Source organism: Phragmites australis, chromosome 5 (genome assembly GCF_958298935.1).
Source record: "Phragmites australis chromosome 5, lpPhrAust1.1, whole genome shotgun sequence".
Lineage (NCBI taxonomy): Eukaryota > Viridiplantae > Streptophyta > Magnoliopsida > Poales > Poaceae > Phragmites > Phragmites australis.
In genome coordinates this window covers 5,889,344-5,961,432 of record NC_084925.1, presented here as the reverse complement: position 1 = coordinate 5,961,432, position 72,089 = coordinate 5,889,344, and the positions used below count along the sequence as shown (strand labels likewise).

The 72,089-nt window shown below is 43.2% G+C and overlaps 2 protein-coding genes and 1 long non-coding RNA gene across 4 annotated transcripts; all 3 read left to right on the top strand.

Annotated features, from left to right (window-relative positions):
* The first annotated feature begins 37,812 nt into the window (after positions 1–37,812).
* LOC133918584 (uncharacterized) lies at positions 37,813–42,753 on the top strand. Of its 2 annotated transcripts, none has more exons than XM_062362523.1 (5): positions 37,813–38,092; positions 41,000–41,250; positions 41,850–41,943; positions 42,348–42,414; positions 42,512–42,753. In XM_062362523.1, exons 1-5 carry the CDS (start codon positions 38,034–38,036, stop codon positions 42,563–42,565), a joined length of 525 nt encoding a protein of 174 aa, XP_062218507.1. In that variant the 5' UTR covers positions 37,813–38,033; the 3' UTR covers positions 42,566–42,753. The 2 variants fall into 2 exon arrangements, with proteins under 2 accessions (XP_062218507.1, XP_062218508.1); XM_062362524.1 differs by having other exon boundaries at positions 40,995–41,250.
* Positions 42,754–42,902: 149 nt separating this feature from the next.
* On the top strand, positions 42,903–44,375 carry LOC133918583 (23.6 kDa heat shock protein, mitochondrial-like). The gene is made up of 2 exons (XM_062362522.1): positions 42,903–43,710; positions 43,813–44,375. Exons 1-2 carry the CDS (start codon positions 43,449–43,451, stop codon positions 44,193–44,195), a joined length of 645 nt encoding a protein of 214 aa, XP_062218506.1. The 5' UTR covers positions 42,903–43,448; the 3' UTR covers positions 44,196–44,375.
* Positions 44,376–47,885: 3,510 nt separating this feature from the next.
* Positions 47,886–50,688, top strand: LOC133918582 (uncharacterized). Its single transcript, XR_009909796.1, has 8 exons — positions 47,886–48,107; positions 48,592–48,629; positions 49,137–49,226; positions 49,325–49,384; positions 49,470–49,539; positions 49,843–50,048; positions 50,285–50,364; positions 50,531–50,688. It is a non-coding gene; the product is annotated as an uncharacterized LOC133918582 (long non-coding RNA).
* Positions 50,689–72,089: the final 21,401 nt, after the last annotated feature.

The window sequence follows — 72,089 nt, the reverse complement described above, 5'->3', positions numbered from 1 at the left end:
CATAAGCTTTTCACAAAACTAGCCCTAATTTAAACACTGATCTCTAAAGCAAATACTCAATGGTGACAAGAGATTATGTTCATTTTTCAAGTTCATTCTTAGAAAAAACAAGCTTGCTCAACAGATTTTATATCATGTTTCAATAAGAGCCTAAGCTCGCACAAATTGTTATACATCCACTACAGATAACACAAATTCACAACTAGTATAAGAAAGTGTAAAGAATATATAAGTGTAGCTTGCTAACATAGTTATCTTACAAAATACTATGCAATACAAATACAATAAAAATAAGATAGAGTATGTACAAAGATAACTCCCCCCTCACATAATACTATAGGGATGGCACACAACAAGTTGTCTCCTTAGAAAGATGAACCTTGTTGCATCTAGAGGCTTAGTAAAGATGTCGGCTAGCTGGTGTTGGATATCTATGTAGCTTAACTCAATGTCTCCCTTCTTATTATGGTCTCTTAAGAAGTGAAATCTCACATCTATATGTTTCGTTCTGGAGTGTTGAACTGGTTTATTAGCTAAGTTTGTGGCACTAATGTTATCACACAAAATCGGCACACTCCTGAAATCTAACCCAAAATCTCTCAAAGTAGCAACCAACCACAAAATTTGTGAGGAACAGCTAGCAACAGCTATATATTCAGCTTCAGCAGTAAACTGCGCAATACTAGACTGCTTGCGAGAAGACCAACATACAAGAGAAGTACCCAAGAAATAACAAGTACCAGAGATACTCTTCCTGTTAATTCTACAACCAGCAAAGTCCTCATTCGAAAAGCCACGAAGAGGATGCAGAAAGACAAATATCATACTCGAGAGTGTGCTTGAGATACCTTAGAATGTGTTTCATCGCTTGGTGGTGAGACATCATCGGTGAAGCCTAGAAGCGAGCACACAAGCATAAGGCGAAGTGGATGTCGGGTCTTGTCATCGTCAGCTACAAGAGGGAGCCAATCATGCTCCTGTACTTCCGCTAGTCCACCTCCTCGCCATCTTCATCCGGATCAAGCATGGTAGAGGTAGCCATTGGTAACGCCAATGGCTTTGCATTGCTCATGTCGATTTTCTTCAGCAGATTCTTGGTATACTTTGTCTGGTAGACGAATGTGCCTTACTTACGCTGCTTGATTTGAGTTCCAAGGAAGAAGTTGATCTCGCCCATTATCGAGATCTCGCTCTTCCTGCTCATAGTTTTTGCAAACTTGGCCAAAAATGCATAAAAAGAGTCACCAAAAATGATATCATCCATGTAAATCTGAACAAATAAGAAATCATTGCTATGCCTGAGATTGAACAAAGTTTTATTAGTTAACCCCATCACATACCCATACCCATACCCGCAAGAAAGACCTAAGCCTATCATTCCAATCCCTAGGTGTATGCTTAAGCGCATACAAAGCTTTCTAAAGCTTGTATACTCTATGAGGGTATTTGAGATGCTCAAAGTCTGGTGTTGCTTGACATAGACTTCTTCCTCTATAAAATTATTTAGGAAAGCATTCTTGATATCTATTTGATACAACTTGAAACATTAGGATGCTGCAAAATACAAGGAGGATCATAATAGCTTCTAGCCTATCTACTAGTGCAAAGGTCTCTTCAAAATCTATCCCTTCTACCTGAGTGAAACCCTGAGCTACCAGTCTAGTCTTGTTTCTTACTACATGCCCATCCTCCTCCTGTTTGTTTTTGAAAACCCATTTAGTGCATAGTGTGAACATTTTGGGTGGCTCTACAAGGACCTAAATTGGTTTCTCTCAAAGTTTACTGGCTCTTCATGCATGGTATTAACCCAACTTGAATCAGATAAAGCATGTCCAATATCATAGGGCTCAAAGGAAGCAACAAATACAGAATCAATGAAATGAGCATAATGAGCAAATTCGGACCTCGTTACCCTTTCATCGAAATCATTGATCATCATTTGTGGAAGTGTTGCCGCTAAATGTGTTAGGAGCTTCGCACTACGAGATGATCTCCCCCTCAAACATTGTTGGTGCAGGCTCAAAAGAAACTGAAGTAGAAGTAGAGGCTACAGGACCCTCTGCCGGTGTATAAGAGTCAGGAACCAGCTTGGGAGCAAGTGTGGTATTAGAAAGTAGTGAATCATCCTCGTCATCCCCAAAAACTGGAAAGTCACCATCTACAAAGATGCTTTCACTTATCTCCTGGTCACATACACACTTAAAGACAGGGCTAGCACAAGGGGTTGATTCATCAAAGGTCACATCATAAGACTCTATGATGGTGTTAGTGTCAAGATTAAAGACCTTGTAAGAATGTCCATGAAGAGAATTCAGCAAGAAAATACCATCAAAAGAACACGACTCGAACTTATCAAGATTGTCACACTTTAGGATGAAGCACCGATACCCAAAAACTCTCAAATGTGAAACCTTCAGCTTCCTCCTAAAACACAACTCATAAGGAGTCAAATTCAAGATCGAGCGCAAGAAAATTCGATTGGAGATGTAGCACGCCGTGCTAATGGCCTCAGCCTAAAACTTCCTAGGAGTCCTATGCTCATCGAGCATCGTCTTAGCCATCTAAACCAAAGTGTGATTCTTCCTCTCAACCATGCCATTCTATTGAGGAACACGTGGTGCAGAAAATTGATGCTCAATGTCATACTCAAGACCAAAAGCATCAAAGAGATAGATCTTGAACTCGATGCTATTATCACTTTTAATTACTTTCAATGCATCAGGAAGTTTTTTGAACAATCTTCAAGCCAAGCTCTGAAAGTGTAAAAACACTTCATCCTTATTCACAAGAAAGAAGACTCAACAGTAGCGAGAGAAGTCATCAACAATGACAAGAACATAGGACTTTCCTCCCTCTGAACGAACATGGGAAGTTCTCCTGGTCGTTCAGTCATCACCAGATTGATTGGTGGGTGAGGAATGGCAACCATTTTGCCATGCCAACAAGGAGCATAAACAAAGTTCTTCTCAAACTTAAGCTTGGGCAATCCTCGAATCAAACGTAAGGTACTCAAACGAGTAAGCAAATTAAAGCTCATATGCCCTAGTCTCCTACACCACATCTAAAGCTCAGAAGAATGTTATGCAATTAAACAACGAGAAGAACCAAGAGACTCAGAAAAATCAGCTTCAAAAACTCTCCCAACTCTGAAAATACGGTAAATCAAAGCGCTAAAAGAATAAAGAACTCAAGAAGTATCACGTTTGAAATGCACTTTCAAGTCTTCATCTAGCAACTAAGATACAGAGAAAAAATTGTATCCCAGATGCTCCACCAAAGCCACATCTTTGAGAGTGAAACTCTTATTCAATCTTACCATACATTTGGCTTTCACTCTTCCTTTCCGATCATCCCCGAAAGTGATGTACTCATTCCGTTTCTTCGGGGTGAGGCTGGAGAACTATGGTGCATCTCCAATCATATGGCCCAAACAACCGGAGTCAATGAGCCACTTGTTTTCCAGGCCTCGACCTGCCATCTATATATGAGAAGAATAGTAGGTGGATGGCTCAATACTAGGGTTAGATAGAAATCCCTTGGGAATCCAGTATTAGGTCATCCGCTTTGAAGCAGTGAAAGTTGGTAAATGCAGATCAACACAAGCATGCTGGGGGTGGGAACCACGACAAGGAAAATGTGGTTCGCCAAAGCGCTGGGACTCAAAGCCTCTTACACGTGGATCAAAACCATATGAGTTATGGAAAAATCCACGCCGGGCAAAGTCTCTGGAAGAAAACTGACGAGCGTCTAAGACTCGTGGGCGAGAGAGATGAAAAGGCTCAGTACAACAATAAAGGGGTGATACATGTCACGGGTACTCCACTCCCACTCATGCCGCTCATCTCTCCTACGACAAAAGCAAAACCCAACAAGGTGACCCTCTCTCTAGTAGTAGGTGCAGTGGTAGCATCTCTCGAGAACTCGACTATCGGTCACTCTAGGCTCTCTCACTAGTGCTCTCACCTTAGGTTGTGGAGATTTCTTGGGTTGTGGTGCTGGATTCTTCTTGCTAGGCTGTGGTGTAGGTTTTTTCTTGATGGGTTGTGGTGTGACATTGATTTTAGATTTTTCATCTTCTAGGGTAGTAGATGTGGTAAATATAGTCTTACTATCCCCATTGTAAGCAACGCTCTCAAATTCCAACCCAAGAGCGAAACCCGCCTTGTCATCACACATCTTGATTTTGGTCAAGATCAAATTTATTTCTCCCTTACCGTCTGAGTACTTCTCCACTAGAGAAAGGAGATACTCATTCTCATCCAAGAGTTTTTAAACTTGCCCTCTAACCCAGCTGAGCTTATCCTGAAAGACTATACAAATAGAACAGTTTGGTTGCACATCCTTCGAACACCCAGCACTCGCCAATCAAGATTCAAGATCTTTAAGGTGCTTGCCTTTCAGTTCAACATCCCTTGTAAACAAAGAGCAATTTTTGCAAGCACCTAAAAGAGTAGACCTAGACACCTCCTCAAGGAGCTTCTTGTCAGCATTCTCAAGCCGGCTAGTGACTTGAGCATGCATATTCTGAAGCTCGACAAGTTCAGTCATAACCAACAAACAACTCTCACACTCCTCATCATCAGGTCTAGACCTAAGCAATACAAGCTCAGAAGAAACATGCTCATACTTAGGCCTAAGTTCCTTCAACTCACGCACAGCTTTCTTAAGTAACCTATCCTGGCTAATGAGAGCATCATTCAATGTATCAACTTAGACAAAAAGTTGGTCGTAGGAAGGTAATACCTCAAAGGGATCAAGTTCGGGATCGCTGTCGTTGTTGTCATCCGCTATGAAGCAGAGGTCAGTGAAGTCATTGTTCTTCTTCTTCTTATCCTTCATCGGCTGCTCATCCTCCTCTGAGATCTCCTCCTCGCTAGAAGAGGTGTCGATGTTGCCGAGAGCAGTCACGAATGCACTAGAAGCCTCATCTTATGCTTGATGTGATCGAGGTTGCGGTCTTCCCTCTTCTTAAACTTGGGACAGTCCGCCTTGAAGGGGGTTGTATCACCACACTCAAAGCAGGCATGGGAACCATCCTTCCTCTGGTCTCGATGATTGTTATAGAAGCGGGTGAACTTCTTCACAATGAGAGCAAGGTCTTCATCATCCAAAGTGTCTATCTGCTCCTCGGTGATAGAAACCAAAGAAGATAAAGCAAATACTCGAAGAAGTATTAGCATAAGAGAAGCTAGCTCCAGCCTGATTGCCACCATTCGATCTGGAAACCAATGTCATGTTCTGAGACAGGGGGTTTTCAAGATATATCCGAGCCGCCTTGGCTATCACGGTGGACTTAAGCTTACTTAAGAGTTCATCACAAGTTAATATGTTATAACTTGGTGACTCTTCAATGCTCGAGATCTTCATTTCCCATATGTTATGGTTAAGAGCATAGAGAAGGTTGATCGCTCTCTCGTTGTCAGAACAGGGCAGAACACTAGTGGATCGAAGATCGCTAACGATCCCATCAAAGCGAGAAAACATCGCATCCAAAGTCTCTCCAAAGCCTTGCACAAATATTTGATATTCTTGGTTGTATGCGTTTGGGAGTCTAGCCTTAATCTGATTAGTGCCTTCATGAAAGACTCTCAGAGTAGATCAGATCTCCTAGGCAGTACGGAGGTGCTGGACCCTATTAAACTCATTCCAACTCAGACTTATGAATAAAATATTTCTGGTCTTGTTGTTGGTCTCATATTGTTCGATTTGAATCTGAATCGTGCGAGCAGCAGGAATCACATAGTTAGAATAAACTATTTTCTAAATTGCACTTCCTTGGCTTAAAAGATAAGCCTCCATACACACTTTCCAGTACGAAAAATCTCGACCATCAAGCAGAGGAATCTTCCCACTTCTCTCCATTGTCGTCTACAGATCACAAAGCCGGTAAAAGTCAACAAGTGTTCAAACTGGCTCTGGTACCAATTGTATGAACGAGATTAACGACTAGAGATGGGTGAATATGCGCCTCAACAAATATCTTGAGAAATCGATGGTTTTCTCTTATTTGAATCACCCAACGCACGTCAAAACTCAAGCGGAAGCAAAAATAGAGATAAGTTTTACAAGAGAAAATCGAGACAATACGACTCCACAGATGGTATATAAACCATAGGTTCTATTTAAGATCAATCCACATGTCTTACACTCCAAAGATCATAACTTGTAAAGAAACAAGAAAAGATGAACGCCGAGTAACGAAACACTCCAAGTGGATTGTCTAGAGGTAAGAAAATTCAAGACCATATCATATAAACATGTGTATGTGAATTCTATACCTCTAGAATAAGAAGAATGATCTCATAAGGTGTTGAAATTTAAGCATAAAAATCAAAACAAAATTAAATCCAAAAACCGAAAAATTTATAAACTTATAGGGAAACCAATAGAAGAAAACTAGAATGAGGTGAGCACAATAACATAAAAAATGAACCTCATTGCAGCATAGTTCAGCACTAATTTAAGCAGATTACAAAGATTTTTCTCACAAAGCTCTCACCTAATACATAGTCTAAGCACTCATCTTTCTCTCCTCTAAAACTCTAGCATAAGGCTCTCATATGGATGACATAAGGGCCTCAAAATGGCTAGTTTCTTTCCACCCATAGCCCTAACCCTATATTTATAAGCCTAGAAAACTTAACTCCTAAATTTTATAGCTTTTTTCAAAATATCATTGTATTATAGTACACTCTTACCTACTACTAAGGATATTTTGGTCTATTTTCTTCTCGATTCATCGGACGGCCGTAGCGCTTTCACGACTTAGCTTTGTCTTAACACAGCTTCGTGATGGTGCCACGTACTCCTCCAGTCCTCCCATGATTTTGAGGCCAAACTGTGAAACCCTAGCACGCTTCTCAAAGTGTGACTCCTCACTTACTTACACCTTAAGCAAGCGCTCCGATGTCGACGCGTATACTCTGTCTTGTGATCCTGACTGCCGGCATGTCTTTCCCGTTCCCGATCCCTCGGACCGCTTTGTCTCTTGCACCGTCATCCCCTTCGTTTGACACCACGCTGTCTCCATCTACCTTTTATACTTTGCTTGACCTCCACGTGTTCAGCTAGGATCATCCTTGACTCTGCTCGACCTCCTCGATCGTTCAGCACCAAGTACTCTGCTTGGCCTTATCATCCCGCCATCGACTACTAAGTTGCATTCATTACGTGCACACCATGAGACAAGCAAACACATATCTCCAACTCTAATTTCAATTAGTTCATAATCAATGTGCTCAAATGAAATCCAAATCAATTCAAATCACATCAAAACTAATGCAAAACTGGAGATCATCAAACCAAATAAATATCAATATCAATCATTTATCATAAGTAAACCAAGATATATTTTAACTTGATTTCTTAGTCTCTAGTTCCTCTTGCATTTTTTACATGTTCTCTTCTACAGATTCGGTAGTGAACGTGATTCTTTTCGTACGAAAATCCAGTAAAAAAAATACGTCTGTTCAGTCGGGTAAAGAAACTAAAAGGAATGGGGTTAATTCGTGACCGGTGGGTGATAGAGAGAACATTTCTGCCCCATTTTTTGGTCCCCTGACGCATCTTACGACCTGTGAGGTAGATTCCTCGCAACTGCGTGGAAGATTCCTTTATCCACTTTTGCTCTGCTAGTACTCTATTAATCCTCCTAGCATTTAGACATCTCTAGGAGTTTATCTATAAGCTTACCAATAATGCTCTCTATAAGTCTATATAAGATAAACTCTTATAATAGGATGAGCTCTTTTTTGCACCTACTTCAGCAGCTTACCTATATGCTCACCTAATTTTTTTTTCTTCTATCTCTCTTTCTATTGTACATATATACTCTATATTAACTTCATTTTCACATCACAATAATTCAAATTTTTATGTTTCTACCGCATACAATTCAACAACATTTCAAATCCATAATTTTTGAAATTCAAATTCAAACATAACATAGGGTCAAAATAAACCAAATAAAACATGAAAAAACATGAACAAACTATTGGCCATGGAGTTACCACATATACTCCATAAGATTGTCTCGAAGTTGTTCAGGCGCCATACGGTCTTCGATCTGTCGATGCACTTCAAGAAACACCCGCAATCAATCTTCATTCTTCCCGGTCCTCACAGTTGTTCCCACATTCTCATACTAAAAGTCTTCCTCTTGTCCTCGCTCATTCTCAATTATCATGTTGTACTTGATCACACATGCTGTCATGATCCGCTACAACGTCTTTTAGTCCCAGAATCTAGTAGGTCCACGAACTATTGCAAAGTGAGATTGCAACACCCCAAATGCTCGCTCAACATCCTTCCTCACAGCTTCTTGAGCCTTAGCAAAGTGAATTCTCTTGTTACCTTGAGAATTTGATATTGTCTTCCCAAATGTAGACCATACGGGATATATGTCATCTGCAAGATAATAGCCCATTGTGTGTTGGTGACCATTGACTTCAAAGTTCATCGGTGGAGCTTCCCAGTAGCTAGCCTTGCAAAGAGTTTAGATCGTTGCAACACATTAACGTCATTGTAAGACCCAGGTAACCCAAAGTATGAATGTCAAATCCATAAATTCTGGGATGCAACAACTTCAAGAATTATGTTTGGATCATGGACATTCCCAGTGAATTGCTCGTGCCATGCCGCAGGGCAATTCTTTCACTTCCAATGCATGCAATCGATACATCCAAGCATCCCCATGAACCCTCTTGAAGCACCAATTGCCATAAGCCTTGCAGTGTCCTCTGCAATTGGTACTCTCAAGTACTCCTCTCCAAAGACCTCAATCACAACTTTCAACATTTTTCTCAAACTCAATATGGTTGTGATGTCCCCAATCCGAAGGTAGTCATCAACAGAATGAGTTGGGACACCATATGTGATCATGCGCATTGTCGCCATAATCTTCTGCAAAGCACCATGCCCAAGTTCCCTGGCTGCATTCCTTTTCTACTTGAAGTATGGATCATGTGCTTCCACAGCATTTGCAATGCGCAAGAACATCTCCTTGGACATTTTTGAATCATCGCCTGAAGATTGCATCACCATACACAGGCACCTCTGCAAAGTAATCCTCCACAAGCCGGGCATGGCCTAGCTACCTATTCCAACGAATCCTAACATGCCTAGATACAGAACCACCATGTTTCGAATGCTTGTAGGACTCAATGTCAGCAAGCAAAGCAACCGTCATCTCGAAGTCATCATCATCATCATCCAACAATGAGTCGTCAAAAAAATATTGCACAAGTGAACTCATTTGCACAAAATCCATTCACAATTCTATTCAACTACACCGCACATCAAAATTTCCAATTGGCATTGATCATAGCAATTGCAAAAAAAAAAAAGAATTTTTTTACCTTGCAGGAATTTGGACGAACACCTTGCGGGTGTCCACCTCAACTCCAGCCGGGGGCAACAACGAGGGCAGCAGAGGGTGTGTCGGGGGAGCGGGAGCTCGCGCTAGCCACGTGGCAACTCACACCGGCCAAGCTCACCATGGTCAGGAGTTGCACGAGGCGAGGACATGATGGAGCTCGAGGACCTTGTCGCGGGGGCAAGGCTCTTCCGGAGAGCTGCGGTGGTCCTTTAGGCGCCGGACGGGCGGCGATGGAAGAGGGACATGGCGTCGGGCTTAGAGGTGGGGAGTGGCGGGTGGTCGAGGCACTGCTCTGGCTCGATTCCGGTGAGGAAACGGCGACAACAAGGGTAGGATTACTTGTGGGGGTGGTGGCGGCGGGTGGCTGGGAGTAGCAGACGGGCGGTGCAGGCAGCGATGGCTGGAACCTGAAATGTCCACGCGCCGTTTTGGTGGAGGACAAGGTGAGCTTGGTGTTCACCCTATATAAGGGTGAGTTTGAGGATTATAAGGTGAGCTCCTAAATTTTTTAAGTATTGGTATCCATATAGGGGGACTGTTGGAGAAAAAAAAAACTCCTATTTTAATAGTTTTTAGGTATTGGTCTTCCTATAGGTCCTGCTGGAGATGTCCTTAGCATGTGACTCAGGAGCAAAATAAATTACTCTCTCGGGTCAAAAATATTTGACTTCAAACTAGACGATCATCAATGTGTACATTTGAGCACGTACTATTTTGTACTAAAATATATTTGTAAAATCTAACAAATTTATAAGATTATCAAAGTATTTTTCAAGACAAATATATATGTATATATATAAATTTCATATTTACAAACTAAATATCTTAAAAATTATTGATACTCAAAGTTTAACTAAATATTGTTTAAAATATCAAGTATTTATGACTGAATGGAGTATGACTAAGTTGTCTTCCTTTGGTCTTGCTTTTATTTGATTTTTTCTTAAAAAGAAAAACAAATAAAAGCAATGACGTTGTCGAGAGCTACTGCATTGGAATCGTGGAGAAGGCTGGAATTGTTGAGTTGGGTCAAACTAAAATTGATTTGGAGAGGTTGTTGGAAGGGGTTTCTTAATTTTGATATGGGAGGGCCCTCCATTTGTTCTCGCATCTCCTGACAAAGGGATCAGCCATCTGATTCCCCCTGCTTTACCAACAGCAGTGATGCAAAAAGGAGCTCCAATGCAACCTTCATTCAAGCACTAGTCCTTTTATCCCTTAATTTTTTTACGTCCCGCTTGGCAACGAGTTTGTTAAAAAAATATAATTATTTTCTCAGTTTTTAAATAATATATAATATATTTATTAGTTGGAGGCTCTTAGGAGTTCCACGGTAATATTTACATAGGGTAAGATAAGGAAAAACAAAAATTCTTGATATCTAAAAAAGCGGAAAAAAAATGCAAAACCCCCCTAAAAGTCACTTGGATTTTGAATTTTTCCCCAAAAGTTGTTTCGTTGCAAAAAAAAAAAACCCTCAAAAAATTGACTTTGTTGAAAAAAACCCTAAAAATTCAAAAAAATCTAAAAATCTAAAAAAAACTAGAGACAATTATAAGACCTTCTGTGAATTTTTTTTTTCAAAACGAATATCCTTTGCATCATATTTCATGAAGAGGAAGTTTAAAAAAAAAAGAAAAATATGCAGCTCATTTATTAACTCATATTATTTTAACCTTTTCATGTCTACCATTATTTTTCTACACAAATAATTGTTTAAGTAAACTAATAAAAGTGGTTTCACTAATTTTGAGGTGTTATGGATTAGTTATGAATTAATCTATCTGCAACACATTTACTCAATCCTGCACGTTACAATAACTATTTCAAGATTTCATGTATTTTTAGAAGATAGAGGATCATGTAAGAAGACAAAAAAATTTGTTTCATGATTTTTTATTAGTAAATAATTAACTATGCATTTAACTCGAATTAATAAATGAGCTGCACATTTTTTTTTCAAACTTACTCTCCATGAAATATGATGCAAAGGAAATTATTTTTAAAAACAAATTTCACAAAAGGTCTTAGAATTGTCTCTAGTTTTTTTTAGAATTTTTGTGTTTTGTTTTAAATTTTTTTGAATTTTTGGGGGTGTTTTTGCAACAAAATCAAACCTTTGGAGTTTTTTTTTTTTTGCACAAAACAATTTTTGAAGGAGAAAATCAAAATCCAAGTGATTTTTTGGGTTTTGTATTTTTCCAAAAAAAGCCAAACATCTGACCTTTCGTTATTTTCAGCACCAAGTGCTTCAGTCTGTTCAACCGTAAATGCATCTGTGGATGGATCACCCACCACAGCCCCCATCCACATGAGTCAAACTTTGACCCTTGCCCGCCATCTATAGAAGTTCTGGTTGTTGAACCTATCAGGTTTCATCGCATCGAAGCACCGGACGTTGCTAGAATACAATAAGGTTTCTGAAATGTTGGAAATGTAGGCACATATTTAATTCCAAAATTTAGAGAGAGGCAAGATCCGTAGAAACTAAATGATGCACTACTCAAATTATTCATATTACATATCCAAAGCAACAGACTACTCAGAATAGTACTTCTACCCATAAGCATGAATGCGAATAGACTAAAATTCATTCTTATATTGAGCTTGATAGAAGACAAGGAATCAACGCTGGCTTGATGCGGTGGAGGATCAATGCATCTAGATGAAGCAGTGCAGATAACCCGACCAAATTCGATGACGATACTGACCAAAGAAATAAGAGGTCACACGAAGTCATAGATTGCTGCAAAGCAGTCGCGCAAGTGGTCACGCTTCTGAAAAACCTTATTGCTGCCCTATGTAGATTATCTCAGCGACAACAATTTAAAAATACCGCTTGTCCCTCCCTAGTGCACACCGAGGAAGAAGGTTAACGTGCAACTACAGCTCAACACCACATCATAACAACTTGAGGAGAGAAAGATAAATGAGATTGATTTATTCGGAGATTTGTTGTCTCACAATACACCCTAATACATTGACTTCTCTAGACTTATATAGGCAACAATGAGTCAATGGTGGCGGTTGCCATTAGCCTCAATATTTCAGCCAAGAAACTTCTGAAATAAACACCATAACCAACCACTGAAACAGCTGAATTAAGAGTTATTGCTAGCCACTAGTAACCGACAATTTAATTGTGGTAATTGTCAATTATGGCTGACCAATAGAGAGAATAAATGCTTTGGAGTTTCCTAGATTTTGGTCTCTGCGTGCCAAATTCCAATATGCATCGTTTTCGTGTTTCTGTTTCTTTTTTCTTTTCTTTTTTTAACACCGGAGCTTCTTACCTGGGTCTATATTAAAAGTTAAATCGCGGATGTGCGACATGTGAGAATTGAACCGGCCATATCATTGTATCTTGCCGCCGAGCTTAATGCTCGTTAGCCATCGTTATCAAGCTTTAGAAATGGCAATTACGTGTCGTTGCCTTGTTGGATTAGCGTGGTGAACAGACGTCGTTGCCTTGTTGTTTTCTTGCTTTACCGTGATCGATCTTATCGTTTGCAGTAACTTTTTTACTCGATCTTTCTCTTTGTAATCATTTGGCCATCTTGAAACTGTTGCTCATTTGTTGGTAGGTACCTTACGCACTTGCAGACGTATATTGCGGGGAGGAAAGAGAAAAGACCAAGAAAGGGCAACGGAAATGGAAACTATCGTGCAGGGTTGAAAACGTTAATATAGCTCTTGCATGTCATGTCTGTTCTAACAATGTTCAAACAGGCAACCAGTTCAGCACGCAGAAAAAGAAACGAAAAACAGCCTGAAGAAACGGGAACAAACCAATACAAGTCTAAATAAAGTGAAACAAACAAACAGAATATTAATCGACAGAGATTAAAAAAAAAACGCAAGGAAGTCGGCTTCTGAAACTCTGCGAAACGAATGCGTCAAGCTGACAACAAAACTACGGTAACACGGTTTTATGTTACAGGCGAAAATTCATCAAATAATACAAAAGTCACAGGCGAAATGTTGGAGCATTTCGGCGAAATACCAAGTGTCCAAAGTCACACGGCCCGAATATGAACCGTGTGCTGCTACTGGATGCAGAGAAATTAGACCATTTCAATAGATTCACTTTATTTTATTCTCTTTCTATTTTTAATCTCTCATTATTTTTAATTCTTTTATTTTTTTTATTTTTAATAGTTTGTTTTCGAAAAGATTTGGGAAGAGAAAGAAAGAATCTCATTATAAAAAGAATAACTTTGAAATTTCTTTTTGATAAAAATCGTAAAGAAAAATCGTTGAAGCATCGAAGAAAACAAACATTCTTTCGTTAAGAAATTTAACTCTGATGAAAATCGGTTGGAGATGATGTTAAAATGAGAAGATGCTGTCTGCAGGTCGCTGTTGCCGGTACAAGTAATGCGCAACGTGCAACCATCGACGGTCCAAAAATCAGGCCCGCGTCCCATCACGCCAGCCAACTACCAGCGATGATGACGCACGGCCTGACCTCACCTCGGAGCAGAGCACAACGCCGACCGAAGATTGCATGTGGGCAGGGAAAATGGGGTCCTGAACAAGGACGTTTTCGCCCGTGCCGTACAACTACTGTCCTGTTCCGACCTGCATCGCACGACGGCGACCGCACGGGAGAACCGGCTCCACCTCGCTAGGATGCAATTTTTCTCGTAGGGTTGTACTGGCTAAATGCAGTGGTTACAAAGAAAATATAAATAGTAGATATGATAATATTAAATATAAATTTAAAGTCTAATGATGTAGATACGTATAAAAGTGATACCGAACGAATATATTATAAACAATGTCATAGTTTAATGTCATATGAAATCTAAAATATAAAAAAGATTATTTACTAATTTATTTTCTAATTTATTTATTTATTTTTATTAATAAAATGGGTTCATATCCATACCGGGTAGCTGAAGGGTAGAGCGAGGGGAGAGAGAAGAGATGGCATAGAAACCGACTCTTGTTTTATACTATATATAGATTGGGAGGGACATCCCTAACCGACGGCAGCCAATTTTTCTGGAGTCCTTTGCTGTTGTTTGCTCCGTGGGCCGTGGCGTTATAGCTTCGCGCTGTATGGGCCTCGGTGGTCGATGACTATGTGATGGCGTTGGCTCCCTGACGGCCCATCGAGCAGAGCACAGCAACAGCACGTAGGGCAACCCGGCATATACTGATCGCAGCACGTAGGGCAAATTAGATGCGCATGCCTTCGTCTCCATGATGCATCGTGGGGGTGTAGGTTTGAGAGGAGTAAAGCAGTTGACCGCACTCATGCATGGTGTACTTGTGTTTGATTCTTGTGAGTTTTTGTCAGTTTTTTTTTTCAAATGAAGGGACTATATTAAAACTTTGCACACTACAAACCTCTTATATCAACAACTCTGGAAGATAAGCAAATTATATAGAAATTACAACTAGGTTCTATACTTATCTTCTTCAACTCCAGTCTCCACCGCTGTCTATCACATCGCTCCATTGGACCGAAGTGAGGTAAAACGTCGAAGCTGGAGTCAAATCCTACAACCCAATCAGTCAAATAGCCCCAAACATTGAAATCACCACAAGATCCAACGTCCCATCGAAGCCAGTGTCAAATCCTACAACCCGATCTGTTGAACAACCCAAACATTGAAATCACCATAAGATTCAACATCTCGGAACCAAAGCTAAGACACAACTAAAGCTATGAAGAGGTATCGGCAGCTGCATCGTCGGATGTGATTGAGGAAGAAAAGGTGTTAACATCTTGGATCCATTATAGATGCTAACCCAGAAACACCATTGTCGCCACCGCCGATAATGACAACCACTTAGAAACAAATCTCAAAAGGGGACAACAAAAACTCTCTCCTATACAGAAACGGAGAAAAAGCAAATTTGAAGATCTCAGCTCAAACACAAATGAAACAAGAACAAACATACCTCAATGATAACCCAATACGTGCTAAATCCGAAAGACGCTAAACATTATAAAAACTACTAAATCTACCATCAGAGCTCCTAGCTCCTTCTCACCGCTGACGAGGACACCAGAGGAGAGGGGCCCAAGAGGCATCGACAGAAAAAGGCCTAGAGGAGCAGCGAGTACTTGGAGGCGGCGGCTTCCTGGGAGTACACCTGAAGTCGTTTCTCATTATTTGGCAATAATAATATAAGTTCCTCTCGAGTTTCGATGGTAGCTAAGCTTTAGACTGACCGGGGACAAGCCAAACGAGTACCTTTGTTCCTTCTTTTTCTCCCATCCACATTATCTTATGAGATGAATAACACAACTCTTTTTAAATTAGCATCTATTCATCTCGATTAGTAAAATAAGACTAAAGAACTACGCTTTTCTTTCACATAGTAGACCTTTTAAATTTATTAAAAATATTATTAAAATATAAATGGGTCAAGCCCATAAATTGCGATAGATCCTACGGTGTTGACCACTATAGTATCTATCGACGATTAATAAATCGTCGATCTTATAAATACATGAATAAAGTAGTGGTACTCTTTTTTCTGAATCAAGCATTAAAAGACATAACTTTATACAGGTTCAGACGTCCTAGAGAATAATAACCCTAGTCATGTGTTCTGGTATTGATCTTTAGACAAATTACAAGGGTGCCAAAGGCTAGCTGTCAAAACCGTCCAAATCACACTCGACTTAATCAACAGTACCGGCTGTCTATAAAGATAAGAGCTAACGCACACCCGTCATTTGACGCGTCGAGTGCTAACACTCATCTAAAATATCCATCGCAGCCAGTATTCAATTAAAACGAGAACAATTTCAGTAGTCTTGATATATGCTCAATAAAACCCAAGATCACAATATATACCATTTATAATATAGTTTCATCACAAGATATGAATAGAGTGCAAATATTTAACTTTTATTACATACTTGTTCACAATTTTAGTTTCTACTTAATATCAGAGTTTTCATATGCAACGAAAGTATTAACAACAAAAGATCAATGGCTCCATTGCCCAAATAGCTCCATCGAGATTAGCTTGATTAAACCTCCTCTACTCCTCCCCATCGTCGACACCAAAGATTAGCTTGATTAAACCTCCTCTATTCCTGCTCATCGCTGGCACCAACAGGATAGAAATATCCATACACTAGTTCGTCGTTACATTGCGTATGAAAGTACTCGTAAGACTTACACAGTATGAATATATAGTAGTCCCGACTACTTCAAGGGTAATGCATTTGATTGAATAGCAAGGAGTAGCCACAAAGTTAAATTGGTTCAGCGAAAAAACACTTTATTCAATATAATAACATGAACAATTGATATTGTTCGACAATAACCGAAACCTCCAAGAATGCAAACTTGCTCAACTCAAATAAACATCAGCATATGTTTCTTCTAAAAACCCACATTCTTTCCATCCCATCAAATTGAACGAAAATCTACGATTGATGTCCAAATGAACATTAAGTATGCTCATGACTGAGAGTGAGGCAATTTAAATTGATCTTACACCCAGTAGGGGAGTACTTCTTTACACACACGACACGAGACCATTCGGCTTGTACACTGATCATACTACAAAGGGTATTGTAACAACTTTTCCCAATTAAACCCCAACCAATGGGGACATGTGTTACACTAATCATGCTACACAAGGGGTACCCGTAACAATTTTTCCCAATTAAGCCCCAGCCGATTGAGGTATGCGCCTCTCGGTGCGGAGGCTAGCTAGGTCTACTCCCAGAGCAACCTAGATGTCTCGACAAACCCACCCGCTCACACCGTAGATGTTCAAGCTAAAAGGTCATAGCTACAAAAAGTATTCGGCTTATCTTTCTCATATTGAAGTATGTGGTTAGTAAAAAAAGTGCTTAAACTAACAACATCAACAATCGATACTTAACCAATACAAGCGGTCTATGGCATCTGAATCTCCTCTCACGAACTGCCCCTAACTCCCACCCTCATCTCGTTTCAATCTCACAAACTCATCATCCTAACTTGTCCTTCTCGTGAAACAATAGTTTGAAAGTCTTATAGCTCGCAAACGATGGATAAACCACCACTCGACTTATACCGAAAACCTATGCAAAGGCTAAGCAATTATCGCATCACTTTTAAGGTAGATCATGTCACATTATACCTAGCCTACAAAGATTATGATCAACAATTTTATCAAGATAGGTACCATACAACAAATAGAATCTACCCACATTCCCGATATTAACTCACTATAACATGCATATACAACACATAGCAATATCTAGCAAATTGACCAACAATTCATCAAATATATAGGAGAAATATGATAGATGTTTTATTGGTGCCTCCTGTTCTTCACTCACGAATTCCACTGGTTCACCTTCGGATTCAACCACATGACTCTCCGAAATGTTGTTTTCTAAATTGAAAGAACGGTGCATCACAATGAGTATGGATGATATGCGATGAGAGATGCTCCACAATTCATGATAATAGTAGAGATTTAATGCATCATGTTATTATTTTATAGCATAATAATTTTCTTAATTTGGATTATTTTTAATTATTTTACAAATCTCCTAAATTAATTAAGCTTAAACAAAGGTTAATCCTAATTAGAAAAATAATTAAGTACAACGTGAAGATCAATATTTTTAATGAATAGTGAAAAAGATAAAGAGATTAACAAAATTGGTTTGACCAATTTTGAGCTTACCAACAATTTAATATGAATTATTAAAGCTTAAACACATTTCATTAATCATAAGAATTTCAGTACATAGTTCATGGCTCCTAGCATTTTTGACATATAAGGACATGATCATACGAAGCTAACAAAATTAGTTTCGCTATTTTTAGAGCTATATTCATTTTCCTACTTATTTTACATGACTCAGCCGAGTTGACCATGTAATAATTCGATTTCACAATTTCAAGGATCATTCGAATATTAAAAGCTCTAAGTAGTTTTTCACCAAGGCTCAGCTAGCCAGAGGTGGCCAATGGGCCAGGCTTGTTGACCCATGTGCACGCTTGACCAGGGTCATGCTTCACACAGGAAGCCATGGCTGGGCGGCACGCCAAGGTTTCACCGGTGGCGAACGGTGGCACAGCTGCGGCCAGGAAAGGCTCCATCGTCACCCGAACGACGAGGGGTTTCCATTTTTATGGTTAGCTGGTCGACAGCGACGGCCAGAGGATGGCCGGCGACGATGCAAGGTGGTAGTTTTATACACAAGGCGCTAGCAGACACGCATACATAGAGAGAGAGGGAGGCAACAGGAAGGGGAAGAAAGCGGGCACAGGAGACTCACCGGCTTGTCGAGGTTCTCGTCATAGGTCTTGCCCGGTGTGGGGAGACAGTGCAGTGGAGAGCTCGGCTGTGGGCTGCAGCTTGGTGAGGAGACAAAGCTCGGCCACAGGAAAGACGATTATGGCGCGGGGAAGCGGCGGAGTAGCTCGCGGGTGGCCTTCTCCTGTAGTTCCTGGCTGTAGCAAGATGAGGGAAAGGTCACTATTGAGCTCCACTGTTAGTTACGACTCCCAAGATCACGAGCATGACCAGTCTGCTGAACCGTGACCACGCAAGCGACTAGCTGACACTCCCTTGATCACGCACCTGACCAACTAGTTCTGACCATGAGAGTGACAAGCTAGTTCAGGCCATGCGAATGACCAGCTAGTGCGAGCTGTAATCGAACACGTGCCTGCCTCGTACATGCTACTCTCTGATCACGTTAATCGAGCAGCTACGTGCGAGTCACATACTACTTGACAAGAAGTACCTAATACTTGATGAGAACAAAATTCTCGACGAGAACAACGAAACATAAGAAGCAAGATGAAAACTCACTGGAGAATAATTTACGACTCCATTAAACTTGCGACTTGACTTCCACTTTTAAAACTAGATATTACAACTCATATTTATAGCATCTACTAACTCTGAATCCTAACATGAATTGTGTCATCCCACGATTCAGACTCTGACAAGAACTAGGCCCATGTACACCGCACATTACAAAGTCCTAAACGACGCCCCAGCCATACACGAACCGTATACATACTCCTTGCTTCTACACAGCGTGAAACGAGTCCCCGATGCCCACGTTAGGATTAAGTCCAACATACTCCCCCCTAATCCTGACGTGGGCCAAGATCACAAATTCCCAAAAGATGACGCATGACCGCCAGCTTCACCGCCGGCAATGCCTTCATCAGAGCATTGGCTCGCTGCTCCTCTATGCATATGAACTCTACCTCAATCTGGCCTCCTTCAACGCACTCATGGATGAAGTAAAACTTGGTGTCGATGTGTTTACTGCGGCTGTGACACATTGGATTCTTCATCAATGCAATTGCTGATTTGTTGTCAACAAACAATTTCATTGATTTTGGCTTTTCTCCTATCAACTCCCCAGCAGACTTCTAAGCCACAGTGTTTGGCATGTCGCTGCCATTGCCACCATGAATTTAGCCTTGCGCGAAGACAAAGCCACCGTTTTCTACTTTTGCGAGTTCCATGACACCAGATTATCATTGATATAGAAGGTCATACCTCCAGTACTCTTCCTGTCATCCATGTCACCAGCTAGATCACTACCTATGTAGCTGGTGATCTCCTCTATTTCTCCTCCTCTGGTATACACAAGACCATAACACACAGGGCCCTTCAAATACCGAAGAATATGCTTCACTACCTTACGATGCATCATCGTGGGCTTCTCCATGAATCTACTTGTCACCTCAACAGCAAAAGAAAGATCAGGTCTTGTATGGAGAAAATACCTTAGGAAACCAATGATATGATGATACTCAGTTGCATCAACTAGCTTTCCATCTAGATCTTTATGCAGCTACGCCCTTTGTTTCATGGGGAATTTTGTGGGATTGCAATCCAGCATTCCGTATTGACCAAGGACTTTCTTCGCATACGCTATTTGCTTGATTGTAATTTACCCATCTTCTTGAGCTACCTCAATCCCGAGATAGTAGTTGAGTAATCTGAGATCAGTCATCTTGAACTCACTCATCATATGCTTCTTGAATCCCATGATCTCTTCTGGACTTTCTCCTATCACAATGAGATCATCAACATATACTTCGACTATCACACCTGCAAGACCTGATCCTCTTTTGTATACGGCATGATCTTGAGCACACTTCACAAATCCGAGTTGCTTCAAGCTCCTATCAAACCGAATATTCCATGCATGTGGCGCCTGCCGAAGTCCATACAGTGCCTTGCTGAGTTTGAGCATAAGTTGCTCTTTATTCTTCACCTCAAAACCCTCTTGTTGGGCCATGTATACTTCCTCTCCGAGCTCACCATTTAAGAATGACGACTTGACATCCAAGTGATGAACCTGCCAACCTCGATTGGCTGCAATAGAAAGGATGACGCGCATGGTGTCCAACCTCACCACCGGTGCAATCGATTCCTTATTGCTACACATATCCTTTGGCGACAAGCCTTGCCTTGTGCTTGATCACATCTCCTTTTGTGTTCTTCTTCAGTTTGTAAACCCATTTAAGTCTGATTGACTTATGTCCAGCCGGCAGCGCTGTGAGAGTCCAAGTGTTATTCTTCTCTATGGACTCGATCTCCTTGTCCATGGCATCCTCCCAGACCTACTGCCCAGTGGCCTCAAGGTAGCAAGATGGCTCCTCTGTCTCGATGAGCATGGCCTCTTCTTCCATGTCCTCCTCGTCAATCTTCACCCTTCGAGCATCTCTTATGATGTCGTCGATGTGCCTATAATGAATCGGCCCTTCGTCTGTACTGTTACTCCCACTCGGTAGCGGTGTGGACAGATCATCTACCAATGTTTCAGGAGTTGGCGACATCAAAAGAGTGGTGGGAGTTTTCGGGGAGGTTGCTGCCGCGCGTGTCGCAGCACAAGCCGTGGTTACTAGCCCTCCCGGCGTCACCTCACTTGGCAGAGGAGTCGATGAAGGAGCTGGATTGCCTTGTGCCACGAGCGCTGGCACGCCTACCGGGCCACCACGCGTGAGGCACAGAGCCACCAAGTACCGGCTTGATGCTATATCTTGGCATCAAGGACAGCTGCAAGGCGCATTGTTTCTTTGATCCATGGTGCGGGAAAGTTCATGTATGTCGTGATGTCAAATTTGAAGAAAATATGGAGTGGAGTTGGAGTACAGGTGCAGACGGTGGGGATCCATTCGACTTTGTCAACGAGGAGGAGTTTCTTCAAGTGTGGTGTTGTCACCTTCGCATGCGCTATGCAGCCGAACACACGAAGGTGCGCCAAATGCAACTTCCTTCCATTCCATGCCTCGAATGGGTGCGAGCATCCAGCGCCTTCGTCCGCAAGTGGTTCATCAGATACACCGCGTGCCACACTGCCTCCCCTTAAAATCTTCTAGGCACGTTCATGCTCTTGAGAAGGGACCTCGCCATCACCATCAAGAATCTGTTCCTCCGCTCTACCACGCCATTTTGCAGTGGCGTGTACGACGCGGTGAGGTGCCGCTCGATCCTAGCCTTTTTGCAGAGCCAGGTGAACATGGTAGAGAGTAACTCCCTACCATGATCTGTTCTCAAAGTATTGACGCGTCGCCCACTCATGTTCTCGACTTGCAGCTTGAACTTTCTGAACACAGAGCAGGCTTGATCCTTCGTTTTGATCACATACACCCATATCCACCGTGAGTAATCATCAACAATTAACATAAAGTAACTGTTACCGGTGAGGGTCGTGGGTGTGATTGGACCACACAGGTCCGTATGTAGCAGTTCGAGTGGCTTCTCCGCTCTAAAACTTGCAGCTGCCAGGAATGGCTGCCACACCTACTTCGCCACCAAACACTGTTGCCATAGCTGGTTTAGGTGTGTGATCGGCGACACGCCTGCCGCCATCTCCTTGTCAACAAGTAGTTTCAGAGCTGTGAAGTTGACATGTCCGAGCCTCATATGCCAGAGCCACGCTGAGTCTTCAAGACTAGCTAGGAGACAGACTGGTGTCGCTAGATGTAGCTCAATTTTGTAAAGGAGGTTTGGAGTTTGCCTCACTTTCATTAGCAAACGTGCAGGACTTCCATCATACACACGTAGATGTTTAGCATCCATGATCACCTTGTGATCAACTTTGGTAAGTTATCCTACACTGATGATATTATTGTACAGTCTTAGAATGTAGTGGACTTCCTACAATAGCCACTAGTCACCGTTCTTGCAACTGAACACAACAGACCCTAAGCCCATGATCTGTACCGTGGAGCCATCCCCGAACTTCACCCTGCTAATGATACATTCGTCCAGCTCTCTGGACTTCTCTCTATCACTAGTCATGTGATTACTAGCTCCATTGTCTAGGTACCAAACCTCAGAGTTGGAGCCTCCTTCCATGGTGTCACGCAGTTCTGGCTTCAACTTCTCATCATTTAGCAACACAGCATCCCACCTTTGATGCAGCATCGGTGCAGTCTCCTTCGACACTACGAGCAGTAAGGCTGGCTCAGTGTCATCAGTACGTGTGAGGTGTATCTCACCTTTCTCTTCCTCCTTCTTCTTTGGTGCCTTGCACTTATTTGCGTAGTGCCTCATCTTGTAGAAATTGTAGCACTTGATGTGACTCTTATTGCAGCGACCATCGTCCAAGTCGCTCTCCTTGTCACTACGCGATGTACCACCACGACCACCTTTGCCATGACCATGACCACCCCGGTCGCAGTTGTTATCTACTAAAGGGTGGTATTTTCCTTGTTCTTTGATGAGGACTTGTCATCGTCCTTCTTCTGCTGCACATGCCACTCGACCTAAGTGAGCAGAAGCTGATTGTCACAATTGTTGTCACTACCAGATGCACGTGGGCGAGCACGGTCTTCAAAAGCCTTCAGCCACCCCACAACTTCCTCGAATGGCATGGTGTCGAGGTTGTAGAACTGCTCGATCCCGGTGATCACACTCAAGAAATGATCTGGTACGATGTCAAATAGCTTCTTGACCAATGCATCCTCATCGAGCATCTCCCCTAGATTGGCGTACCTAACAGACATGGCGTTGAGCTTTCTAGCCTACTGATCCAGCGTCTCTCCCTCCTGCATACGCATGGTGTTGAAGTCACTGTTCAACATCTGCAGCCGCACATTCTTGATGCAATTTGCGCTAACGAACTTTGTCTTGAGATAGTCCCAGACCTCCTTTGCAGTCTTCTTCCTCACCACCTTCATCGGGAGGTCCTCCAGGAGCGCTTGAAAGAGATGCAACTTCACCTTCTTGTCCTTCTTCTCATCGACAGCCGCACTAGTCGTCAGCTCAACTACTTCCCAGACGTCTTGATCCTCCATCATCACTTGCACATGAATCATCCAGCTCGTGTAGTTCATAGCCATCAACTGCGGGTACTGAAACGACCCACGACCACTCTCCCACACCACCTCGCCCTAAGGAACGATCGACATCTTCATGAGTTGATGTTGTGCCCTTTCGGCTCTGATACCAGCAGTTGGTTAGAATTTGGAATAGATCCGCGGGGATGAGAGAAGTTGTTGTTGAGAAATATTTATGCGATTTTCTAGAAAATAGAAATACTTCATGATGATCAATCATCAAGTTAAGATTCATCCAATTTATGAGAGCGGATTCGCTACCGAAGAAGACCCCCAAGAGAGAAAGAATCACCAAATGTCAGTCGGTGAGTGAGCTAACCATCCATAAAAGAAACTAAGAGACACACTGAAGCTCCTGCAATAGGGCAGATCGCTGTGACTCCCAGGATCACGAGCGCGACCAGTCTGCTGAATCGCAACCACGCAAGTGACCAGCTGACGCTCCCTCAACCACGCGCCTGACCAACTAGTTCCAACCACGAGAGCGATCAACTAGTTCAGGCCATGCGTGTTCGAGTACAGCTCACGCTAGCTGGTTGTTCGCATGGCTTGAACTAGCTGGTCGCTCTCGTGGTCAAAACTAGCTGGTCGGGAGCGTGGTCGAGGGAGCGTCAGCTGATCGCTTGTGTGGTCATGGTTCAACGGACTGGTCATGCTTGTGATCCTGGAGTCGTAACCAACAGCCACTGCTGTGCATGGTTGCTTGCTCAGCTGCTACTGTTGCTCTTCTATTGGGCTCAGTGGAGAAGAAGCAAGAGTGAGAGCAGTGAGGGAGAGAGGGCAGAAGATGTCCAGGGATTTGGATCAACTCAACGGTGTAGGTTGAGGGCAGAGTGCTGAGGAGCGGCAACACGGAATGGGCAACGTGGCGATGTCCCTGTGACGTGGTCGGCTTTGTGGCGATGCCCTTCTGTGCTCTTTTGTACTCTGTCCGGATGAGTACTAGTTATGCGATGAACAGTAACCGCGTGAGAGAGAAAAAACTCCTTCCCTCTTTCCCCATCCAAAGGAAGACCTTCCTGTGCTCAAAAAAAAAATTTTAAAAAAAATAGGGATTATATAATTCATATACAACCCATTTTAGCTAGTTTGATCTAAAAATCCGAAGCCAAACTCAAATTAAAATTCTTCAAAGTTACAAACTTTTCTAACTTGCTTCAATTTTTAAGGCTTTAATTTAAATCCCAAAAATTCAGTAAAATTAACTAATATTCCTCATATAGCATGGACTAATTTATAAAATTATTTTAAATCCTAATTTGCATAGTGATTTTGTGAGCTCCTTCACAAAGCATCACCTATTATTAAAGTTAGCAATTCTTGTTCAAATTTTAATTGCATTTGTTACTTGCTCAAAACTTGAATTATGATGATAATAATGCTCATGACTAATTAATGACATATTTAAAAAATTTGGGATGCTACACTAGCCTGGATGGGATCTTAACCTAGTCGAAAGCTCATTTTGCGTTGTATGGCGAGTTGTCGATGTAGATCGTGATTGTGGTTTGCCAATTGGCTCGTGTTCCTTGAACTTGCACTCCCCCTCTGTAAGGGTCCTGGCTCCATATATATATGGAGGTTGCCGTATAACATTCAAACTCTTTTCCAAGTAGGATTCTGTCATCCTTAAATTTAGAGATAGACTTCTTTATTTAAGGGATATCCTAGAACCTGTTGTCTAGGGACTCCTTTCCTAGATACAACAGTATGCTCTGAGAATGTAGGAAATACTAAGGAATTCATATACTTATAGGACATTTATATACGATAGTTATATATTACTCATCATCATGCCCCTCATCAGTATGTGAAGTGAGGTTGTGACAGATCGATAACTTAGCCCAGTCAAGGGAAACATCCAGACATGCTGTTTCTTTGAGTGGTAACTCGGTACTTCGGGTAGTATGTACATCTATCTAGGCATCCGAATGTACTCAGGTCATTTAGTCGAGATTTTAGACACCTCCGGGTAGCTGCGTAAGCCCTTGAGAAGGTATCTCATCTAAGTAGGAATTTTGAGTCAACCAAGAAATATCATTCCAACTTTTCAAAATTACGAAAAGGATGAGGAGAGGTAGCTCCTCACCTAGCGGTTTTTCAACTTTTGAACCGTCACGGCGAAAAATTCATGTGGTGGTGAAAATAATCTTTTCCTGGCAAAAGATCATGATGACGCTTGGAAACTGTGCTCACCTGTCAGGGACGTGCGTGCGTTTTTCTGGGATTTTGTTCCAACTACCCTTCATGTGTCGGAAGAGATTCCAAACATAAAATGTGATGAGACCCTGGGACAAAAGATCATGACTCTGAGTAGTATTCGGAATCGTTGTGGTGGCTACATGGTGGAACAAACATGGTGAGGAAGGCCTTAACAAGGGAGAGATGGATCGGACCCTCAATGCTGACAGTGTGGCTCAAGGACTTAAACCCTGTGATATGGATCATGATCTTAGGGACGATAACATATTAGGTTTTAATGATAATGATCTTGAGAATTTTGTGGGGAATGTGGACCAGATGGTGCGGGATGTAGAGCGGCATGACGAATATAATAATGGTGAGTTTGCTAAGTTCCAAGAATTTGTATGAGATTCCAAGATGCCACTTTATCCCAACTGTAAGGAGAAGTACACGCGGATATTTGAGAACCTAAAGCGTCTACAACTGAAGGCAACCCATGGTAACACTGATAAGAGTTTCAAAGCATTGTTGGATCTGCTAAGGGACATGCTACCTGAGGGGAACTTGGTGCCTAAGGGCATCTACGACGCGAAGAAGATAATTTATCTTTAGGACTAGAAATAGAAAAAAAATACAAGCATGTAAGCGGGATTTTATCTTATTTCATGGAGAGTATGCAAAGCTAGACCAATGCCCCGTGTGTGAAACTCATCAAAATAAGTGTAGAAATGACGATGTTGACAGGGATAGAGGCAAGAAAAGTAAAGGGCCTCCTAGAAAGGTGGTGTGGTATTTTCCTGTAATTCTCTATCTGAAGCGTTTGTTTGCCAACAAAAAGGAGGCCTAATTGGTGTTTTTGGCATAAGGAGGGTCGTAAGAACAATACAATGATACAGCACATGACGGATTTCGCTCAGTGGCAAATCATTGATTCCACATTTAGTTGGTTCGCTGAAGAATTGAGAAATATTAGGTTTGCTATGAGCATAGATGGTATGAATTCATTCGGTAACATAAGTACCTCACATAGCATCTGACCTGTTGTATTATTGATCTATAATCTTCCATCCTAGCTTTGTAAAAAGTGAAAATACATTATATTATAGATCTTTATATCAGGACAGAAACAATCTGACAATGATATCGATGTGTTCTCTGTCCTTTAGTCGATGATCTTAGGAAACTCTGGTCGGAAGGCGTCAAGGTTTGGGATTAGTACAAGTAAGAGTACTTTACCTTGCACGCCATGCTGTTCGTCACCATCAATGATCTGCCAGTACTTTGTAACTTGTCAGGTTAGAGCAAAAGAAAAGGTGAAGCTTGCCCTCGTTGCTTAGATGACACATGCAGTTTGAAGTTGAACTACTTAAAGAAAATAGTGTACATACGACATCGATGTTTCCTTCCCAGGAAGCACCCGTACCAAAACATGGACAAGCAATTCGATGGCATAAGGGAGAAAACGTTACCTCCGAGGCATTTTAGCGAGGAAGATGTCCACAATTAGGTTAAGAATATCAATGTTGTCCTTGGCAAGCAAAAAATGATCCTCCAAGAACAATGAACAAAAAGAAATAAGAAATAAGAAATCAATACTATACGAGCTAGTGTATTAGAAAAAATTAAATGTACACTACTCTATCGACAACATGCATGTAAAGAAGAATATCTGCGAGAGTCTGGTCGGTACATTGCTCCAAATGAAGGGAAAAGGAAATGATCATGAGAACGCATGCTGACCATGAAGAAATGGGCTTAAGGCCGAAGCTCCATGCACATGATATGGACAAAGGAAAACACCTACCACCAACAACTATCACTCTCTCCAAGAAGGAGAAAAAAGAATTATGCGAGTTCTTACACAGTGTGAAAGTTCCCTCCAGTTAATCATCCAACATCGCAAGACTTGTTTCGATGAAAGAGCTGAACATGAATTTTTCCATGATGAAGTCTCATGATTACCATGTGATGATGCAATCACTACTTGCGGTAGCTATTAGGAACATCCTCCAAATTAAGGTTCACGAGGCTATCCTAAGCATGTCCTTTTTCTTCAATGCAATTGAATAAAAGGTGCTCGACCTAGACAAGAAAAAAGACACCTTGGGACTTTATGTGTTCTTGAGGTGTATTTCCCACAATCCTTTTTCAATATCATGGTACATCTCACTGCTCATTTTGTGAAGGAAATACACTACATTGGCCCCGTGTCCTGCATCACATGTTTCTATATGAGAGATATATGGCATTCTCAGGTCGTACGTAAAGAATCAAGTCTTTCCTTAGGAATGCATCGTGCAGGGTTATGTGACGGAGGAGGCATTGGAGTGGTCTGTTAATTCATTGACCCAAATAACCCAATTAGCGTGCCTAAGTCTCGTCATGTGGGGAGGCTCGCAAGTGTAGGGGTTCTAGGGAAGATGGCAATAACTCTTGATCCGAAGGCATACAACCAAACTCAATTCCTCGTGCTGCAACAAATGAGCGAAGTGTGCTCATATGTCGATGAGCACAAGCAGATGCTACTTGAAGAGAATCCAGGGCAGACTGAAGCTTGGGTTGCAAGACAATATATGCAAATGTTCACGACTTAGTTCCAAGATCAAATCAGTCAATTGAGTATTCCTACAAGTGCTTTGATGAAAAAATTGGCATCAGGCCCAATATACACAAATATGACATATCAAGGGTACGATATAAACAGATATATATTTTACACGATTCCCTAAGATGAGAAGAGCATATACTAGAACAGTGGTGCCTACATAGATGCTTATAACAACGACATGAAGAGGGGCATATACTATGGTCAAATAGAGGAGATCTGTGAGCTAAACTACTTGGGATTCAATGTAGCCATGTTTCGGTGCCGTTGGGTACATGGGACATAGGACGTCACTAATGAGAAGTATGGATTAACTAGTGTTGATCTCAATCATGTCGGATACAAGTCTGAACCCTTAGTACTCGCTAAAGATGTTCGTCAAGTCTTTTATGTGACTGACACAATAAAGAAGAAACACCATGTGGTTCTCGCTGGGAAAAGATGCATCGTTGGAGTTGCAAACGTCGTTCATGAGGAGGAGTTCAATCAATTCAATGAAATCCCTCCTTTTGCTATTGTAATCATGCCACACCTTTCGTAACGAGTGCGGGACCCTTCACCAATGACTAGTCACCAGTGATGCGTTCGGGGTGACGGGTGCGGAACCCATCATCCATGTCTGTTATGACCCGCCACCCTTAGCCTTTTTTCACATAGTTAAGTGACCTTACAGGAAATATGAACCTTTACTAGTGTAAACTTACTCTTAGCACTTACACATAAAACTTTTGGAGTAGGTCGACGTTCCAAGAATTATTGAATACTCATCCATCCTCCATTGCTAAAAGACCCAAGGCGAGTAGATTCGACCATCGTGTCAAGACCCTCCCACTTCGGAGATAGCTTGTTGTTGTTTCGTTGGCTCTAAACAGGTCTTAGAACCATGTTCCCTGCTTGGAGGGATCGTTGTTAGATGTCTTGGTTGTAGTAGCTCCGAAGGGATTTGATATTTGACTGATCGTATCAGCACTTGAGTCCTTTCTTAGTAAAGATATCAAAGGAGACGAAAAGGATCTTGAAGCCCCCGAGTTCTGCTGGAAAAGGACCCCAGAATATCCATACCCCAAGTTGCAAAAGGCCACGATAATTGATTGTTTGTAGAGCTTGAGCTAGTTGATGGACACATCTGATGTGAAACTGGCACTTAACGAATCCTTTTACCATCTCGCTCATATTATGGAGAACCGTAGGCCAGTAAAAACCTTGTTTAAAAGCCTTTCTGACCAGGGTTGGGAAGGGAGCGAGAGCTTCGCACACCCCTCCGAATTTCTTCGAGTAGTTTGCTACCATGCTTCTCAGATATGCATGTCATGAGCACTCCATGGGCACCTCTTTGACAAGAGGGTATCTTCGACCAGGGTATACGTCCCAACCCATGGAAAACCTGCTCAGATAGTGCCTTGTACTCGGGTATGAGTCAAACTTGAAGAAACTTTTGGATTGGACCTATCCACATATCTTCGTACTCGAGTGGAGTTACAAGTTCCCCTGTGACTCCTTGTGGAGGGTCAATTCCTAGTGATATCCAGAGCTGGTTATAGGTCTCTTGGACCATTGCTCCTTCATTCGTGTTGTCTTATGATGTCATGAACGGCTTCGAGAGTCTTTTTTAAAAGATCCCGAGATGTCCTGCAGATCATGAGGTGGCTAGTCGGGAAAGACTATCGGCGAGGCAATTGTCTTTCTCGATCCTGGTGAATTTGTTTTCTAGCTTTATCACCTCCGTAAGGTAAACAGTCATAGTCTTATATGAGGTTTAATACTCCTTGCCAACTCACTTCGCCACCAGCTATTAATCTCAATTCATGAAGATGCAGTGGAGGCCAAGTGTAGGAGCTACTTGAAGGCTGGCGAACAAGCCTTCGAACTCGGCTACGTTGTTTGTAACCAGGAAGTCAATCTATAAAACATATCGTATGCATTCTCCACTCGGGGAGAGGAGGGTTGCCCTAGACCCTAAACTTTTGAGCATTAGCAATACATCAAAGTACAATTTCGCACCTCGGGTGCCTAATCATGGGCATTCTAGGGCTGGTTCCTTGAAGAGTCACCATCAAGTCCGAGTTGAGGGCGTCATACGTCTTGCTCCCTTTTCTTGATGAAAAAAGGGTCTCCTCAACATTGGATGCCTTGTTAGAGATGTTCATCAGCTCTTTGACTGTATGAGGGTTATTGATGGCGATGTCTTTGGCACACCTACGATTCCTTCAAAGTTCCCCTGTAATAGATCACAGAGTTGCTCCCCCGAGTAGATCGTCTTTGACTGTAGATATGAGGATATAGGTGAGCAGGAGGGCTTTGCTCCTGAGGTGTTGTCATTGGTGGGGGAAGAGACTTGGTATTTGCATCCATTGGGTCGTCATCCTATATAGGGTTAGACTATTTACTACTTCCGTACAAGATAGTGAAAACTTCTCGGGGGTATGTTCCACTGGAAGTGCAGTCTATGTCCATCATGGACTTGTCATTAGAGGACGCCTCCAGGAAGGATCTTCGACAATCCATATCATCGGAAGCCTCGAAGAAGATCCCGACTTGTGGCAAATGTCGCTTGTGTGAACATCTTAGTTATCGAGCGATTCGAGCTCGATATCGTATGCCTTGACACACACATCCATAAAATGACTTGCGTCATCGTTGGAATCATCGCCAAGGAAGGTGTCGCCTAGATACACCCAGTCGATCATCAGACCATTAGGCGATAGGGCAAATTTATCATAGAAGTCTTCGTCTGAGTAGTCGAATTTCAACGCAGTCTTAGGTGAAGTCAGCAACATGGCTCGTGGCGAAGATTCAGCATTGTTGGTTACGATCCCCATGGATGACACCAGTTGTCGATGATTAGTAAACCACCAATCTTACGAATATATGAATAAATTAGGGGAATACTCCCTGCTACCGAATCAAGCACCGGAAGATAGAGATGTATATAGGTTCGAACCTCTCGGAGGATAATAATCATATGTCATGTGTTCTGGTATTGATCTTCAGACATATTACAAGGGGGGTAGTGGCTAGCCTAGATGGGATCTTAAACTAGTCGAAGGCTCCTTGTGCGTAGTCTGACGAGTTGTCAATATAGATCGCGATTATGGTTGTCAATTGGCTCATGTTCCGCTTGAACTTGAACTCCCCCTTCGCAGGTTCCCCTAACTCTGCATGTATGTGTGTGTGTGTGTGTGTCATACACAGCGAGTCTATTCTACACCTAGTTAAAATGTAGTTTACTGTTGTGCAACCCCTAGTTACAACTCAAAAAACTATTAGTTATAATCTGCTAGGTAGACCAATTACAACCGAGCATCCAGAAGTATATAATTGCAACCTGAGAAGCTAATGAGTTACGTTTTAAATTGCACTATGATTACCATCGTGTTTCTTAGGTTGTACATCATTAGACAAGGAATTCGTTAGGAGTTACGTTCATTCATAACGTAATTGCAACTAATTTTTTTTATGTTTGTTTGTAACTCCATGTCTTGTGGATTAACACTACTATTTTTTTATTGTAACTAGGGGTAGCGCAACAGTAACTAGAGTTGAGTCTAGGCACATAATATATATATATATAGACACATACACACGATAGTGTTATTCTATACCCAAGGTGTAGAATATTTATTCTACACCCAACCAACCCAGCCCATCGCCTGCCACAGTCGGTCATTGGCCCCCTGCTCCCACCCTGAGCATTCGTGCCACATGCCCTCCCCCGTCGCGTGCGCCCCTGTGCTTGCTCGTACTGCCCGTCACGTTTCACCCCCGCCTCCGTACCCATGCGCCACTGTCGCCCGCATCAACTACTGAAGTTACTGAATGACTTGGAACTACTGACAACTACTTTATAAAACTACTTATACTACTAGCACAACTGACAACACTACTGAATAATTTTACTATGACTTTGAACTATTGAACAACTACTGACAAAAAACTACTGATACTACTGAAAAAAACTATTGACAACTACTAACACTATTGCCACACCACTGAACAATTTTACTATGAATTGTAACTACTAAGTACTGAACTATTAATGACTATTGACACTACTAAAAAAAATTCTATGACTTTGAAACTACTGAAGAAAACTACTCACAACTACTGAAGAATATCTGGATAATTACTGTTTGACAACTACTACACAACTATTGAAGAATTACCAAAGAATTACTGAGTGACAACTACTGGACAACTACTAGACACTACTGAATAATTAGTAGATAACAGCTACATGACACTCTGAAGAATTATTGGATGATAACTACTTAACACTATTAGATAACAGCTACTGGCACATGGGCGCGTGCACCGGGCGTGCACGGCTGGGTGGCCACGTGGCACGGTGCGCTGGCATGGGCTAGCGTCACGCCACATGTAAGCACGGGCATAGAGTGCGGGACTGAAGCAAGGCGAGCGCCGAGGCTAGCATCACGCCACGTGGCGCATGCGGGTGAGCGTGTGCATGCTGGCGCGTGGGCTGTGGGAGGTGGGTTAGGAGAGTAGGTCGAAGGGGGTTGCATGGGACACCAGAATAATATTCTATACCCTAGATGTAGTATATATATATATATATATATATATGGGAGTTGCCATGTAGCATATGGATTTCTTTATAGTAAGATTGTGTCATCTTTAAACTTATGGATATACTTGTTTATTTAAGGGATATCCTAGAACCTACTATTAGTTTTCATACATTCAAGAACTTCTTTCCATGATACATCAGTATGCTTTAAGAATCTAGAAAACCCTAGAAAAATTATATAAGTATAGGACAATCGTACACGGTAGTTATACACTTACTACTCATCGTCAGTATCATAACCTGCATCGTGCCCTGCACGACATGATTATACGAAGATGGTTCTTGTACTGCCATATCATATGACGCAAAAGAGAGGGCCACACGATCCTACAGTATTGTCGGGGAATGATCCCTGACAATAATCCGGGGTATACCAGATGACGTGCACGTTGATCCGCGTTTCCTATACACATGTAACAACTTGGACTCAAGAACACCAAAGTTTATCTAAGTTCAGGCCTCTCGTGAGATAATAGTCCTACGTCTTATGTATTGCCTTATGAATTGGGTGAACTTGTTACAGAATATCTTTACCCTTTCATATACCAGGAGAAAAAATGCACAAACAAACGGAGTGCCAAACCCTACGGCAGACTTGCACATGATGGAGCCAACTACCTCTAGCACATCATGATGTTGGATAGGCATGACTGCCCTGCTCTGATCGTCTTGTGCGTCATGTACCATCATCAAACATCGTCACGCTCATCCATCAGACCATTTCGCGAGATTAAATACTACGAGACGGGTCACTATAATTCCACACTGCCTCACAACCATATCACGCCGAAAGCAAGTGACTGGAGAAGAGAAAAACACTAGAGTATGCAACATTAATTGATATTTGACCAAGTAGGTGGGTATCTGCTCTGCGACCAACGAGAGTTGGTCGCAGAATCTCGCTACGCGATCAAAGGTTGGTCGCACAAGCTTCTCACTAGTCATATGATGTGGCTATAGTCTTAACCATACCTATCATATACTGACACTTCGCGGTATGGGACCCGCCATATGAGACACTCTTTACCTAATACACCAACAAGTATATCTTTTAATTTGTCTCTGCGTCCTTCCTTCTGCATCCACTAAGCCTTAATGAAAAGCATAACAAGGTTGTGGTTGGAACCCTTTAATTTCCTCTCCGAGCGCGATGAGCAGCAGAGAACTTTGTAGACCTCTGATAGGGTGTTCAGAGCTATGGGTTTTGTGTAAATTCTGATTATTTCTACAGTGATTTATTGTGAGAAATGCAAAATTGGTATCCCAGGTAAATGACAACGTCCTAGAGCTAGCCTGCTCCGTTCAAGACGCTATCTAGCTATCCCCAGCAGCTTTCTGGTTTCCTCTATACATTTCTACCATTTCAGAAGGGGTCTAATTATGCAGAAATGTGCAAAATTAAGTAATAAAAAATAGAGAATAATTATATAATACAATCCTTGTCGAATTAGCAACGATTTTGCTTCGAAATCCTTTCATTTAAGTAGCAAGTCCAAGTCTCTTTATATGCTCTAATTTGTGAGACCTGACTTAGCTTGAATAATGCTTTTAATTAAATTTCTGTTTTCTAAAATGAGATTTACTGAATTTTTCATGACTTTGAGGTTTAAACCAATTTATCTTTTCTTTCTTTTTGCTTCATATATAAAAAATGATTGAAGGAAAATTTTGGTCATGAAGAATTCTATCTCTCGCATAGGAATAACTATAGGCTAACTGACTGATGTCGATTCTCTCTGGCAATAAGTGGTTTCGATGCTTGTTTTCGCGGTGACGGAGATGGGTAGGGACTTGTTGGTTTCTAGTGTCTGCGTTGGACCTTGTAGTGTGTGTTCCTAAACAAATCAAGAACCAAACAACAAACCAGTTAGTAGAACTGTATTTTATAAACAGGTTGAAGGAGAATAGGATGAATGGAATAATATTTGTTAAAAAGAAAAGTATTTAATTGGTTCTATTTATCTGAGCAAGCTGAGCTGATTTTATATTTTGTTAACTATAGATGTAAAAGTTAAAATCGTGAATAGTTACTCGTATGAATATAATTTTATAGCACCGATAAGCATGCCCACCTACGTGAGCTGCCGCCGAGTAGGCTACGAATGAAGCTCGATTGAGACATGAGGAGATTGTAAATTTGTATCAGCTAGAGTATGCTGGAATTGTAAATATAGTCAACTAAACATGGTTTTTCAAAGGCTGTAAACGTGCATCCACTGCTACAAGGTGCTGATGCTCTCGTCATCGCTGCACTGGAAACGGAAACGCTTGCTTGCGTGCATGACGTGAGAAGCACTGGCAGTTCATCAAGCTTGTTTGGCTGAGCGACTGGGATCGATCCCACTTCGCACACCTGGGCGTTTGGATCTGAATAATTTCCCGAGCCTCTTTCATGTGACGTCACAAAGGTATTACGATGTAACTATTATCTACGGGATCCATAGTGGGTCCTGATAATATATCTAAGGACATGACCTTCATGTTGTGTGTAGTTGTAAAGCTGGTCATATGTATGCATGATGTGTGTTTAGGTGTGTGTTGTGTGTAGGGTGAGTGCGCACTCATAAACAGATACTACAGTTACACCTAGTGGAGAAACATCAAAAAAAAAACTTGTTTGGCTGCTTTCTTTCAGTTGGAGTAAAAAATGTCGTATGACTGGCTGAAAAACAAATGGCGAAAATTTTGACGCAAACCGGCTTCATTGTGCAACCCAGCATCAGAGGCCATCCAATCCACATCCAATGATCCGAACTCATCCCACCATCCCACTCTGCACTTTTCACAGATAACCCATTACACATTTTCAATGTTTTGTGCTTTTGTCCCTTATTTGCCTGCCCATAGTTGCACCTAGCATCGACATTCACAGGTCACTGGAACTCCGAGGCCAAGTGTCGGCAACGTCCTTGAATGCGGCGATCCAGTGATTAACTCAAGAGCGACGATCCATCAACAACCTTGATGGTGATGGGCTAAAGGGTGATGGCTAGGACAGCGCCGCCCTGAACGATGACAGACGTGACGACGACAAGCTCGATGGCAACGCCCTAGATGGAGATGGGATACGACAGAGACAGGGATGACAGCGATGACCTAGACGGTGATACCCTATACAACAACAGGTGCAACCTTGCCCTGGACGTCAACCTTATCGTCGCCAACCTTACTCGAACACCACCTTGGCGATAAACATGAAGACTGCCTTGTCGCCGCCAACCTTAGAATCCTCGTGGTCCCGGCACCCACAATGTCCACGTCAACATTGTTTGCACCCATATTATCCGCGTCGATGCCAAATGATTTTCTAATCAAGGATGATAGGTGCAACACTCTATGAAAGTGCATAATTCCATTGTGTGTAAGTGCAAATAACATTATAGGCATAATTCCATCATGAGCATAGTATATCATTTGTATATTTGGCACATTGCTGATCGCAATAAGTGTGTTATGTTGTAGGGATTAATATGTGCGTCGGAAGTGCCGGATCACTTCGTACCAGCTGTGGGGATAGAGTTTGCTGATGTAGAATTAAGAAGTTTTACAAAAATTATGCTCTTGAAGCTAGGTTTTCAGTTCGAATAGGACTGTGCCCATGATGTGCAACCAGCTCGGGATGCTATCGCATCTTCGCTTGTGCGCCGCCGCCATTTAGGCCTTGAGGTTGTTCACCGTCACCATGAGGACGGGTACTGTCGTTCAAATGCGCCCACAAGGGGCGCAAGCTGTACAACTAATTCATCGTTTGGTCACTCCCAACGGTTGCAACGACGAGAGAAGTTTATTACTCTAGATTAACAACGTCATTGGCGTTTCAAATATCAAAAACCTTTTTACGAGTCATTTCAATTCTGCTAAAAAGTCACATGCATTTAATAAGATATTCCTAAAGGACGCAGAAAAAGGAGAATGCAAACTTTAGGCTTTTGCGGTCCGAAGTAAATCCCTGACTAGGTAAGCCTATGTCGATAGAGCTCTATTCGGTCAAATGAACTCCTGCGTACTTAGAAAATGTTCTATTTAATCGGAGGAACTCCTCGGTTAGGAAGAATATATGTTATCAAAGATTATTACTGACTAGGCAAATTTTAGCACTGACATATTCTCGATTGCATATAATCCAGTTGCCCTTTTTTAGCAGAGTCGTGCGCTAGCTTGGTGAGAAATAAATAATCAATAATTAAAAAATTAATAAAATATGACATATCTTTAGAAGATGTATATACAGGTGTTCTTAACCCGCAATAGGGTAAAAAACACGTGCCGATATGCTAGCGTCTCCAAATCCTAGGGGTCTCACGTCTTCGGAAGATCCACGGCACTAATATGACTGTGATGCACTTATTTAAGCCGGGTTTTGTAAGAAAGAAATTTTATAAAATTCGATTTTATAAAAAAGATTTTTTTTTATCACGTGTCTCTCTTTCCTTTTAATTATATATATCAACTATTAAATCAGAAAAAAAAATATAAATTAGAGATCTTTCGGTAAGTATCTCATAAAATTTTCTTCGGGTCCGTGAGGTTTGGAAAGCAGTACGGTACTAACCGACGGCCTAACCGCGGCTTGAACGGCAGGGTTGTCACGTCAAGATAACCCAAAGCCCGGAACGATCCCGTGGGGCCCGCCCGTCACCATGCGCTCGGCCGCTGATCTGGCCACGGACGCGCGAGATCTCTCCCCGCCCGCAGTGGGGCCGCAATGATTCCTCCTCCGAAACCGAAAGCGAGGTGAGATGCTGCGGATAAGGAGGGAGGCCGCCATTATCGCAACGCCGCGTCATCTAATCGAGCCGGAAAAATAATGGGGATAAATTCGTCGTGAAGCGTGCAAGCGGCGGGAGGAAGGGATTTTTCTCGGCGACGCCGAATCTCTTCCAATCCGTCCGCTGGTGCCAAGCCGGGGCTAGGGTTCTCGGAGATCGTGGGCGCGGCCTCTGCTGCTCTAGCCGCCTTCGCCGGCGAGCGGGACCGGATGCTATGCTGCTGAGCTGCGGGTCGCTCTGCTCCTGGGTGCGCCGCCTCGTCGCCTGCGTCGGGTACGTACGCCTCCCTCTCGCTCGCTCTCTCGTCTCGTCGTCATCTACTGCTGGGTTTGCCCGCTTGCTGCTCTGACGTGATTGGTGTAGATTGGGTTTACGCGATTGGCTGTAGCCGCTGGTGAGATGGATTTTTTTACTGTTACCGGTTACTGGTCCATAATGACCTCTGTCTGGATCAGAAGCAGGGTCCGGATTGGCTGTAAATCTCAAAACCCAGTTAACAGGCCAGTTTCCCCCTGTAGATTGGCCCTGTAACGGTTAGCCGTTTGAAATGAACGTTGCTTGTTATTGTATCCTAGTAGTAATTTTTAGGGTGGACATTAGCTGCATAGAGAACTCTTGGTGATTTTCCGGCAATGCTGGTTATCGTCCTGATGCTTTTGCTTTGGTGTTAGATTTCTGTCGGAGGATTAACTCCTGTCGCAGGGATCTCGAGAGACCTATTTTTAGAGATTCGGCCGGGGGATGATCCTGAATAAGTTCGTCGAAGAGATGGATGAAAGTAAATGCAACGGCTGGTGGTGGGGGTGAAGATCTAGTGCAAAGAGGAGTAAATGCACCGAAAATTTAGACAGGTTCGGGCCGCACGGGGGCGTAATACCCTACTCCTGTATGGATGTAATAACTGTCCTGAGGAAGTCCCTCAAGGATGTTACTGGTTACAAGAATATTTGTCTAACTAAGAGCTTGGAGCTCCTTGTTCTTGGGCAGGGTCTGTGGTTCGGTTCTTGGTGCTTCTGTGTTCGATGCTTGCGGTCTCTTGGATGTCTCGGATGTATCTTCGGTCTCTTTGGGTTGGGTTCTCTTCGGCCTCCTCAGTCTCTCTTGGGTACCTCTTCCTCTTCTGTGTGCCGACTCTTTTATGCACTCGCCGGCTGCGACATGCCCCAAACGGGAAGGAGGGAAAGGCGTCATCATTTTCTTCTGGGTGAAGTGACCGGGGAGTGGAAAACGCAGCGCACGCCCGGTCACCTGTCACCATAAACATCCTGGCAACGGACGCCGTAGAGGGAGCCCACCGGGCAGCCACAGAGCAACCCGGCGTGCCCGTCCTGTCTTGTTCCTCTGCCACGGCAGGGCGGCAGGCGGAACGTCTTGATCCTGGCAACGTTATCCCGAGACACACCGGATGATACGGGACGGGACCCGTGCAATTAATGACCCCACGCCTCTCTGCCAAATCATGGCAGGAACTGACACTGCAGCGGGAGCAGTTGGGGATATCAGGCCACGCACACTTATTAAATGCGACCTCGGACCTCTAACTGATTGACACCTCATCGGCGGGCCCCTCGGGGACCTTTCTGGGTCGTCGGGGCATCAAGTGTTTAAGGGTACTGTTCACCTCCCCGAGCACTCTCTCCTGAGAATGCCTATCCTTGCCCTCGGGATACCGGGTGCTCGGAGGCACTGTTTACCTCCCCGAGCACTCTTGCACGAACATTCGGGGAACCGAGTGCTCGGGGGCTGCCACGCGCAACCCCGAGCACTCTCTCCCGAGCACTCTTGCACAGATCTTTCAGGGAACCGAGAGCTCGGGGGCTGCCACGTGCAGCCCCGAGGACTCTCTCCCGAGCACTTTCATACTGACCCTCGGGGAACCGAGCGCTCGGGGGCTGCGGCAGCCCCCGAGCACTCTCTCCCGGAACTTAGCTCTTCTGATCGTCGGGGGACTAGGGTGCTCGGGGGTGACCGGGCACTTCCCCGAGCACTTTCTTCCCGGAACTTTAGACTTTACGGATCATCGGGGAACCGGGGTGCTCGGGAACCAGTGACTGTGGCCCCGAGCACCTTCTCCCGGGACTTGAACTTTCCTCACTCCGCAGGAGGGATCTCACGGAATGGCGACACGTGGCGGATGGCCGGCCTGGCCTCGGGACTCAGGACCCTCGGTTCCTGATACACCGACAGTTTCCTTTGAGATACTTTTCTTTCCAGCTCGTTAAATCTTGCAATCAGCAGCCTCTTACGGAGGTTTTGCATAAAAGAGTAACGAGGATTGGGTTTGTTCCTGTAGATTAATATCACAGTGTGCATTTATTCGAGAAACTTAAAAGAGGAAGTTGTTAGCTCCTGTTTCTGTGCCCGTTTGGAATGAGGCATGTATCTTTACTTGCAATTTCTTTAAAAGTGTGATATGTCTTAATGTTATGGGCTCATGGTTCATTTAAGAATACTGGCTAGTAATGGTGGAAAGCTAGTTACCTGCAGTAACAGACTGATATCCAAAATGCTAGTTCAATTTAAATTTATTATATATTGGTAATTGGTTTCTCATCATCTTTTTAGTTGGATCTTGTGGGTTTCTTCTCTAGCCTACCTTAACTTGCTTGGGACAAAGGCTTTGTTGTTGTGTTGGTAATTGGTTTCACTGCCTTGAGAGTTTGTTCCTTGACGCCCTAGTTGTTTTTTACTTTTTATTCTGTAGATAATATATATCAAATGATTGAGTGAACAAAAAGCCTGCCTGACAAGAGTGAAAGGGTTTGGCCTTAGGTAGTAAATGCTTCATGGCTACTGGATGACAGTCATCCTGATGATTTCCAACCTGTTAGCTATAGCTGGACCTGGTAACTTGTGCAAAACTTGTACTAATCTACCTTCAGGAATTGATCGAATTATATGTTTTTTACAAAAGAAGGGTGGGCCTGGCTCAGTGATAGTTTCTATCCACTTGTGTTCTGGAGGTCCTGGGTTTGAATCAGCCTCTTTGTAAAAAAATGCAAGGGTAAGGCTGCCTAGAAATTCCCGTCCCAAGACCCCACAATGTATGTTAACTTTCAGCACTGGGTACGCCCTTTTTTTGTTTTTACATAAGCCCTTTTCTATTTGTTTGTGCTACTTATCATCCCAAGTACCTGGTGGTAATCATTTGTTGGCCAATCCTGGTTTGCAACAGAGCAGAGGTTGTTTTGGATGTGCTCAGCCTACTCCAATAATAGCTGTCGATGAGCCTACAAAAGGTTTAAGAATTCAAGGGCGCTCAATAAAAAAGCGTAGTTTGTCTGAGGACTTTTGGAGTACAAGCCCGCACGAAATGGAGAACAGTGCCATGCATTCCCGACATAGCATGTCTTCAATGAGCTTAACAGCACAATCTAATGATCAACACGCAGCTGGAAGTGGCAGTAACCCAAATGAGTTTGTAAATCAAGGTAAGATCATTTTCATGTCAGCAATTGCATTAAATACGGTGTGCATAATGTTTTCTTGTTTTGTAATCCTAAATGTTTGTTCCATACTCCCGTGTACTTTCAGATAGCACTAGCCTAATATTTGTAATTTGAACTTCCATTCATGCTCATGTAGATTGCATTTCAACATGGTGTGTTTGTGCTTTAGAAATTTCTACGTTTACTTAGGAACATGGCAATCTTACAATTTGATGTATGATATATATGTTTGCAACTTATTGCCTAGCATGGCCATATGCAATAGTTGTTAAAGCTTCGTAATGTTGCTACTCTAAATGATAGTTAATTTCTGTTACCTGTTAACTATGCTTTATAATCTGGAAAGTTGAGTCATTTGAATTCTTTAACTGAGCGTGCGTCTGGCAATAAGCCAATTTAAACCCTCATAATGGCCACATAGCCACATCATAAATCATTTGCTCTCATGCCTCCCGAATCCCAACTCTAAAGGGAAGGTAGCAGGTTACAACCCTTCATCTTTTTCTATGATATAAACGATAAACACAACACGTAGATTATTCACTGATTTGATTTTTTTTTTTCCATCTGTACAACCATAGGTCTTCTACTATGGAACCAGACTAGACAGCAGTGGGTTGGAAACAGAAGGCGTAATTCTCAGGGTCAACAACAACTTCGAGGACCGAAGCTAAGGTCAGTTATCTGCATTTCCCTTTTGATTATGGAAGCCCAGAGATCTGGAATTTTCTATGTTTTTCAATAACCAAGACATCTTTTTAGTATTTTTTCTAGTATTGGTTATATGAAAGACCTTCTTGAGTACCAGCTTGGAAATGACGAGATTGCAGTTTCTGTCATTCTTTGAATTGTTACGTGAAATACCATAAATTGTGCTGTCTGCAGTTTCCATTGATATGCTATATGTATCAGCAATCTCCAATCTGCTTGTTACCTGATTGTCAATGTAGCGGTGATGCTCCACAAATGCAGAATCTTGTGAAATGCTTTGAAATTAGGGTAGTTTCTGATGACGGCTTTTGCACTGATGTCACTTTGGCACCACTCTGTTTTGACTTGTCTGTGCCTGGTGACTGCAGTTGGAATGCTACATACGAGAGCCTGCTCGGAAGCACGAAACCCTTTGCACGACCGATCCCTCTTGGTGTAAGATCTCAAGAAACGCTGCATGCCATCTTTCCTTTTCGCATACATTCTTTGTAAAACAATGCATTTACTTGTGCATTCGGTTTTCTATTGGCAGGACATGGTAGAATTCCTCGTGAACAGCTGGGACCAGGAAGGTCTATATGATTAGTTGGTTAATTCAATGGTATTGTTTGAGGTCACATTATTAATCTCTGAGATCGCAACTTCAGTTTTCAAAGCTTGTGTGGTGATGAATATGGATTATCCTGGAGACAGGATGGCATCCCTCTCTTAAGCAAATGTAAAATATTATTTACTAGTTGTGTTCACAATGCTTAATATCGCTCTTGTTCGTCATGTGCTGAGCTGGATCATATATTTTCAAACCTCTTATGCTTGGTTTAGTGTAATCTTCTGGGCTTCTATAAGGCTGGCGGCCAGAAAACCAGAAAATTTGCAGGGGATATTAAGGGCATGTTTGTTTTAGTTTAGAATGTGATTATTTAATTCAATTTGATTTGTGGATTGTAAGAATTAGTTTTTATTTTGTGACTTTACTTTTGCTTTTGAGGCTAAAATTTATAATCAGAATAAAAAAACAAACAGGATCTAAGCCATGATCTGAGTTTTCTGGACATATTTGGCCCTGTGGAGTTTCGGCCCCTTTTGAGGCTACAAAATGGAAGAAACGCAGAGACACATACGCAGAGACATAGACGCTTGCGAAACAGGGTGCGCCATACTATGCTGGCCATGCTTTTTCTTGGAAAAGTCTGGTGGACACATCAGTAATAAGCTAATTAGACATGAAGATATGTGCAAAAATAACTCTGTAGTCCATGTTTTTTTTGTGTCAAATCTGCTTTTAATTTGTAGGTGCTCCCAGAAGGTCATGGAACTTGGAGGATGGCATCTGCTCTCCAGATGCCTCTCCGGGCTTCTCTGCCTCTGCCTGTGTAGTCTTGTCTTGGCCTCCTCCTTTATATGCAAACCGTCCCCGTCCCGGTCTCCAAGCAGTGCGATCAATTGATCAGAGTGAGGTAGTTTCACACATGGCTTTAGCTCGCCTGTGCCTCAACAAAGCCCTCGCCGGCCGCCTGGCGGTGCCGGCGGCGGCAGCCAGTTCTTGCGCAGGCTTGAACCTTCATTCCCTCTTCTCGTCGGCGGCAGCTGACAACACCGCCGGAGCTCCCCCGGGAGGTGACGCCAACCGCCGGGAGGTCGCCGTGACGGACCAGTCCGGCGCCGCACGCCGCGGCGGCCGCTGGGCGTGGCGGGACCTTCGCGAGTTCACCCCGTTCCGCCTCGTCGACGGTACCATACTATCCAGCACTCTCCATGACATCTTTGGCAGCGCTTGTAACTGAACCGTCATACACGCCGGCGGCTGATGCCAACGAGCACGCATGCACGCAGGGCTGGGGAGCGCGCTGTCGCAGGTGGCGGAGACGCTGAGCCGTCCGCTGGAGCGGCTGGCGCCGTCGCGGCTGCTGTCCGGGAAGGTGCGGGAGGACGAGGCGCGGTACCGTCTGCGGTTCGAGGTGCCGGGGCTGGGGAAGGACGACATCCGCGTGGCCGTGGAGGACGGCGTGCTGGTCATCGAGGGCGAGAAGAGGGAGCACGACGGGGAGGAGGACGGCGAGTGGTGGTCAGCGAGCGGGTACCACGCGAGCCTGGTGCTCCCGGAGGACGCGCGGGCCGAGGGGGTCACGGCGGAGGTGAAGGACGGCGTGCTGTACGTGACCGTGCCGCGCACCGGGAAGCGCAAGAGGAACGTCACCGAGGTGAAGGTTCAATGAGGCTCGCGCGCGCGTGTGATGTTGTGCAAGTGATCGTCTGGCTCTGGAGGCGGGGAGCATCTGCAGAATGTCTCTGGAAAATCAGCAACACGACACTGTAAAAGTGTGGCAATTGTCCTAATTTATCCTTGCAAAACATGAAAAATCTATACTATAATAAAGCGCGAGTTTTTCTAAAAATATTTCTTACCCAATAATTATCTACCTAAATCAATTTGAAAACGTTGGATCTATTGTATACTTTCACATCCAATGTTTCATGCGAGAAAGCCAGCGTTTATCCCTCCTTCACGCCACTTCCCTCACCGGTGATTTTTCTACCCGCCCACTAAACCCACACCTCCACCTCACCCCTATCATTGCTGCCCTCGGCTCCACCTTCCTCCATCGATCTCGACCTCGCCGCCTCCTCCGTCGATCTCAATCGGCCGCCTACCTCTCCATCATCCTCAGCTCTGCACCCTCATCCTCACAACACACCTCCTCCCTAAATCCTCATATCTGCCTCCTCTTCATCCTCGCGACGCGCCTTCACACCACACCCTACCCTGAATCTAGATCCACCGCCACCACAACTACCTCCTCCACCACCGTGAGGACTAGTAGGGCGGCGACGGCATGGGGCGGGACGATGGCGAGGTCGAGACCACCTCGGCAAGGAATCCGCTGGCAAGGTACCAACCGGCAAGGAACCCGCTCCCGGCTAGGAACCCGTCGCTGGCTCCCCTGCTCGATCTAACGACCTGGCCCGTTGTGTTGTGAGAACGCTACGAAATGTACGAGACGAGACGGCGCCTCACCTCACGGATGATGGCCACGGCGAGCGTGATGAAGGCGGTGGGGAGACAACCGATGGCATCCGAGCGGTGGTGCATGTATCGTGACCTGGCGTTATCGCTACAGTGCAGTGGAGTTCCTCGAGGGGTCAGCTTCCGCCACAGGAACTTCATGATGATCTCTGCATGTAACCCTAACCCCATCCCATGAGTTCTTCTCGTTCTTCGCTCAGAGCAATCCAAAACCAAATCCGCCTCTATCGGTGGATGAACACCACAAGCGGGGATTCTGAGGGATCCCCTTTGAGATTCGACCGGGGGGCTGATTCTGGATCTACCTCGTACGTGGATTTAATGCGAATGTATGAGAGCTAGGCGGGACAGATGATCGTCGGCTAGTAGGAGTAAATGCACAAGGGATTTTAGACAGGTTCGGGCCGCACGGGGCATAATACCCTACTCCTGTGTGTCTGGTGTGATATTAATGCTCTTGAAATGCCTTTCTCTGGATCTCTGTGTTACAAGGTTTTTTCTCTAAGTCTTGAGCTTCGTCTGAACCTCTAAGAACCTCAGCTTTCCTTTTCTTAGCTTGACCTATTCTTCTACGAAGTGCTCCCCCCCCCCTTTATCCTATCAAGGGGAAGCTTTACGTGCCCAGAACGGGGGCACGAGTTCCCGTAAGCTATAAATGAAAAGCAACCATCATGGGTCTAAAGTTTGATGTTACAGGGGTTGAAAATGCGCCCTTCGACCGGTCCCGTCGTTCATTACGTCCCAACTTTAGCAGGTGCAAGGGGACCCACCGGGCAGTCACTGAATATCCCCGCATGCCCGTCCGATCAGAGCAGATCTGACACGGTCTAACCCGGCAGGGTGGCAGGCGATACGTCTCGAGCCCAGTGACGACATCTCCAAGCCGTTTCCTTTATGGACCCCGCAGGGTGACGTGCGATGAGACCCATCGTATTAAATGTCCTCACGCCTTCCTGCCAAGCGGTGGCAGGGACTGACGTACCCAGTACGACAGGCGTGGGGGGAGTGGTTGGATGTGACAGGCCACGCTCCCTCTTAAATGCAACATCGGACCTCCCACCGATTGACACCTCATCGTGGAGCCCTTGTGGGGTCCACCAGCAAAGGGCTTCTCAGGTCCTCGGAGAACTCTGGGTACTCGGGGACCAACTGTTCTTGACCCTGCACCATCTCTCGGATTCTTCTCTTCTCGGGTCCTCGGGGAACTCCGGGTACTCGGGGGCCAACTGTTCATTGCCCCGAGCACCCCTCCCGGAACTGGCTCTTCTCAGGTCCTCGGGAAACTCTGGGTACTCGAGGACCAACTGTTCATGGCTCCGAGCACCCCTCCCGGAACCGCCTCTTCTCGGCCCTCGGGGAGATGGTCCCCGAGGGATGGCGCCACGTGACATTATGCTGTCCTGGCCTCGAGACTCGGGGACCCCTGGTTCTCGTGTCACCGACAGCCTCGCCTCTACAGCCGCTTTCTGCTGAACGTGTCCAAGGAGGAGCTGGAGTCGTTCGAGCGGATCCTATTCCTACTGGAGTAGGTGCACTGGTTTTACGAGGACAACTCATTGGAGAACAACCCCAACCTCAATTCCCTCTCCTTCAAGGATTTCACCTCCCTCGGTACTAAATCCGTCTCTCTTAGTTAGAACCCTATCGGAGATTTTCGTTGGATTGACTGCTGACGCTGCTATCATTGTTGTGGTGGATTCGATGGGTGGTGTGTGTAGTGTTCAAGAGTTGTACTACTCTCAGGCCCTACATCGCGCACCTGTAAGATATCTACAAGGACTTCAACCAATACAAGTTTCGTATCCCCATCTCTGGTGCCATTATCCTGGAAGACACCTATGAGAGGGTAATTTACTAATTTCTTATTTTTTTTACCTCAACCCTAGGAGTTTGGATATTAGGTTACAACAACGGCATTTTTTTCTGTATCAAACATTGGAAATGAGTATGCCCTATATCAATTATCCATCTAGGAGAAATCATAAGTTTAAAGGCTGAATGTGTTACATACTTATATTAACTGGTAATCTCTTATTAATTATTATAGATGTTCTATCAGAAAGTTACCTCAACACATACAATTTTACATATTGGTCTGGACTAAACTAGGCACATACATAAAATTTCTTTATTCTTTGACCCCTTAGAGCTCAATTTTATTGGGTTTTTGTTTTTGTCATCTTTGAAGGTCAATTTACCTTTGCCCCTTATCTACAGTGCCTGCTTGTTAAGGGATGGAAAGCTGGGGCCAGCTAGAGCTTTCCTCGTGGAAAGAGGAATAAAGATGAGGAAGATCATACTTGCGCTGTTAGAGAAGTAAACTTCTGCCTGTATCATGTTCTGCTCTGCAGTTTATGTCGAACATATTTTTGCAGCATGGAACTAGATATTCTTAAATATCATCAAAAACCATTTACTGCTTTGTGATGATTGTAGTCCTTGTTTGATTTGAGTTTACAGAGTGTTTACTTTTCTTCACTGTAAATTTATAGATCTAGATATTGTGCAATGCTTTTACATCTAACTTTCTTAATTGAAAGCTTCCATCACTTCTTTGTGGCAAATGGGCATTTCATTAAGCCTTTACATTCTGTTGACAATGAACCCCTGTGATATTACTGTGATCTGTAGAACTCATTTTTTTCTTTATGATATTGGTAAGATGTCACAATATCAAAGACAACAATTGAATATCCAGTTTATAGCATTTTACACATAAAAAAACATGATTCAAATATTTATTTGCTAAAGGCATTTTTTGCATAACTTTACTGAGTATGGCGGTTTTTCATATGATGTAGTCAGCGCTTTGCATGAGCTACTTGAAGATCTGTGGTGATAAAAAAATTTCTTTGTTCCATGCTGGAGCTTTTATGTCCATACTTGGCAGTTCCTCTTGTTCAGCACATAACTAATTTTCACTAAGTAATCTACTCACATAACAATTCAGGTTCCTTAGGAAATTGGATGTGATGTTGCGACGCTTTTGAAGATGGATGATTACATTGATGTTTCAATTGGACAACAAAAAGTTCAACTCTATATCATAACTGGTGTGAAGAGAGATACCGTGTTTGCACCTCAAACCAAGAAAGAAATTAGTGTATGCAAAATTTTAAAATCGTTATCTTTTTTATGGGCCAAAATGCATATTACATTTTTCTAATTCCTATTGGTGGCCTGCTTGGTTCTATCTACATGTTCTGAAGATATTCCTATTCATAAAGCTTGCCAGGCTGTGTTTAAAAGAAATAAAAAGGAAATGATAGTATCTTGCCAGGTTGCTCAGTATGCAGTAAAGTTAGCTCCTTGCTGAATAGATGGTTGTTCCACTTGTATCTTAATGTCCTACATGATAGTTTTTGCTTGCACCTGTTGTGTTTTATCTTCTTTTAATGTGGTCTACAAACTGCTTGAGATATCTTATCATTGTCCCATAAACTATTAATTGTCATTGTCCCTTTCTGTTCACTACTTTTTGTGTTTAGTGAACAATTGAAGTTATAGTTCTTTGCATTGGCTGTTTTTCCTTCACACTTCATTATATCCTTTTCTGTATCTGTTGTTTTCTTTTCCGCGACACCCAGACCCTCCGTGACCTCCAAGGTTGCATCTCCCTGTCACGGTGACAGCCCCCTTCTCTGTTTGACTGCTCTGAACAATGCCAAATTTTCCATGCCTAAATGAGCATTGGTAATGGAGGTGGATCGAGCATGTCAGGTTCATGTCCCCACATGTAGTTTACTAATTGTTTGGTCTTGTTGGGATTGTAGTTTACTTGTGTGGGTAAGGATTTCCTGAATTGTAGGGTGATGCTAGCATGCTGTTAATTCATTGGTGCTAAGGCTTACTGAATGAGCATTTTTTGGGCTGCCTATTTGGTCCAAGTTTTCTGAAGTAAAGGTGGGGGAGTTTCCATTTCAAATGAGTATTGTTTGCCAGAGGTTAGCTATAGTGCTCTGGACCTTGATTCGGTAGTTGTAATGCTTTGTGACCATTGGTGATGTAATGCCATCTTAGACCTTGGAAATGTCAGGTATCATGAACTTTGGTTCTTGATGTGTTTGTTTTGGAGAGTTTGCTTGCTTTGGCTATGTGCTGCCTTATCTTACAGATTGTTACCTTGTGACAGCATGGTGGTTCTCTTATTGAAGGGAGTAATCCAGTCACTGGTCACATAATCTCCATAATGATTGGAGTGAAGAATGGATAACCTAAAAGGGTAATTTTTAGCAAGCCCAAAAATTATGAGACTTTATTGAACTTTAGTGTATATTGATCTCCTTCCTAACTTGGGTTGTGTGCTTTTGTGCTTCTTAGACCATCAGCTACATGGCAGAGAGAGTTGTGGGAACTGGATCATTCGGAATTGTCTTCTAGGTACAGTGATGGTTGCTTTGTTTAAATTTATTCCTTTATAAGTTTTTTTAATTATCCTGATTGTATTTTTTTCAGGTAAATCAAGGCAAAATGTCTGGTGACTGGTGAGACTGTTGCAATTAAGAAGGTTTTACAGGACAAGCGTTACAATAATAGTGAGTTGCAAATAATGCGATCCATGGATCATTGCAATGTCGTTTCCTTGAAGCATTGCTTCTTCTCCACCACCAGCAGAGACGAACATTTCCTTAATTTGGTGATGGAATTCATTCCTGAGTCGCTATATCGTGTGGTGAAATATTATAGCAACATGAACCAGAGGATGCCACTTATATATGTCAAATTGTACACCTATCAAGTGGGAAATCATTTCTAATCTTTAGAACTTTTACGACTATTTATTGATACTAAAATAGTTTGATGTTGTGATATTGATTTTGATTGGTCCTTTTATGCAGATCATGGATTAGCCTATATCCATACTGTACCTGGAGTTTGCCATAGGGACATGAAACCTCATAATCTTTTGGTATCTTCTTTTTATACGTGACAGTTGATTTAATAATATTTTAATATATGATGATATTCACTTTACTGGTTTCGACATGTTGATCCTCTGACTCATCAAATCAAGATATGTGATTTTGGGAGTGCCAAAATGTTGGTAAGTAGATGCACTGTTTGGTCTTGTAGCTCTTCTACAGTTAAATATATCATATTAGTTCTTATTATTCTACGAAGGTGTAATTCAGCACTTTGATTAGCCTGCATGAATTTTAGTGATTGAAGTAGCCCTATCTTTTTCTTTAAAAAGATATTGAATTTCAAATTTAGGAAGCTACCCCTTTTTAGAGAAAATTCCGTATATGCCTCTAAATAAGTGAAATTCCTCTCTTTTAGGTTGTGTGGGTCTCTGGACTCACATTAAGTAAGAACTTCAGTGGCATGATGGATGAGGGAAGGATCTAGTGTCACACAAGGTTTATCCTTGCCTCCTTTTTACTGCTGCTTTAATGCGAACCAGTTCCTTCTGGGGTTTATCTAATTTTTATGGTTCATTTTCAGAGTTTCTAGATTTTCAAGTTTTGAATATATACAGTTATAATTTGCTCACTTTAATCCTCTTTTGATTCACCATCTAATCAGGTTAAAGGTGAAGCAAACATATCATATATATGCTCACGTTATTACCATGCTCCAGAGCTCATATTTGGGGCAATTGAGTACACAACATCAATTGATATATGGTCATCTGGATGTGTTCTTGCTGAGCTGCTTCTTGGCTAGCTTAGTTTCTGTTCTACGCTTCTGAAGGGTTGCGGGTAGGCTACGCTAGCACAAAATAAATTTTCTCTACCGCATTCAAACAGGAAGCCATGCGAGTAGGGGATCATGAATTGTTACCACTTGACGAGCAGTGCAACGGAAGAAGAGTTGGAGCAGACCAATCCAACGTCGTGCACGTCAAGTAGTCGATCGTCAACCTCGTCCCGAGCACGTCCCGAGCACCTTCCGAGTACTCGCGGGTACGTCCCGAGTACTCCCGAGCAGATCAGCACCGCAATAGTAGCAGCGCCTCTATGGTATCCACACGTACAAGGATGAAATCGCCGTGCGCCGGTGTGCTAGCACCGCGCGCCCGGCTAGGGTTTCGAAGGGAGTTCGGGAATAGGAGGCAGCCAGGGTTTTTGGTGGCAAGGTCTGTTTTTCTGAAAAAAAAACTCAATGCGCCTTGGCCCCTGCCTATTCTTATATAGAGCACGCTAATGGGCCTTTAATCAATATTAAAGCCCATTATGACTCTAAACCCTAATGGTCCTTTAATCAACATTAAAGCCTATTAGCAGATCCAATCCGCAAACTCGATCGCCTCTAGGGCATATTACTAACAATCTCCCACTTGCACTAGAGTCAGCACAATTTTTATATTACATCCCCTTAAGTGTGTGACCCGTTAGGTTCATGTGTAAACGGCCGTTATCCGGAAACCCTTTTCCGAATTGCAAGTCAATAGCGGTACCTAGCAGGACATATTGACTCCCGAATGCACACAAAGATCATATCGGCTGAACCTTGATATACTCATGCACCAATCCCTTTACCACACGATACCAGTCAAGCTCAAGGCGAGATTCGTGCCACCCTTGTGATAGCTCGACCATTCACTCGATTAAGTAGTGGATTCACCATGATTAACTCTTTAATCACATTGGCATGGCCATGCATTTTCCAATCCAACTACCTCGAGGGGCTCAGAGATATCTCTCCCGTTATTTAGGAGGGGTAAATTCCATTTTGATCACTCACATCCCACGACATATTTCATAACATACCCGAAAGCAACCTTTATAACTACCCAGTTACGGAATAGCGTTTGGAAGCCCCTAAGTGTGTTACTACACATTCTGGAATCAATGATGATCTCAGGTCAAAGGATTCTGTAGGTATACCATTTGAGATAACAACTGATGGCACATTAAAAATAACAATCCCAGCAGTATCTCAAGGTGGGTCTATCCAACATCATGTTCTCTAATATGTGTCCACATTACTGATTTGATATCTCCATATCTATGATCCGTGAAACATGATCATCATTCAGTCAAATGTGCTAATCTATAAATCATTATTATCCCACACAATGATATGAGATTAGGGACTATTTAGAATAACATCATAAAAACAAAGAGTTTCACAAACAAGTCACATACTTGCTGATCAATGTAAATGATAATTATTCATGAAACCAGATAACAATTATCCAAAAGTACATTAGCATAGACAGAACACATTCTCTCACATGCACTAGAGTCTATCCCGCAAGTATCTAATACCCATAGAGCTCAAGTGTGACTCATGCTTGGGCTGTGAGAGAGGCTTCGTCAACGAATCAACAATATTCGAATCCGTGTGCACCTTGCATATTTTTACATCACCTCTATCAATAATCTCTCGAATGAGGTGATAGCGCCGAAGTATGTGCTTGGACTTCAGGTGCGACCTAGGCTCCTTGGCTTGTGCAATGGCACCACTATTGTCACAATAGAGGTCCATTGGACTGGACGCACTAGGGACCACACCCAACTCAGAAACAAATTTTCTGATCCAAATAGTCTCTTTTGCAGCTTCCGAAGCTGCGATATACTCAGCCTCCGTCGTGGAATCAGCAACCGTTTCTTGCTTGGAACTCTTCCAACTCACCGCACCTCCATTAAGGCAAAACACAAAACCAGACTGCGATCTCGAGTCGTCCTTGTCGGTTTGGAAGCTAGCATCGGTGTAACCATTTACAACGAGCTCCTCCTCACCTCCATAGATTAGGAACATATCCTTAGTTCTTCTCATGTACTTGAGGATACTCTTTACTATAGCCCAGTGACATTCACCTGGGTTCGATTGATATCTGCTTGTAACACTTAGAGCATAGAAGACATCTGGACGTGTACAAAATATAGCATACATGATGGACCCGATAGCAGAAGCATACGGGATCGTACTCATCCTCTCGAGCTCATCAGATGTCTTAGGACATTGATTCTTGCTGAGAGTGATGCCATGTGACATTGGCAAGAAACCTTTCTTGAAATCCTGCATATTGAACCGATTCAATATCTTGTCAATGTACGTGCTCTGGCTTAATCCGATTAGTCTTTTTGACCTATCTCTATAGATCTTTATGCCCAATATGTATGCTACCTCTCCTAAATCTTTTATTGAAAAACTCTTTTGCAATGAAGATTTGACAGCATCGAGCATTGAAATATTATTTCCGATCAATAATATGTCATCCACATATAAGACCAGAAACACAAGTGCGCTCCCACTAGTCCTTTTGTAAACACAAGGCTCTTCTTCATTTTTGATGAAACCAAACCCTTTGATCACTTCATCAAAACGAAGATTCCAACTCCGAGAAGCTTGCTTTAGTCCATAGATGGATTTTTGCAGCTTGCAAATCTTCCCAGCATTTTTCGGATTGACAAAACCTTCAGGCTGTGTCATGTACACATCCTCACTTAGGTTTCCATTAAGGAAAACCGTTTTGACATCTATTTGCCATATCTCATAATCGAAATATGCAGCAATTGCTAGGAGAATCCGAATAGACTTTAGCATTGCGACGGGCGAAAACGTTTCATCATAATCAACACCTTGAATTTACCTGAAACCTTTCGCCACCAATCGTGCCTTATAGATGTGAACATTTCCATCAACGTCTATCTTTTTCTTAAAAACCCATTTACACTCGATAGTTTTCACACCATCAGGTGGATCGACCAAGTTCCAAACTTGGTTTTCTCGCATGGATTCTAACTCAGATCTCATGGCTCCAAGCCATTTTTCAGAGTCTGGTCCCACCATTGCTTCCGAGTAAGTCTTAGGTTCATCATTGTCCAACAATAATATGTCGCGCTGCCCCGTGGTTAGGAACATAAACCGCTCGGGTGCACGACTGAACCTTTCCGACCGACGTGGGGCTGGTGTCTCGACAACAGGTTCTGCAACATCTTGCATACCGAGTTGTGATTCAATAGGAATTGAAACACTTTCAAGTGGTTCCCGAATTTCTTTGAGTTGCACCGTGCTCCCACTAACTCTCTTCGCGAGAAACTCTTTCTCAAGAAAGACACCATTCCGGACGACAAACACTTTGCCTTCTTTCCGGTTATAGAAATAATATCCTTTGATTTCCCTAGGATACCCCACAAAGAAGCATTTATCAGATTTGGGAGTGAGCTTATCAGACAACAAACGTTTTACATAAGCCTCACAACCCCATATCTTAAGGAAAGACAATCCGGGACGCTTCCCGGTCCATATCTCATATGGTGTCCTCTCTACAGCCTTAGATGGAACCCTGTTTAACGTGAAAGCAGCAGTTTCTAGAGCGTATCCTCAGAAGGACAATGGAAGATCAGATTGGCTCATCATCGACCGGACCATGTCTAACAAAGTTCGGTTCCTCCGCTCGGACACCCCATTCCATTGTGGCGTACCCGGTGGAGTCAATTGTGGAACGATTCCACATTGCCTTAGATGATCACCAAATTTATGGCTCAAATATTCACCTCCACAATCTTATCGCAGAAATTTAATTGGCTTGCCTATATGATTTTATACTTCATTCTGGAACTCCTTGAACTTTTCAAAGGATTCAGGCTTGTGCCTCATTAGGTAGATGTAACCATATCTACTAAAGTCATCGGTGAAAGTAATGAAATACTGAAAACCACCTCTAACTGTAGAACTCATCGGTCCACATACATCTGCATGTACTAGGGCCAATAATTCATTTGTCCTCTCACTTCGACCAGTGAAAGGCGTCTTAGTCATCTTGCCAAGTAAACAAGACTCGCATGTATCAAATGATTCGAAATCAAATGAATGTAGAAGACCATCTTTACGGAGCTTCTGCATACGCTTCTCATTTATATGACCTAATCGACAATGCCAAACAAAAGTGGGATTCAAATCATTAAGCCGAGGCTTCTTTGTATCAATGTTATAGATAGTCATATCCTCAAGATCCAATATATATAATCCATTTACTAATGGACAATTACCATAGAGCATACAATTCAAAAATATCGAACAACACTTGTTCTTTATTATGAATTCATAACCATCTTCTTCCAAACATGAAGAAGAGATCATGTTTTTGCCCAAGGCAGGAATATAATAACAATTATTTAATTCCAAAACTAATCCTGAGGGTAGCGATAAGGAGTAAACGCCAACGGCCAACGTAGCAACTTTTGCACCATTGCCGACGCGAGCATCCAATTCGCCTCTTGCACACTTCCTACTCCTTTTCAGTCCCTGCAACGATTTGCAAGTATGAATCATTGATCCGGTATCAAATACCCATGAATCATCAGGACGAGTAGCAAGATTAATTTCAATAACATTTATACCTGAAGAGGAAGTCTTACTTCCCTTCTTCTTTTTGAGTTCTTCCAAGTACAATTTGCAGTTCATCCGCCAATGACCAGTCTTATGGCAGTGGTGGCAAGTGTCAGAAGCGGCAGGGCTAGCCTTGGGCTTTCCAACAGGTTTAGACTTAGAACTCGAGATCTCATCCGAAGTTTTAGCCTTGCCCTTGCGCTTTCTCTTCTTGCTATCCTTTTGAACCATCATCACATGACTAGAGCTCTTCTTAATGCTTTCCTCAGCAGTTTTTAGCATCCTATGCAATTCAGCCATGCTTTTCTCCATGTTGTTCATATGAAAGTTCCAAATGAACGGCTCGAAGCTCGCAGGGAGCGACTGGAGAATTACATCCGTAGCCAACTCAGGGCTAAGGGGAAAACCAAGTTTTTCCAGGCTCTCAATGTAACCAATCATTTTGATCACATGAGGACTGACTGGACTGCTTTCTGTTAACCTACACGCAAACAAGGACTTTGAGGTGTTGTGCCTCTCGGCCCGAGCTTGGTTCTCAAACATGCCTCGGAGTCCCACAATCATATCATGGGCATCCCTGTTCTCATATTGCTTCTAAAACTCAGAGGACATACAGGCAAGCATGAGGCAGCTAACATCCAGTGAATCGTTGGTGTGCTTCTCATAAGCCCTCCGATCCGCGGCAGGAGCATTATCAGCTGGTTCATCAGGATAGGGGACCTCTAGAACATATTCCTTTTTCTCTTGTTTGAGAACGATTCTCAGATTTCTATACCAATCAATAAAGTTTGTTCCAGAAAGCTTCTCTTTTTCAAGAATCGATCGCAAATTAAAACTGGAAGTGTTACTAGCGGCCGGTGCCATAATCTACAACAGAAAATGCAGGTTCAGCACTATGCCTATGTGAATCTTCTATTAAACAATTTAACAAAAGATACTCCACTATATGTGTTTTCCCTCTAACAACATATAGAGGATCAAGATCCATATTCAACTAAGTTCTAGTGAGCTTTGGCATCACTGCTAGAAACTTAGTGACATAGGTAAGCAACGCCTTGCTAATCACATCCCTATGTGACTCTTGTTTGTTGGGTGGCATCGAATGCCCCGGCGCCCAACACCATGCCCCAAAGCCCAAAACCGTTTTGATAGCTTTATCAAGTAAACCAATACTATACGTGTGGATGTCCGACATCCACTCTAACTGGTTAAGATAAATGATGGCACCCTGCTTTGGCAGACCTACCACACAATGATCAAAACCTTTGTAGGTGCAGCTATTGGAAGGGCATCAATTACTCTTGATTTTTCTGAGGGAAACTACTCTATCATGAAAATCATATCCACCACATATGAAATATGAAAGAATAGTATGACAGGAACATAAAAACATCACAGGCAATCATATTAACTGTGACATAGTATGGCCCCTTCACATGGTGATCTTCATCGCCACGGTTCCTGTCCTCCGGGTCATCATGCTTCAAATCTCCATGATCTTGTTCTAGTCTATTACACCTAATAGCACTAGATAAATTACATGAGAAGAAGCATCACAAGTCGACACGCAGGTCGTTATACAATAACATGACAGCCTTGGGCTGCAATTAACCATGACACGCAGGCCATGAAAAATTACACACATGCATCACATATCACAAGGCCATACCAGTCACAACATTCTCTGCAAAAACGAGTTAAGCGTAGAATCGAATTGTAATGTCGCGATGGGATCATGTTATTACAACGATCTATGCGTGCACGCGACGGAAATACATAGATCGCATCTATGAAATCGCTATGAAAATCTCATCGGATTGATCGTATCGAGCCAATTCCGAGTCATTCATAATGCCTCAATTTCCATTAGATTAATCCCATTGATCATCGTGTGAGGTTTTTCCAGAAACGATAACAGCACACACGATCTCGATCTGCTGTTCTCCCGACCATGTCGCGATGCACGCAGTTAGCCCCGATGGTGATTCCAGCTGGTAGGGGCAAGTCGCACGCAAAACCAGGTGGGAGATCGAGCTAATCTTTTTGGCTATGTGGTTTCATCGACTGGCATCCCATCCAATCTCTAATTCACCTAACCAACCGTGTATTGATCAATCCATCATATGAACTGATCAAAAACAATAGATCTAATCTATTTCTATCACATATCTTCTATATGTGACTGATCCAGATCGAAAACTACGCAGGATAGCTCTAATACCACTGAAGGGTTACGGGTAGGCTACGCTAGCACAAAATAAATTTTCTCTACCGCATTCAACCAGGAAGCTATGCGAGTAGGGGATCATGAATCGTTACCACTTGACGAGCAGTGCAGCGAAAGAAGAGTTGGAGCAGACCAATCCAACGTCGTGCACGTCAAGTAGTCGATCGTCAACCTCGTCCCGAGCACGTCCCGAGCACCTTCCGAGTACTCGCGGGTACGTCCCGAGTACTCCCGAGCAGATCAGCACCGCAATAGTAGCAGCGCCTCTACGGTATCCACACGTACAAGGATGGAATCGCCGTGCGCCGGTGTGCTAGCATCGCGTGCCCGGCTAGTGTTTCGAAGGGAGTTCGGGAGTAGGAGGCAGCCAGGGTTTTTGGTGGCAAGGTCTATTTTTCTGAAAAAAAAAACTCAATGCGCCTTGGCCCTGCCTATTCTTATATAGAGCACGCTAATGGGCCTTTAATCAACATTAAAGCCCATTATGACTTTAAACCCTAATGGTCATTTAATCAACATTAAAGTCCATTAGCAGATCCAATCCGCAAACTCGATTGCCTAGGGCATATTACCAACAGCTTCTCCCATAGATGTCTTTTCTGCACCCTCACAGATATATATCTATCTGACCAGCAAACTCAGAACTAAACATCTTTCTGTTAACGTGATGTTATCAGCCTCTCTTTCCTGGTGAAAGTGCTGTGGATCTGCTTGTTGAGATAATAAAGGTAATTCGTTGTTCTGCAGTACTTCAGTTCTAAAGAAATGTTCTCATTAGTGTTTGTTTTCTCAAACTGAATGAATTTGCTTTGCTGGCAGGTTCTTGATACTCCAACACGTGAGGAAATCCGATGTATGAATCCCAACTACACGGAATTTAGATTTCCTCGTATCAAAGCCCATCCATGGAACAAGGTATGTGAAAAAATTATTGATCAGATTATTTCATTAATTGATGTAATGATCCATAACTTCAACTAAAATACCTTTACTGTTGCAGATTATTTCGTTAAATGATGTAATGATTCATAACTTCAACTGAAATACCTTTACTGTTGCATTGTAATGAACACTAAGCATGCTGGCTTGATGGATGTGCATCCTGAAATTTTTTGGTCCTCTTGAAGTGAAGGAAACAAAAAAGAATACAACTCTTGGAGGATTGTTCAATTCGGCAAGCAACATGCATTTCTTAAGAATCACGCTCTTGATTGTGAGCATCCCGTCATCACATGGAAAACCACTTTATAACTATGGTTAGCCCTCTTGTGAATGCTTCCTGTGCAGGCATTGTGTTTTGTTTTTCGATTTTTTCCAAGAGTCTTCTCTGATTTCCATTTACCATTGTATATCTGCATGCTTGAGGCGCCTCTAAGACCATATTAACCAGTTAGGTGTTCTCTGTTAGGGAGGATACGAGGCTATTATTGGATATATTAAATTGTTTGGGCTAACAATTTAATATATTGTTTTGTTGGTATCAGAGGCGCAGTATATTAAACTTGTGGACCAACAAGGCAATGCTACCAGATATTCATGATAGTAATTTAATACAAAATATATTAAATCATTTATTTGTTTGTATGCCGTATGTTATATATGAACGATATACTAATTTAGATCACATTGTTCTTTTCTTTCATGCTACCGTAATATTAGAGCATACATTTGAAATATAGATACAGTAGCAACGCACGAACATCTTACTTATTGTTAATTATCATTATGAAGCTCGGTGCATGGTAACTAGTACTATAAACGGAAAAGAAATAGGGCATTTGTAAATTTGCCACTGGTTTTTTATTTTTTGCAAGAATGCCATTCGAATGATAGTTTTGGTGGTATTTTTGTAATTTTTTAATGGTAAATTTACAATAACGGTTCAAAATAGTGACAAATTTGCAATTGCCCCAAAAGAAATTGGGTCACGTAGCCTCACCTCACCTCACGCTCCGTCATGGACAGTCTGAAAGCGCTTTCGTCTTCGGCTTGGCCTGGTACAGTGGGCGATCGTGATTTTGAGGATCCGACGGGCCGCGACGTACTCCGGCACAAACGAGTTTTTTTATTTTTATATTTTTTATTAAAAATTTAAATAAATAGATTCCCTGCAGAAGAATTTGCAAAACTAGGCGCCTACAGCCCTTTAAGAGGGCGGTTACCGCCCCCTCAGAGGGCGCCAAGAGGGGCTAACCGCCCTCTCAGAGGGCGGTAGGCCCAGAGAGGGCGGTTAGCCCCTTGCCGCCCTCTGAGGGGGCGGTTAGGGCCATTTTTTCCTTAAAAATGTAATTTTTTGTGTAAATAAAGAAATAAAAAGGAAGGGGTGTAAGGAAATTAAGAATTTAAATTTGGAGTAGGTTATGTAATAGCCGAAGAATAAAAAATTAGTAATTAGTAGTCGCAGTATTTTACGTGGGTATGGGGTGCGAACGAGGACAAATATAGTATTAAACATAGGGTGAAAACATTACAATACACTGTAACTGCGACGACACGATGAGGAAACAAAGGTGGCATGTACGGTTCGCACTAAGACCTACTTATTAGTGCGCCGATCCTAATCATAACTGAGTGCATCTAGGATACTTTCCCTTTCGGATGGCATCGGGACCTGCCGCCTTAGCACGGCGGGCTCTCTCCCGCTTCCTTTCCCTCTCAGCCTCCCGAGCCTGAGCCACGGTACGGTCGTGCGCCGCCTTCCTCATGCGCTCTTCTTGCTCCCGCTTGAGGCGAAGTTCCTCTTGCTGTTGCTCGTACTCCCGACGTGCGTACGCTTCCCTTCTCCACCTCATGTTCATATCGACCCACTGCTTCTGTGAGTCATTTTGCTCATTGTCGAGCCACTGAATAAAATCACAAAGCGGTGGAGGGGACTGAACAAATGGAACAAGATGAGCGGTTAGTAAAAGAGGGTGCGAAATCGGAAGAGATGAGGTGGATATCTGTTACCGTACCGGTCGATAACCAGTTGTTGCATGTCGAGGCTTGTCATACTCGTAGTTGGCACACATGAAGAAGCGCAGCCCATAGGTGTATGAGATGTCCTGCGACTCGCGGAGCTTACAAAGGTCACCACAGAAGCACATTGGTGGTTCGAGACCTTCAGGTATGGTAGTCTCTCAATGTTTTTTTGGTGGGATTGATAGAGCTGAAGAAGACATTGCACTTGAGAGATATGAGAAATGAGCGATGCTTCAACGTAAGGAGGTTCGGCTATTTATAGTTGGGGGAGGCAGGAGCATTGGATTCGCTCGTGAAGAAAGGAGTGAGGGCAGGGGCGTAGCTGGTGGTAGGAGCATCGGATTCCATCTTGAAGAATGGGAAAGTTGTGTCATTGCTCATGGTCAGAGATTCCATATTTATTGGTACCCGTGTTGTCATTTATTGTTTGAAAAAAGCTGGGTAGTGTTGTCACATCTTGTTTAAAGCCTGCGCTAGGAGGCATGTGTTATCAAGTCATGGTTAAAGTTTAGTGGTGTGGTCATTTCTTCATTGAACGTGTCTGAATACGAAATGCATTTACGAAATGCTAAGTCGACCATACAAAGTAAACGTGTCTTAATACATAGGAGTACATCACGAAGCGAATATGCATATGTTAGTTACATAAAATATAAAATGCTACTGCTGCCTCCCTCGTTGCTGTCGCTCGTATGTCCCATCATGGTCCCGATGCCGCTGGTTAACTCTCACGTGACCCCTGGAGTAGGTGAGGGGGTCGGGTGGACAGACGTGTCTGGTAGGCCTAGTAGGGATCACCGGTGTCGAGGGCTCGTCCTGCGTGGGCTGTGTCCGAATGGGAGCACTGGAAACCTGGGACCGCTAGAGGTCGTCATAGTCAGGTGTGCCCCCGAAGAAGTAACGGACGATGTCGTATGCGGCGTCGGGGCCAGCCTCATCCTCCTGACTAGGGTAGGAGGACTGTGAAGGCTCCGCAGGCGTCCATGTGTACTGGCTGGAAGGGCCTATGAATAAATAATCACGTTAGATACGAACAATATGGTATTGAAAGTAGTAGTAAAAATTGTATAATTGTACCTGCGTGGTACGACAGTGTAGCAGAAGAAGGCCACGCTGACGTGCTGTAGTATGGCTCGTACGTTGCAGGCGGGGTCAAGCATGGGGCCGCCGAAGACGGACCGGCCTTATCACCGAAGTAACCTGAGCACAATATTAACTTATTTTGCTGAAAGTATTAGAAACTAGGATGAAGGGTGCCAGCAGTACCTGAGGGTGGATGCACAATGCTCGATCTACGAGGCTACGTCGAGACTTGTGCAGGCGGACCTAATGAATGTTTAATAATAATAAGTAAAGGATATTGTTCAATATTATTCAAAAGTATAATTCGTACCAAGTTGCTCCGAGCCTCCATGACGTGGTAGAAGGGGTCGTGTGGGTGCCGACACGGAAGAACGTCAGTGCACGTCTGACGGCCTCTCTCCCGGAACTACCTTCCTTGGGTCCTCGGGGTACTCGGGTGCTCGAGGGGCCACTGCTCGCAGCCCCGGGCACACCCTTCCCGGCACTCGGTTCTCCTGGTCGTCGGGGGACTTGGGTGCTTGGGGGTCACTGTTCACCTCCCCAAGCACTTTCTTCCCGGTCACTTAGTCTTCACAGATCATCAGGGAACCCGGGTACTCGGGGGCCACTGATTGTGGCCCTGAGCGCCCTCTCCCGGGACTTAGTCTTTTTTACCTCGCGGAGATGACCCTGCGGGAGGGCGCCACGTGGCGGAATGCTGGCCTGGCCTCGGGATTCGGGGACCCCTGGTTCCTGATTCACCGACAATCATAAACGATATCTACCTGCGGATACGAACAGAAGTGAACAATTATAGTATACGGTTATGTTCGTTCAATATGGACTACGGACTTTAAAAAGTAACTTACTGCTAATGCGGCGTCCTCGTCCCAATGAAACGGGTATGCCTCCGTTGTCGACACGATGTGGGGCCGAACATCCTCAGGGGTGTAGGTGACATGGGTCCGCGTACGTGGTACATACCACCGTAGGTACTCCTTGAAGTTCCGCTCGCTGTGGGGACGAGCCTCCTCCACGACGTCCTGTAGCGTTTGGGCCCATGTTGCCACGTAAGGGGCCAAGCGCTCTGCCCAGAGGTTGCCAGCTGGCTGGCCTTTCCGCGTGTACCTGCATTGAAACCATGGTAAATGTAAGTCACAGTGAAACGAAGGTTGCTAAAACTGTAATTCTGCATATCCACCTGTGGACTTGCATGGGGACGCTACGGATGTGGACGAGCGGGAATGCCTGGTGACGGTCAAACTGCCGCATGACGCGGTGCGGTGAGTACTCTTCGACGTAGATGTCGAAGACAAGGGGCACCTTCGTGAGCCAGTACTCCTCGTCGCGGGTGCACAAGGGTGACAAACCCAACCCTGCACGCGCCTGCACGACCAAGATGCTGTATGGCTCCCATACCACATCGTCAGGACGTATCCTGTTAAACTGGGTACGAAAATGCTCGTACGCGCTGCGAGGCTGCTCGTGCGCCCAGTGTGGCTGCGTGACAAACATCAATACAAATATTTAGAGACAAAAAGAATACGAAGAAAACTGTTATTGTAAAATACGTACCCGACGACGACACCACATCGAGGCCATAGTAGGCGCGTCCTCGTCCGGCTCGCCGTACCATTCCTCTGGGTCAGCCATATCTGCATTTGAAAGATATGTACATTAATACATTGTTAAATAAATATAGTAAAAATATACTTTGAATGCAAATTAACTATATCACTATATGCAAAATTAACGAATATTAAAATGGTACAAAACAAGCACAACGCACATAAAACTCACCTAGACAACAGGTGCATCACCAGGTGCATTTTTGGGACAATATTTGTAAGTGTGACCTACTTCATTGCACTGACTGCATCGCTTAATCCTAGGGCCAGCATCGGATTCATACATATCGTTGCGAATCCGACGAGTTTGTCTTCGGCCCGGTGCGTTCTTCATCTTTCCCAAATCAGGCACATATATTCTTGCAGGCCCTGGATTACTTGTAAAAGTGTCAACAGTGTCGTAACCATACAGCTCCTGGTTCCAGGTGTTGAGTATTTGATTTTTCATAAAATACTTTGACACATATTGCCTGGGAAGCATATGGTGCTCCGCACACGTAGCTATGACGTGTGTACAAGGTTTGTGGAGTAATTGTGGCTTCTGACAACTACGTATGCATGTCCCACTCCTTAGCACACACTCTTGAACATGTCGCTCACGTCTACCCCCCTCCGACCCTTATCCCAACACAGGACACTGAACATGTGCTCTGCAGTGCCCTCTTGATTTGCGCGATGCATGTGGGTCTTCTTATTATCCTTCTCCATATACTCACATAGCATCCGTCCGTAAAGCATACGATTGTCCTCCATTACAACCTTAGCAGCTGCATACCGATCAATAAAGTACTTACAGGTCCCATGCAAAATGCCTTCTACAATTCCAACTAGTGGTAGGGACCTCATTCCTCGCATGACCCAGTTATAAATCTCTGCAAGGTTTGTAGTCATTACTCCATATCTTGCACCACCACTATCGTACAACAGAGCCCATTTTTCATTTGGCTCATTCTGTATCCACTGTGAGAAGCTCCTAATAGATGAGCCTGATCTCCTTACAATCTGCGGAGTATCGGTTGGGAGAGGACCGAGAGCTATTGGTTCATCACCGTTAGGTGCAACCTCCGCAGTTTATTTTAGAGTCAGTTCATCAAGTTTTGCCCATAATGCATTGAACTTACGTTGCTGGTTCTGACTGCACAACTTCTTGAAGAGCTTCATTAACTCTTTGTTTTTAAACTGTCTGTAGAAGTTCGCACCCATATGGTGCATGCACCATCTGCTTTTGAGATCGGGCCACTGTGCTGCTACACTCCGTCGCACGCTACCATGTTATATATCCAGCAAAGCTTGCAACAATCTTGCATGTCTATCATGAATGAGACACATCTGGTCGGTCAAGAACAATTGCATGTTTAACTCGCTCTAGGAACCAATACCAACTGTCCCCGTTCTCATTCTCCACGAAAGCAAACCCTAGTGCCAGGACTTAGTTGTTACCGTCGACCCCTATTGCAGATAAAATCTGCCCTTTGTACTTCCCAGTCAGGAATATTCCATCTAGGCATATGATGGGTCAGCAATATCTAAATGCTTTGATAGTTGCAGCAAATGCAAAGAAAGCACGCTGCAACACTCTTTTTCCGTTGTACTCCACATCAGTAGAGGGGTAATGCTTGATATCATAGTAGCTGCCTGGATTTCTTGCACAAATTGTGGCTAATTGACGAGGTAGATTGTGATATGAATCTTCATATGTACCAAACCTCATCTAAATAGCCTTTTGTTTCACCCTCCATGCCTTCGCATAGTTTATTGTGTACTGGAACCTTTTCTCAATAGCACGGATTATTGATCGTGGCTCATACCTTAGGTTGTCTACAATATCTCCGTACATAATATTTGCAATGAAAGCAGAAGACAGGTTCTGATGGGCGAACTCTATTTCCTAAATGTGACAATTATGTTCCTTAACTATTGAGCATTGCCAGTAGTCTACCCATTTCCCTCTGAATGCGTGCATCCGCCAAGGGCACTGAGGCACCAAGCACTTCACATTGTACTCTCTTTTACTTGATTTAACAACCTTAAATGGCCTACGAAGAGATAACGATCAGAATTTCACTACATCAATAACTGCCTCTTTTGTAGGGTACATAGTACCCTGTGACACCTCATTCTCATGGTACTGCCACGGTGTCCGATCAGCCTCGCTAACCACCAACTTCGAAAATTCATGATCCCGTCACTCTGCAGGAACTGGAGCATTACCCTCCACATCAGACGAATCCCCATCGGCAAGGCCTTCCTCCAACTCTTCATCCTCCAAATCCATATCTTCAATGATGCTAGGGATGTGCTCCCCTTCATCAGCTACACCCATCGGTTGCAGCTCTGGAACATCACCAACTTCCTCCCTGGACCCTACATTAGCCGCCTCTGACTCATCTTCCCACTGTCTCACTTGGTCCTGCTACTGCTTCTGCAGAGTTCATCTCATTTTGATCTTTCAGGTACGCCTCAGCTAACAAAACAAGCGGCAGACCACGTTCACAGCATATATCTACATACTGCCTCCAAGTTGATGTGGCTTCGATGGGAACAAGCTCGCCAAAGTATCCATGACTAGCACGGCTCAGGATAGCTTTCAACTTCAGCTCATATTGCTGCGGATCCAGTTGGAAAAACCGCATGAGCCATTTGCACACACCCACAATGGTCCTTTCATTAGCTGTATTAAGCCCCTTCATGACATGACGAAATCCAGACAGATCTACACCGTTAGGACTGTACCTAATTTCATCCTCACCATAATATATCTGAAAAATTAATTTATCTGTCATCCCTGGAAACACCCGCAAACATAACCCATGTTAAGACAACAAATTATATTTCTAATTATCGAATAAAATAATTTCTAAATGCTACCCTAGGTTCGCAAATTATCATCTACTGTTGCCTCCTACGTCCACAGGTACAAATAATACACTATAAATAATATACTACAAATAATATACTAAAAATAATATTCTATATTGAACTGCTATCATACCATTTTCTAAATAAATTTGACAATTTTCTAAACCCTAGATCATAAATGTCTAAAACCTATGTCATATACTACTACTGCACTAATTAACAACAATAAAAAGAAAAAAAGACTTACCCGAAATTTTCCTTCAAATCCGCAGCCCAAATGCAGCAGGGCTTCGCCGACCTCTTTTCCTCCCCTCCCCTCTCCTCTCTTCTCCTCTCTCTTCTCAATTTTTCTTTTTTTCGGATTTTTATGAATTTTTGGCTATTTTTCGGCTTTTTTTTATAGAAGAGGGCGGCCGGGCGGGCACCGTGGCGGGCGGGGAGGCCCCTTACCGCCCCCTGAGAGGCGGTAAGGAGTCGGGTCGGGCGGGCAGGCCGTGCCCGCCCTCTGAGGGGGTGGTTAGGCCTACCACCCTCTCAAGAGGCGGTTAGGACCCCTAACCGAGAGGGCTGCAGACGCCTAGTTTTGCAAATTCTTCTGCAGGAAATTTATTTATTTAAATTTTTAATAAAAATATATATAAAAAAAACTCCGGCACAAACGCCACGGGCGTGCTCGATTTACCCGGTAAGGAGTTGGGCTGTTTGGGTTGGACTAGCAGGAAAAAAAATCTGGGCCCCAGTTGGGTCGATAGTGCAGGATTGAGGAGCTCAAAATACACGAGTAAAATTGGAGGATTGAAATGAGAAAACGGTGGCTTTCTGCTCTGATGATGCTTGGATCATTGGATGGGCACGTTCACTTCCTGCGACTTGATGATGGATAAACACCCTGCCACGGCTCCTGACACCTTCGCTCTTCGTCAGTTGTATTGTGATTTCATCTACTTAGTGCCTTGGTTACTTGGCTTGTAGCGCATGCAATGCAAGTGCTCGTATTGAAGCAATCAAAACTTGAGGCTTCAGGCTTCTCTCGATTCTTGGGTCCGGGTAACAGGGCCGTTTAAAGTAGAGGGATGGGCTCTCCATGTTGGGCCGTCGGCGCAGTGGACTGTGCGTGCACGGGGAACACGGCCGAAAATAATCTTTTCCCCCGTCCTCTCGAAAGTGACGCGGTGCAGCGGTCTGATGAAACACGGCCGGTCTCTCCACGAGTGACACGGTGAGTGTGAACTCCCCCTGGCCTCCAATGGTGCCGTCGCGTGTGACCAACGGCGGCAATTTTCGATCCCAGCCAACCGTTTCCAAGCCTGACAGCGACGGCGAAAATCTCCCACGGGGAGAAAAGACGCGATTGGATCATCAGAAAGAACACGCGAAAACGGATGGGGGTCGCTCCATTTCCCGAGGCCTGACACCGACGGTGCCGGCTCGAATCGCTCGACCGCCATCCGTAAGCGAAGCAATCCATAGAACGCCCTCGAGAAGCGCGACGTCCATAGAATAGCGTAAAATTCATGCGCTGTGACGGCAGGGACAAAACGGCCATAGCATATGCCAGTTTAGGTTTGCACATAAAAGAAATAGGGAGGGAAAATAGGACGTCGAGACTGTTTTCTTTCATGATTTTTGTTACGAGGATATTTTTAAAGTTAATTTTTTTGGACGGAATTCTCTCGTTTATCTTCACGAATTTTTTCGAAAAGAAGTAGTTAAAAATAAAAAAAATAAAATGAATAGAAACAGAAAGAAGAATTAAGAAATAAATAAAATGAAAGAAATATGGTAGCAGTTAGAATGCTCTTGTGGGTGGTAATGTGGTATTCTGTGAATGTTACGGCTAATGCCAATTCGAGCAGTAGAGATATCTAGTGCTACAGTACCCCTACAAAGTATCGTAGCATTGCAAATTGGTCACCAGCAGATCCCCTATTCGGTACTACAGTGCTGCACATTACTGCTACAGTGTTGCGGGAAGAGAGTATGGCCTAATTTTGACATGCTAATGTAGCAGCACGCAGTACCGTTGCACTGTAGCAGTACTGTTCATAGAGGTTGATAGGGCCGGAGAAAAATACTGTACATGTACTGTTTACACAGGCTTCTGTTGAGTTCGCATGGAGGATAAAAAAATAATTGATACTGTAATAGTGATAGAAGATATTATAATAATATTTTTAAAATAAAAATTTAAGATAACTGTTGAAAATGTTCAAACGGATGGCGCAGTCTGAATTTTCCCGACGACCGCCGGCCAAGGACGGGGAGTGGGCCGGCCGCCCGCCCGATGGCGACGCGCCGCGCTCGAGACGGCATGTGCGGATGTGCCCCCATGAGCTCTGGCCGGGCCTTGCTGCCCCAGAACCGGACGCTGTGCACCCTTCTCTTGCTCAGCTTCAGCCACTGCCTTTTTCTCTCTCACGAGTGCTCCTCTTGTTATTATTACTGCTACTGTTGGTTACAGTATCACAGAGACTGACCGTTTCGTCCTGCAAAGATTCGGGGGAGATTTCGGACATGTTTGGTTCATAGTCTAATGATGTCAATTTTTGTCACAGGTTTCTGCCAAACTAGTTTAAGGTTTGACGATTAAATTTTGTGTCACACTCTAGTTAGCCTAACACTTTTTTAATATCTATGACGTATGAGATCCAGATAATAGAAAAAGAATTTTATCATAACTATGACTATAAACTAAACATTATCTAAAGTATTTAAACTTATCTACCTTATAGTGTAGCAAAATGTAACAAGGCGTGGCCATGAAGCAAATGTGTCCGAAATCTCTCCCGAATCTTGCCCGTACACTGGCGAAGGCTGGCAGCAGATACGACACGCCACATGGTGCAGCTCGATCGCTTTGGACGCCATGTTATCGTGCATCAGAACAGGGGCGATACGTTACGCCAAACAAGCTCCATTTGGACGCCTAACCATGGGAACCGTGACCAGGTGCGCCGCATTCGATCACTTAGCGTCATTGGTGACACAATTAGGTCGCTAATGAAGTAGATATAAATATAAATCATCGATCAGCTTGGTCAATTAGAGTAACCACACCAACTTTAAACAATCGACACGGCGATGCAGGTGGAGTATTATGTTATCAAACGAGTTTTTTTTGGTATTTTTACTGTCGGTATTCTTAGGCTTTCCACCACTATGGTGAAAAAGACAGATAAATGACAGCAACATAGTAGATTTTTCGAAAGTAGTTATTGTGTGTGAATTTAATACCTTGCCGATATGTGATTGGAAAAGTCATTGTTAAAGAGTTGTATCCGAGAAATTGCCCGATTTGTTTTGGATCTTAGCTCCACTTTATATCAGGAAAATGGATTAAGTGCCTATTTATAGTTTAAAATCAAAATAGGATAATGGCACCCAAACATTTGACGTACCTATTGACTTCAACATAAAAAAAAGTTAAAGCCAGAACTCTACCTAAGGCCATCTCCAGCAGAGGAGGCATTTTTGCAGATTCGGGTGCTACAGTGTTTTTGCGGTGCACTGTTCATGACTGCAGCAACTCCAGTAGAATCGGTATCCGGTGCTACAGTACGCTACAGTTGTGCTACAGTACTGCGGAGAGAGAAATTAGGACTGCAAATTTGCGGAGCTACTGTAGCACCCGCAACACTGTAGCAGTACTGTAGCGACAGTGCTAAAAGAGACTGACAGTGGGCCCGGATGGGAAAAACAATGTCTGTTACTGTAGCATCACTGTAGCAGTACTGTTCACAGAGGCTGACAGCGGGTCCGGAGAGAGAAAAAGAGGAGTAGAAGGTAGAAAATAGAGTAGCTGCTGGAGATGAAAAAATAAGGGATGCTGTAATAGTGATATGGGATGCTGTAATAGTGTTTTAGAGGATGAAAATTTGAGGTAGCTGCTGGAGATGGCCTAACAAACCTTACATACTCGTGGCAAAACGATAAATTGAAAGGATTCAGCGTATCTCGCATCGATTACCTATAAATCACTGATCAACTTGGCCATTTGAGAAACCACACCACCTTTAAACAACAAACACGGCAAAGCTAGGGCATATTTGTTTAAGTTATGGATTTTAAAAAACAGTTTGTAGATTATGGATATTAAAATACTGAATTGTAAAATGTTGGATTGTAAAAACTTTTAAATTATTTATTTAAAAAAAATTTATAGATAATTTTGTAAAATAGACTTTTATAATCTATAAAAAGTTAAGAAAAATCAACTTATTAAATTCTCACAATCCAGCAAATAAATTATAATAAAAACTGTCTATTTATTTTAACTTTGAATTATAAAAACAGAAAGCTACAATTAAAAAACACGAGGAGAGCTGTGCTCGTGGCGGCGCTATCATATGAGCAGCGAAAGCCTTCTGGAAGCCACGTGGACCTGCCGGCGTTTGAGAGGAGGAAGGGGCGAAGAGGATAGGCGAGGATCACGAGGGGAAGGAAGGAGTGGAAGGGAGGAACGGGTGGGTTGGGTGCGGTGCAGGTGCAGGTGCAGCGCATCCGTGCAGGCTCGGGGGCGGTGGGTGGGGTAGGCGGGTGAGAGGGAAAGGGTGTGCGCGGGACCCACGCCGGCGACGGGGAGGGGCCAGGTTCGCTGCACGCTGCGGGTGACGCAACGTGCGTGACGCGAGCCGAGGCGCATGCACGGAACATTTCTGTTTCGGATCAAAACATTTTTCAAGTGCTTCAAGAAAAATACCGATTATTATGGAATACTTTTTCGTTCTTCGTTCTAAATAGAAAATTCCTAGCTCCTTTTGTGTTTCGCTTTCATACTATTTTTAGGCTAGCAGACAGTACTTACTTTGATGGTGGAATCGCCTTTTACGCAAAAATGCTCTCATGCTTTTTTTTTCGCGTGATGCTTTTTCTTACCTGATCCAAAATAGTTTCTAATACTTCGTAGTTATAGTGACAACTAATGTTTCTTTTTCTTTTTCTTTTTGAAAATTGCAAATACCCATATAAATCACTTCAAGTTGCAAGTACCTCTCTATAAGTAAAATAATTGAGTCTACCACCTAACAAGTCTAATTTTATTGCAAAATCCCTCTTATGGTTCTAAGTTGATCACATGTTAACATAGTTATCATTACGTGACATGGAGTACTCATATAGGTTGCCAGTATGAAAAGTGGGAATGAGAATGGATCCAACAACACACTAAAATCCAATAAATTAAATGAGTCAAATAATAAGTTTGATTAGCCGTAACACGTAGTTACACCCTTCCCAATCACCTTTTATCTATGCTATCAATGTACATGGAGCACTTAATGTCATATTATGATAAATATGTTAACATGACATTAAGTTATAACTCTAAGGTGCATTTTACAATAGGGTTAAATTTATAAAGTGATAAATACAACTATATTACATGAAGTGGATATTTGCAATTTGAAGTGACTTATAGAGGGGTATTTGTATTTGTTTCCTCTCTTTTTTTTATAGATCTTTGAGAGATGTCTGTGTAAAAGAGAGCTAAGTGACAACTATGTAATGGTTATATAACCTAGACGAAAGCTCTAAATAACAATAGTTTGCACCATATTACTTTAATATTGAGTTATACCTCAACTGATTGTGTAAGAACAAAATAGGAGTCATATTGAAATCATGAGCCTGCCGTAGCGGTTCAGACCAAACAATGTTGTCCTGATCTACATGCATGCACACGGCTAACACAGCATGAAATCAGTAACTCTATTAAAAGTTGTTGGACACATGCGTTTCATGGTATTATTTAAAAGTTGTTGGATGCATATTATTTGACGTTGATATTTGCAATTTGAAGTGACATATAGAGAGCTATTTGTACTTAGTTTCTCTCTTTTTTTTATATAGATCTATGAGAAGAGATGTCTATAGAAAAGAGATATAAGTGACAACCATGCAATGACTATATAAACTAAGCGAATGTTCTAAATAACAATAGTTTATACCATATCGCCTCTAATATTGAGCCATACATCGGTTGATTGTGTAAGAACAAAATACAAGTTATATTAAAATCATGAGTCTACCATAGAAATTCAGATCAAACATACCCTCATGCTCTACA

Excerpts from the sequence above, each read along its gene's own strand:
- LOC133918584 (XM_062362523.1), top strand. The coding sequence starts at position 38,034 with ATGCTGCTGAGCTGCGGGTCGCTCTGCTCCTGGGTGCGCCGCCTCGTC. Across the intron at positions 41,251-41,849 it reads AAATGAGTTTGTAAATCAAG|GTCTTCTACTATGGAACCAG; the intron begins GTAAGATCATTT and ends GTACAACCATAG. Across the intron at positions 42,415-42,511 it reads CACGACCGATCCCTCTTGGT|GACATGGTAGAATTCCTCGT; the intron begins GTAAGATCTCAA and ends TTCTATTGGCAG.
- LOC133918583 (XM_062362522.1), top strand. The coding sequence starts at position 43,449 with ATGGCTTTAGCTCGCCTGTGCCTCAACAAAGCCCTCGCCGGCCGCCTG. Across the intron at positions 43,711-43,812 it reads CCCGTTCCGCCTCGTCGACG|GGCTGGGGAGCGCGCTGTCG; the intron begins GTACCATACTAT and ends GCATGCACGCAG.